Here is a 72,089-nt window from a genome sequence, read left to right as displayed (position 1 = left end):
AAAAAATATTTATCATAAAAACAGAATGAAAAATGACTTTTGACATGCTGGATTATAACAAATCGAGAATTATCTTTAATAGTGTCCAAAAATGTTGTTTGACATAGTTTTTGACCACAGAACACAAAAAATAGAACAATATTGTCTTACAGACTTGCAATGCAAATAAATATTATTACGGTTATGTTCAGCCTGAAAAGACATAGAGCATGCGTAAATAATTACGCAAAACAAAGTAGTTTTGGGTATATTTCGTTGTGTTAAAAATGCTTATGTTGTTGTTTTTCAAAATGCATCTATATATTAAACTATGCTTGTTGTGTGAACGCATTAAAAATGGCAATAGTGCACAACAACAGAATTTATCCAAATGCCAAATGAAGGTTGCAAATTGTAAAAAATAGCAGGGAATGCACCCAGAAGTATGTTGGTTATGTCATAGATCCCAAACGGCTCAAAATGTCTTTTTGAGCACTACAATCTAATTCAACAGAAAAATATCTCATCAATCTGTTTAAAATCAAAAGACGGACTGACTAAAACGAACGTTGGAAAATAATAGCATCCAATCATATGTCTGGCTTGTTCCTCCTTAATACTAAACTTATTCTGAATTGCTTTGTAACTAAAGCGGCATACCGATGGTTAGGCAATTTATGTAACAATCGTTTGATTTATAAAGCTTACATACAATTCCCATACAACACTGGCTTAACGTCTGTTTTAATTGGACACTATTAATGATGTTGTATAGCGATATATTTCTTACTTAAGTTTATTATTTGCTAACAAATTGATTTTCATTTCAACTTCTAAGTGTTTTGTACAATAAAAAGATATAAACAACATAAATTCTTTTGAACCAATTGTTCCGAAGGACTAATAACGCGTGTGTGTGTTTCACAATTTTGCCATCCGTTGAAAAATTTAATCCGAGCAATTTCCATGATTCAGTAAAACGTAATTTAAGAGATCCTAGTGTTAATTGCCCTCAAATGTATTGCTTTTAACTGTTTTTCCGAAAAAAACGACACCGTTTTAATACCATTTATAACGGCAATTTATAATTTAAGAATCGTCATTCACTACCTTGTGGATGTTTATAAAAGAGCTTTTAAAGATTGATGAATATAATGGTCATGTTTTTGTTCTGATGTATTGGTTTACTACCTGCCGCAACAACTTGTTTCCTTCTTTAAAAATGCATAAAAAATTGAGCACACACAAAAAGACATTTATTTTTTCGATTGGTTCCATGATTAAAACTTTTACCATCATTATAGTCCATCGTGCCTAATACACCAATAAGCGCCAAGTAGTTTTGCACTCTATTTCGCTTATTGGCGTATTCGAGTCGATTCATTTATTGAGTCAAATTTGTTTTAATAGAAATTCATTATATATAAGCTTTACTAGTTGATTTAATATGTATACCGTACACTTATGTGTTTCTAAGAGTATTAACGTGTGTATGGAAAGCTCTAGAGTAATAGAACCGAAGCAATATTACGATGACAAAAACAGGGAAAAGCCAAGTAGTCGAAAATTCAAAACTAAACCCTGTTTAGGTGCAGATGGAAAGGGCTCAAACGACAATGAACTGTAAAAACTAACATATTTACAGCAGCTGCACAAACGTACCCTTCATACAACAACACAAACACCACAAATAAACCATACCTTCATCAAAATTTCTTCACCGTTAAATGATAAAATTACCGCCTTGGAACTGTAGGTGAAACAAGAGTTGTCCCATCATTTATCAATATTTACTTAATAAAATATGTAAGCCACATCAGAGCACGCATCAACTTGAGAAGAATGAAGAATAACGCAAAAAATAACATATTACCTGATCAACTTATTTCAAGTACTCAACCACCGGGTACATGAAATATTAGAACTCTAAATTATTTCGAAAATAAAAAAGTGAGGCATAATAAAAAAAAAGTTTATTTCCCGACCGGCTCCCATTTTTGCACCCGACCCCTCGTTTTTTACCGTTAGTTTTCTTCTTTTGGTTATAACTTTTTGGTATGTTATTGCCACCGGAATAACGTTTAAATGTACGGTATCTATAAAGCCCTCCAGTAAATGTTGACCTAGTCGAAATAACGGTCTGTTATGAGTATGGAAATAATATTCAAACAAATATTTGCCTACGAAAAAAAAGAGACAGAAGGACTCACCGTCTCTATCTGGTATCTCTTGTATGCCGAAAAAGAGGATTTTTGCTTAAACTATGCCTAGTTTTAATTACATGGTCATTATAAAAGCCGAATACGTACATCTACCTCTGATTATAGTTAATTTTCCTTTTGCACATCTGTCAGCAGAGGTTATCTTGACCTATTCTGGAATGAAATTGGGATTACCGTGAGCTCTATTGAATTTGATCTTTTGTCAGAATTTTGTCAGAGTGTGAGACCGTTCCTAAACATGGGCCCAGGACTGTTTTTCAAAATTGGTCTTTATAGCTTCTAAGAACAATGTAGCTAACCGAAGTACTTGTTATGTACAACTGATCAATAGAGTGAATGCAGTCAATGATAAATGAAGCATGAACATATTATCAACTTACTTTGAATACAAACCCTGGTTCTCGGAATGTTCATACAGACAAAATTCCTCAGTTGTGTGCACATAATAAATGTCGTTTTTAATATTAAGAAAATGATATTATAATATTAATATTATTAAACTCACACACAAACACACGCACACGCACACACACACACACACACACACACACACGTTTTATTTAACTTTCCATTACACGATTTTTCTTTTCTGTATTCAATGCATGCAAACATAGACTTTTTACATAATTGTTCATCTACTTACAACGTAAAATACTTATTAATAGTTTTCTTAACATGCCAAAAACCGAATGTGATCTTTGTAAATAGTTAAGAATATAAAGCCAAACATAACATAAAGCCAAACATAAGGACGACAAAATATAACCATATATTAGAAGAATACACACTCAAGTATCATTAATATCAATATATATTTAATCAATGCTTCCTGGGATTGCAAGCCGCACTTCCGAGAGCCTTGATGATGGGTTACCGCTTGAACGACGCATATCTTTCGGGGGTAAATTCTTAGTTGGGAAACTTTCGCTCACCTTTGAAAATACATCTGCAAGAATAGTAGAATGTAAAGTTTCCAACATTACAACCGGTGCTACAGCAATTCAATAATAAATAGAACGGATTTCTTCAGAACTTTCTTTCACGTGATGTAACGTTGGTTTTTGGTCTTTTCAGATTAGCTTTTTAGTATTTCAAGACACACAGCTTAATCATCATTAATTGGTAATTTATTAGTAACAACTCGTCAATGCAAAGCCTCAACATATTAATTGGAAGATTTTTTAAACTGATCAAGTGACGTACTGCACAATGCACATATCTATATACTAAAATGTTGGTGTGTAATTCGTGTATCCATTGTGTTTTCAATCAAGGACGGCACATTCTTTTAATTATGAAAACAATTATTGTCAGTTTAACACTCGCAAGCATCTAGCAACGCCTTTTTATTCGTGTATTTAGTATTGCATTGTAGCAAAGATGCTTAGTAATTGACATTGACGAGAAAAGGAAAACGTCTTTGCCATGTTCATTAAATGCAAATTAGCTGCAGTTATGAAGTTAGGCCTTGCTAATTTGAAATACACTCGACACTATTGAATTTAATGGGGCGTAATGTGACGTAATTAATATTTGCATCTTGCAATCGCAATGATGATAAAAACAATGACCACATCTTTGCCTTCATAAATTAAGACAGACTAGCTGCAGTTTAAAATTAAGATTGATAGGGTTTACATAATGTAATAAAGCTTCATCGTAATATTTTTGGAATTTGTCAACATTGCAAGACAGAGTTTCATCATTCAAATGTATATGTTTTGTCAACCTTGTTGTTTATTCGACCTGGGTTTTTGTTTGTAAAAAGTTCCATAACCGGACAAAACTGAGAATGATTATTGTGTGATAACTTAGACAACCCCAAAAACTATCTTAATGCCAATAGTTTACGTTATAACGCCGAATTTAATAGCATGATGAATGGCGTCTTCTTCAAACAAGATATGATGAATTGCTTATGGAAATAAACAAAAAAACATGATACACTAAAAGCCAAGCTTCATTGATTTCTAGTGGATCATTATGCCCACAGGGTGACTAAGACCAATACGTAGAAGATGTGAATATTTGTCGCTAAACTGGAGCATGTTAGCACAATTAATAGATAGCTTACGTAACATAACATGCATGTTCTATATGATTTCAGCAGTTAAACTGACGTAATTGGTTCTGCTATAAAATACATTTGTGTGTAAATTATCAGCATTAAATAGACTTAAGTCTTAATCGTTATATCGACGGAAAAATGAAGTCCTAAATTGCTGTCACGTAAACAGAGTGACTGCGTCCATGGGTGATATATTTTTAATATTATTATTACCGTTCTTTTACTATGCGAAACAGCTATAATAATGCATCGCGAATATTGGGATATGCCTAACGATACAATATGGGATAAGACTTTGAGCTCAATTCTTTCAAAATATAGTGTGTATTTTTTTTCTTTTTTTTTTAAGCAGACGAAATGTTTTAGGCAAAATATGAATACATAAAGAAAAATCAAACTTACAGCCTATCAGTGAAGCTGAAGCTGAACGGAAATCAAAGATTGTGGACCAATGCATTCTGTCGTACCTTACCATTTTGGTCACCAAACGGAAGCTGAACGTGATGTATATATTTATGTTAATGTAATTACGGGAGCAGTAGTTTTTATTGCAGAAGAGAAATGGGTTATTGATCAATGGGCTGAGTAATTGGTATTTTTAGCCTTCTGAGCATTTTGTCTGTATATGACAGACGGATTCACACACAAGGACTCCACCAGCATTTTGAACTGCGCCATTGCATACCATACCCCATTAAAATGCAACATGTCGAATTTTAATACTTATACTTACATTTATTTAAATCTACATTTCTGCTAAAATAAATAGGTTATTCAAGAGCATTTTCTCTTTTATCTTTCTCTCGTTGTTCTAATGGTGGGTAAATTAGAACAGCTATCGTAACCTAATTTTATACCACAATTAATGCACATATAAAATAGATCCTTATTTATATGTTAATTTTATATCTTTTCAAGGTCAAGAATTCTATAAATACGTTATAACTGTATTACAAGTAGAAAAAAATATAACTTTAGCTATGAAAAAATTAACAATAACAAGAACACAGCAAAAATATCCCCACCTACAAAGTTCTCATTATATCTCGCGATAATACGCGATACTAGCGTTTGTTAAGTAACTAGTTTCAAATTGGTGAGAAATTCCAGTCAATTTACTTGTTGAGCGTTATGTTGAAGAATCAAATGGTGTATGAATCATGTTGGAATACGGTGTTGGACAAATCAGCAAGTGCATTGTCATTTCTTTGGAAGTTAACATTTGGATGAAACGACAGTGGCGGTGGATGGGGTAACGTGAACTTTCGTGGAAGGAAAGCCAGAGGATGCGAGAAGACTAAGTGTTGAACTGAGCTCTTTCTTCTGGACGTTGCTGGGTGCACTACAAGATGTTATTGTTTCATATCTCGATTTCATGATTTGTCAGATGTTGGATTTTTACCAAATGCCAATTCCAAATTCCGAAATATAACGTCATCATTGTCAATTAATATTTTGTCAACTGTTCCATCCATCATGAAATCAACTACATTGAAATCAATCAAATTATCGTTGCTTATTTTGTTTTAAATGTTTACTGCAGATAACAGTTTTGCATGTCGCCAATAATTTTACTACGATTTCATTGAAATAGATAGTTCCGTAGTAAATATGCCCCGCCCATTAGTAGTATTGCGCCCAATAACAGGAAAGAAGTATCGTCCAAACGCACGCGATTTCGATGGGAAATGATATTGCACTTTATACAGAAATAATTTGAAATTAATAAACAACAACCATCGTTAAGGAATGAAGTGTTAATGTAAATATTTGATCAAAATACACAGGTATAATCACAGTCATATTAGACTAGAGTATTAGTCTGTAGTGTGAAGACGTGCATGGAATTAGACCAATTGAAACAGAAATGAAATTAAAACTATTATAAAAAAAATCCATGATATTTTTTTGAATTCAGTTTCAAAAGCAATACGTCGGTAATACATCAGCACGTGAGCGGACTAGGTACAAATGCAATAACGGTTATCCATGAAAACCCAGACAATTCTTTGAACTGTTTCATCAATAAGTAAGAAACCTATGAAAATGTTTGCACATCTGCCTAATAGCATATATTCAATTAGATTGAAGCTCTTAAAATCCAACTTATCAGCCTTAGATAATTTAAAAGTGCATTACCTTCTTAGTTTTTCATTAATAGTAAAGTGAAAAGATGCATCGACTCATTTTAAAAATTACAGAAGGTTGAGCATTAGTTTCATGTGTGGCATATCTGTATCAATCGTGCTTGTATTAATTGTGTAGATTATTCGAAAGGTTTTGGCGCTATTCAAATAAGGAATTCAAGTAAAAGTACTGTTATTTCTGTATAACTGCGCCTTTGTCCCATAGTCTCGTTGCTTAAATTGTAACATTCGATCTTCCGAATATAATAAAAGAATATTAACTCTAATATAAACCTGCTAACCGTTGCCGCCTGTGAAGTTTGCCGGAACAACTGATCAATTGTGAAAATCTCAGTATGATTTATCGCGTAAGCAAGGTTAGTGAAGAGGTGAATGTGTATTGCTAGATAAACAATCGTGCGGCAAGGGGGTCATATCAATAAAAGGTAGATAGATATTGCGGTTGTTACATCAGGGAACATTCCTTTGCCCTCTGTTACTGTTTCCATGTTCTTGCTCATGTAAATATGGAAATATATGCCATCAGCCGATAAAAAAAAATGAAGTCGATCATTAACTTTCCTTTTTCTCTTCGACACCCCTTATTTAAGAAAAAGTAACAAACTTCAACAAATCTTACAGTTTCCAAAAAAAAAGATAGCAATCAAAAAGTATAATTATTTCATTCCATTTACACACATTGCTTCGTATTCATAAACAAGCTGTTAATTTTTTTCCCAAATATTTTAATTTTCTGCCAGCATAAATTGATGCAACACTGGATATGTAGCCAAAACATAAATATGAAAATACGATAGTTCTTTTAAAAAGTTACGTTTTATGTAAAGAAGCATATACAACATAAAATATACATAAACTCGCTCACTTGTAACAAAATATACTCAAAAGCAGTTGTTCTAATACACCGCGCTATGTCCTTAAAGTAGCATAGTGTGTATATGTTGAAGGCACTGACAATTTTGCTTTAAGAAAATTTCTAGTATAATTGTATATCCGCAGCTTAGAATCGTTAAGAGACTATAAAACAAGAATTTCAATTTAATAATGCATATCGTTTAAGCATAATGTCATTTTGCCAAGGAACTAACATGAAACAGTAAATTCGGGTCTTTTTAAATCACACTTTCCTTGTCAGAATAATATATATACTCTCGCCATATTGCCTAACGCTAAAAGCAATGTTGCAAATCATGAACCAACTCCTTCAAAGCAACTAATTGCTACACAGGCTAAGATGTTTTTACCTCCTCTTACTGTCGCCATGTTTAAAACTTGATAGACAGACTCTACATATCATAATATATTATTTATAGGATATGACATTAAAGGCACGGTACTTGGACAGACAAATAACCTTTGACGAAGTTCTCATCCTTCAGCACGAAACACACCAAGCGTCTTAAAATGGCGTTTTTTATTGAAGGAAACTGTTATTGGACAATAGTGGTGAATGCAAAACTGTCAACTCACCCAGACACAATTTAACCAAATCCTCTTACCATGAAGTAAGTAACAGCATTATCTGATCCGGAAAGACCAGACATTAAACAATGAATGTTGTAAGAGACGGCCTTTCACGTCTTCCACGCGACAAGTAATGCCAATTGATGGGAATAAAAATCTTTATACTAAAGCCAAATTCATGAGGCTTCATTTGTTATCACTGTGCGTTCCCTATGTCCGACGTTAGTGCAAAATAGGTTTCGCTTAACAATCAAAATTAATTTCTTGGAAACGAGAAGAAGCTTTGCAATTAAGTAAAACAATATTTGCAATAATTCATTATTTTGTCGTGAGGTCGTAGCATATCATAGAGAAAACTTTGTATCAAATTAAGTTTTCAATGCACGGAACTGGCACATAGCATCGACCCCTAGTGCTGAAAACTGTATAACAAATGAGCAACATGGAATTTATCATTCATTTTATTTTAGTTGTAAGTTTAGTTTAAAAACCACATCAAATTACAACATAGATGAATACTTTTACCGGAAGTTTCAGATTGTGTATGCACCCAAAACATTAATGTTTGACATGTCGTTCGAATAAAGCATTGCCTTTTCTGATTCTTGAAAAATACCCCCACCTTAAAACATTTATATATTGACTTATTACTGTAAGCATTTCCATAATGTTAATGGCTAATAAAATTGAGGTAAGAGTATTCGTGATCAAACATATCAAAGATTACAGAGAAATCACATAACTATTGCGACAGGCTTAACGTCACTGCTTACTTATTCAAACTGAGCTGTTATCCTACTCAAATCAGCTTCGTGTGATCGCCTAATGTAAACGTTATGGAGATGCCTACAGAAAGTATATTAAAAAGGTAGAGCTAACAAACGTTTTTGCAGCAGCAATGTTATATATTTATTTAAGTGCATATCGACCTCAAAAGTGTTGTAAGTAATAATATGGCAGTAAACCAGCGTTCTAAAAATCTTGCTTCATGTCAGAAGTTTGAACGACAGTAACGCCAGCATCTTCGAATAGAAATAACACATACAATGTAAAAAACAAAGTTTCATTGTGAGTTTCTTGATCGTACTGTTCGTCGTTTGTCCTATGACATTAAGTGTAGACCTATATTTTAATTTAGTTGCATATTTTTTGTATTTCATTTTGAATTTACCATAAAAATACATCTGTTTTTACACAAAATACTTACAGCATAATACAAGAATTGAATAAAAAAAAAACGCTGTTGCATTTATGTATTTCTGTTACGGTCTGTAGCGGGGAAAATTGTTCAGATTCCAGGAATAAAACCAATTGATATTAAAATGAAATTGAAATTATTTATGGATATTTCTATGGAAAATTTCATTTTGATTGAGCTGAAAAGCAAAACGTCGGGGCTTTGGTACCTCAGCACATTAACGGACAATGTAAAAAATGCAATAACGGTTATCTAAGAAACTCCAGACAATCACTGTTGCACACATAGTTAAGACACCTATTTAAAAAGTTGCACATCTGCTTAATTTGTCTGATTTATAAGCCTTGATTTCCTAGACTGCAGCTCTTTAAATCCCACTCAGCAGTCTTATTTCAATAAAAGTAAAAGATATAGATTTTTGTTAAACGTAAAGTGGAAAGTTGCAATGAATCATTCTGGAAATATCAGAGGGGGGAGGGGGAAAAGGAATTTGTTTATGTGACGCGTTTGTTTATTACTCTTGTATTTTTCTTTGCCTTTTGATAAAAATTTAGCGCTATTTAATTGGGAATTCAATGTATCGTTGTTTTGTACTTGAACTACTCCGCGTTTGTCCTGTATTCCCGTTTGTTTATCGTGTCGAATATATCTAGTGATTAGGAATTATACCTTTTAAAGGTCTGTAAAATATTTCAGAAGAACTGATTTTTTGATAATTTCCCTGTCTGATTTATCGCATAGGCACGGTTTATTAAGATGTGAAATTAAACAACCTGTTTATTGCTAAAACACATTCGTACGGTAAGGGGATCATATCAATAAAAGACGCACTCTTACTTCCAAATACGATTTACCACAATTGATACACTTGGTTTAATATACCAAAAAGGATAAATACATGCCAATAAATATGGTGTTTTTTTAAGGATACAGAGATTAATTTGAAAGATAAGTGCAGAAAACACAGTATTACTACCCTACTCAACCATAGTAAATCATTGTAAATAGTTTAGCCTTCACCAATCATTTAATATTTTTGCGTTTTCAGCTTTGAAATTCATGGTTACAATCTTGTTATCAGAAATTAATATCTTCCATGAATGCATTATTTGGTAAGTAGTTAAATAATTATCACTCAAAAATTATGTTTGTGACACATGTTTATGTATTGATTTTGGATAAGAGTGTTACATCAAGGTATGGTGTTGTAATTTGAATCTCACCAGGGTATCTGCATCGGCATTTGTGATCAAAAAGGAAACTGCTATTGGTTTTCATCATTTGACACTGATTCGAGAGTCTCTGTCATCGATACCTGATTAATACTTTCTTCACAATCTGGCTGAAATAAATTAGTGGAAATTAAGTCAGGGTAACCCTCTCATCAGATTCATTGGAACATTTCTGTAGCACTGCAAATTTCCAGGTTTCGAACACCTTAGCCTGGCCTTGCTCCTCAGAGGTACGCAACGTAAAGTATGTACTAATGCATGGCTTTATAGATTTGATCATGATCTGACAAATCCATTGGAGCATTATTATGTTGCAATTACGGACACAAAAGCTCAGTCGAAAGAACACTAAATTCGAGCAATTCAATTGCTAGTACAGGTTAACAGTCTTCTTTGCTTTAATACAATATAAAATGTAGGGGTTATTAATGTTTAAATGTACAATAATATTCTGCTAGCATAGTTTAAGTTTACAGAATATGTAGCAAACATGCAACTAAGAAGAGCTATCATCCTGTAATGTTATATGATAAAGAAAAAACATACACAACATACTAGAAACATTAACGCTCTTTGCTATAAGCAACTTTACTCAAAAGCACTGTAAACTTTGTAATCGACCGAGCTATTGCCTCCTTAATGCTGCATAGTGGGTATACGTCATGAAATATCTAGTATTATATCATTGCTGAATAGTTTTTGAGACTACAAACAAGAATCTTTCTTCAGATAGTCGTTGTGTATTTTGTCAAGATATGACCTCGCCATTTTCATTGCTTGTTATTGGAAAATGTCATTTTCTTCAGTTGTTTTCTTAATCAGAAAAGTATAAAAACTCACACCTGAATGCCTAACGCGACAGGAAAAACCACAAGCTGTGTATCGCCCAACTCCCATCGCCTTCTCCTACTCATCAGCAACAAGTTTTACAGGTGGTGTATTGCCGTCTCTTTCGGCGGCCACTTGCATACGTGATAGATATACTCTGTCTTCTGTATCTGCAACATTTCATTAACGTAAATGAAGTTCATTTTTTAATCTGCTCCTATGTTTTGAACTGTTGGCCGGTAAACAGTATGAACTGTTACCCGCGCGTGACGCTATGTCATAGGTACGTCATAGGTTTTACCGAGATTCTAAACATAACTGCATATCGTTTAAACTTGTCAATTTCCGATATTGGTTTTTAATTGGTTCACGGAAAATACCGAAGAAATTTCATTCGCTCAATCGTCTACATGATCAAAATCATTTCCAGACGTAAACAAGTCAAAATCATACGTAAACAAACAATGTCGCGATTTGAAGAATTGAAGTATATTTTTGGTAAATTGCGTAACTATTAAGCGCGAGGCATTGAAAGTTAATTAAGTTGTTTCCGTCCTATATCAGCACCGCAAACAAATTGTTAACACGACAGCCTTTAAACAAACTACATTTCTTTCAATAGTTTATGAAATTTCTGATATGTTATGATTGTTATTGTATTAATAATATTTGCAATAATTCCATTCACTCTAAATGAAATAAAAAGTACCTATACTAGGGTGTGTAAATAAATTTACTTCCATCTGGCCCCTCCTACTGCTTATCAATGTGTGGAATATTGAATTTAGAAAAACAAAACTAAACTTTCTGCAGCTGTTTCTAGCTCGATTAATCTAACCGTTTATAGCAGCTGGTTCCTCATAACATTTCATTACCGCAAATTAACCCTAAGCTAGACAGAAGCAATCATACCTTTGGCGATCGATATCGCCTTTCCGGATTAGGTTTCAAAAAATATAGCGACAAGAGTGTAAACTATGTATATCAGAATGTACAAATAGAACATATGCAGTATTCTTTGAATGATAAAATGGTTCAGTGATTAACTGAACACCGACTATTCGTAACTACATGTTTAGACCAAATTATAAGTATTATTTAAAGCAAACAATTATTTTTATTTTTAGACGATTTAATATACAGCCCTCATTTAATAATTTATTGCTCACATAGTTAAAGACAGCGGGCGGCAGTTTTCATTTAACATCATTGACAGTACGATAAAAATACGGGTTTTACACCAGACGTTTAAGTGTTCACCAGGGGATTTAGGGACTAATTCACCTTTAAAACACATATAATAAGCTCGTCTGATTTAATGAGCGTTTTTAAACCAAAAAAGCTATTCCCATGAAACTTGTTTAAAAAGGCATGTTACTCTAGTTTAGATATTGTTTTCCTCGATAGTCGCAATCTCGCTTAATTCGGATTTTTTGAGGCTCGATGTATTTTCGCTGGTTCCTGGGAGTTTGCACCAACGGGGTTTAACTGTATTCTGCTCATTCTTTTCTGAATGTTCAGTAAAGTACAATGCACTGTTTAATTCTTTTTTCGGGGATTGTGGGTGTACGCCAGGGTATTCCAGATTGACAAACACACCGTTCCTTTAAAGGAAGTCAATACATGTATTTGTATAAAAAAGTTAACCTCGCTGTAAGTATCTAGTGCCATTAAACCGGGTTTATGTTTAAACTTTTTGCTACTGAGTTTGTATGTAGCATGATGCTGCATCGGCAATAAAGACCCTAATCGTACGTCATATGTATCTGTAGTTTTTCACATTAGTATTCTTATATTACTTGTTTAACATTGATGTACGACGTATGACACGCCCGCAAACCGGTTAATTGCCTTGCGAATGACCGGTTTCGGTCACCGTCTTGAGGTAGTTGCTTCATAATTTACTGGTCAACAGTATTATAAATTATCTAACGGTTTAGATAAAGCTCAAAATATACTATGGTTTAACTCTTATTTTAAGATATGATGAATTCATATACGATTGTTATTATGACAAATCGATTTAATAACTGGCTTTTATAAGTTTGTTTGAATAATAATAATAAGTAATAATACATTTTCAAATATACCATGAAAGAAGAATTAATGTCCTAAAAGAAGTATAATGTATTTAATATGTAATGCTTAATATACAATAAGTTTCTAAACGATGGGTAGTCAAATGTTATAATAGAAACTATAAAGACAAGTAGTTTCAGCGCACCATTAGCATGTTATGTGTTTACATGAAATATCAATTCAGTGTTTTTCTTCCGTTTGTCATTCAGTACAAAGCGAATATAATATATTTCTTAAAGATGGCAATATGGAATGTAATAAAACCTAGTGTCTCGCCTGCACTTATGCCGTGTAGAATTTCTTGTATATTTTACAAAGCTTCTGTCGAGAATACGAGAAACACAAGATGAGGAACAGAAAAAAGGTTGAAATATTTCTGGGATGGAAAAATATCAGTAAGAAAGGATTCATCCTTTGGTTTGACGTTTTTGTCTAACCAAAACGACAAAAACATGTTGTATCGCAACTGAGACTTTATCGTCATAATTATTCACTTGATACCAATTATATGAGGACATAAATGAAAGATATTAACTGAGGTCTACAGATATTAGTAAGGACTATTTATAAGAAACAGAGTTTATGTTTTGATACAGTACAAATGATTGGTAATAAAATAATATAATATACCGCCGTTATTTAATTAATTTTCCTTCACACAAAGCAAACGTTTTTAATGAAAATGACAGCAGTCAATAGGTTTTTCTGTAAGTTCTATGATTTATGAAAATTTGAAATCGTAACGTTAAACCCTCAACATTTTATGGGAAACGTGTCCGCGGAACAGAAATCGGACATTTTAATTCCAAATATGCCACGGATGTACATGGACGAACAACTTTATGGGAAACGTGTCCGCGGAACAGAACTCAGGCATTTTAATTCCAAACATGCCACTGATATATATGGACGCACAACTAATGTCCCATCATACATCCAAGGCTCGTCCTATGCTTGAGATGGCCGAGATGTTCTTGATTGCACGGAATATCACGTTCGCTACTAGTGCTAATGTGTCTACTACTTAGGAACAAACGTATTTTCCCGAACACATATTACTTTACTGTCAGAAGATGCCTTGGCACTCAAAGACAAGACACGAGGCTGATAATTGAATTCATTTAATTCAATTCCCAACGACAAATCAGTATTAGCAAATTACTTGAATTGACAGCGAAAACCTAGTTTGCGATAGTAAACTACCGTGGAAGTGTTGCGGTACGTTGTGGTCGACTTTGGGACATATTGTTAGCGGGATCGTAGAATGTTTCGATGTGTTTCCAAACGCTATGCCAAACATGTTAAAGTACGTATTAAAATTGTGGGATGGTAGCGTTTCTTAATCAAACATCGTCTCTTTTAAGCATTGTCTTAACAAACGGAGGGAAATATTAAATTCTTCATTAGCTTAACATACTTTATCAATAAGCCCAAATACATCATTACGTTTTTATCAGTGTTGATTGTGGTACTTTACAAATTATAGACAAAAGAAAAAAAAATCGCCTAGTTTAATCCCGTTTAAGGGTCATAACAAAAATATATATAAAAAAAAAACTGGGGTCTGAGTGCAGTACATAGTAGGAACAATAATCATTATTGTAATAAGTAATATATAATATATAATAAGTGATGTGTTCATTTGTTTATTCATATTGGATTATTTTGTTAGTTTTTAATATTCATATTAATTTAAGTTATTTGTTTAAGTTTATTATCATATTTTTAGCCCGAGAGTGGGGAAAAGGAGATATCTAAGGAAGACTTACACTTGCGCTTATGCATGGTAAGTCCATTTAAGGCTGATTTTTCAAAGTTATAATGATTAAAAGAAAAAAATTCTTAGTTGACCATTTTGGTTGGGAAATGTGTTTAAATGTATACAGGAGAGTGTACTTGTTATATGATATCTAATTATTTAAAAGAAATGTTGAATAACCGAAATTACTGGTTCTTTTTGTCGGTTTTCATGTTCCTGTATTGGGTTTTGATTGGCTGCCAGATGCTAGATGTCCGGGCGAAAGTATATTTAATCAGTAAGTAAGGGGCGAGTTAAAAGAGTAAAAAGACATGTAATTTGATTCAATGATGAGTTTCTGCTAAATTAATCGGAAAACGTACCAATGTTTAGAAAGTTATATTTTGTTACATTTTTTTGCTTTTTATATATGAAATTATTTTTTATTGAAAATTTTAAAATTTGTTAATGCAATTGTTGCTAGCTATTATTTTGATTTATATTTTGATTATGAATTGGATGTATGTGTCTTTAATCTTATGTTTTGGTAATTTCAGATATCCGTTCCTTTACGTACATTTGCATTACGTTGTGTTCCATAACGTTTAGTTATGTTGAACTGGATTGACAGTTTGACTATTTGACAGTGTGGACGAGCGTGATTATGTGAGTACAGAAGATTTCGTGGTCTAGTGATTTAAACCGCGATATTATAAGTTAATATAAAATTAATTAAATTAATGATCAAATAGATGTACAATACATATTTATATTCAAATACTTCTTGAAACACGTGTGTGTATTTTCATGACGCTCGGTTTTTATCTCCTGGAGGATTAGCTTAATAACTAATTCAATGGACGGCAAATTAACATTGCCAACATAGCACAGCAATTCTTACGGTCTCTTAAGTAGCACACCATTATTAGAAATTTGTGCATAGAGAACAAAATAATAATAAAAAACACACAAAAAAGTCACGTCCTCAACATCTGCAACTCATTTAGTAAATCAATCACTTTGCTAAGAATCGTCTGCCCAGGAGAGATGATTTTTATACTTGATTTACCTGTCTTTGCGTTTATATGCAGGTATGTTCTGTATCTTATTGCAATACTTAAAGCTAATGACTTTACTCTGCTCAAAATATTCATTGTACACAATGTTGAAATATTGATAAATATATTTAATTTATATATGAAGTTGTCGAAATGTGACCACTTGTTTATTGTTTCAAAGACCTACACCTTGTCACACCTTTTCCAGGCATTTCAATTTAGGTTTACATGATTCCAAACAGTCAGTCCAGCATATTCCATGAACCGAAAACACCCAAACCAGTGAGGTCGCTTTTATTTTCTGAATATATGATTATTCGTGTCTGCGTTCCTACAAATTGTACAGCCTGTGATCGAAATCGAACTTATTAGAAATAAAACATAAAATCAACCTTTGGCTAGTGGTAAGATTCTTTCAGTACTGATATATATATATATATATATATATATATATATATATATATATATAGACAAACACGGCCATTGTCAGATATTGTATTACAAATGGTTGTGTGTAACCTTGTTCTACACGGTGTTGTTTCATATAATAAAATGTCAGCCTCCATGTTAGTTGTTCGTACATGACATGGTGTCAGAAGTCGACGAATTCTGTCCACATCGGAGGGGAACAGATTAAATCATCAAGGCCAAATAAAATATAGTCCAAGCCCTATCAATCAAAACCGGTAATAGCCTATGATGGAGGGTTTACACGGTAGTGCGCCGATGATGAACTGGCAAAGTGCTGATCTTGATTCGGCATGGAAAGACTTTTATACACATGTTAATTTCATGTTTAATGGGCCCTTGCAAGGGAAAAGTGACGAAGAAAAATCGGCATATTTGATGATATGGGTAGGCCAACGGGGCAGAGAGGTGTATAGTACCTGGACTGCTATGGCAGATGATGACAAGAAAAAGCATGATGAGCTGAAAAAGAACTTTGAGGAGTATGTTAAACCGAAGACAAACATCGTTTTCAACCGTTATAAGTTTCAATGTAGAGTACAGAATGACTCGGAATCCTGTGTGGAATATATTACTGATTTGAGAGTTCTAGCTGCAGATTGCAACTATGAGACACACTTGGATGACGCAATTCGAGATCGCATCGTATTTAGCATAAAAAACCAGAAAATAAGAGAGAAGTTAATTCAAGAGGGTTCAGGTTTGAAATTGGAGAAGGCAATAGACATTTGCAGGTCCTATGAAATTTCACAAAAACAGCTGAAAACAATGAATGCTGAAGATCAAAATGTACATGTCGTGAAACAACAGAAACATTATAAACCACCAAATCAAGCCGCAAAGGGAAAAGTGCCACAGACGCAAAAAACACAGAATTTTCAGAAACCCTACAAACAATTTAATGCACCTCCAAGTAGTTGTGGTCGTTGCGGATACAGACACACGCAAAGTCAAACTTATCCAGCGAAAGGGAAAACCTGCAAGAAATGTGGCAGAAAATATCATTTCGCCAAAGTCTGTAGAACCAGAGCAGAAAGAAAAATTCATGAATTAGATGAAGATGATGATTATTACTTTGATGCCTTATTTGTTGGAATGCTTTCCACAAGTATGAAACAGAAGAAGGAAAGAAATGACACATTTACAGAGAATCTGTTAGTAAATGGTGTTACACTAAAATTTCAGCTAGACACAGGAGCAAGATGTAATGTGCTGACGAGAAGAGACTTTCAGGCACTGAAAATCAACGGACCTTTGAGACAACAAGCTGCTGCTTTGAGATCATTTTCGGGGCATAGAATGGTTCCGGATGGAATGATAACATTGAACTTACAGTGTAAAGAAGAGACACATGCAGTTGAATTTTATGTAGTAGACACAAAGTCACAGTCAATTCTCAGTGGAGAAACAGCTGAAAGTATTGGGCTAATTAAAAGAATCTACCACATAGAAGATGAATATAGCACTCTGTTCCAGGGACTAGGATGTTTACCAAGAGAAGTGAAAATTGAAATTGACAAAAGTGCAAAACCAGTAGTACACCCACCGAGAAAAGTTCCGATAATGCTTAAGGACAAAGTAAAGGCAGAACTACTGAAAATGGAAAGACTTGGTGTAATAGTGAGACAAAAAGAGCCTACACCGTGGGTGAATAGCATGGTTACTGTTACAAAACCTGACAAGTCAGTGAGAATTTGTATTGACCCAAAAGACCTTAATAATGCCATACAAAGAGAACATTACCCTATGAAAACAATTGAGGAAGTTGTTGCAGAAATGCCAGAAGCAAAAGTATTTAGTACTATAGATGCAACCTCGGGATTTTGGCAACTTAATTTAGATACTGAAAGTTCCAAGCTGACAAAATTCAACACGCCATTTATAGATATAGATTCTTGCGTGCTCCGTTTGGGATAAAGTCAATCCCGGAAATATACCAAAGGACTATGACAGAAATGATTGAAAGCCTTGAATGAGCTCAAGTGATTGTTGATGACATTTTAGTATGGGGTAGAGATGAAAAAGAACATGATGAAAGACTTTCAGCAGTGTTAAAAAGGGCTGAAGAGTGGAATCTGAAATTGAGCGAGAAGAAATGTCAGTTTAGGAAAGATGAAGAAGAATATGTGGGTCACAAAATTACTAAAGAAAGGTTGAAGCCAGATCCAGAAAAGGTGCGAGCAGTACAAGAAATGAAACAACCAACAAATACAAAAGAATAACAAACATTCTTAGGGTTCATCACCTATCTTCAGAAGTTTCTTCCTAATATGTCACAAGTTAGTGCTCCATTGAGAAAGCTGTTAGAAAAGGACATAGCTTGGCATTGGGAAACAGAACAGAAAGATAGTTTTCAAGCATTGAAAAAGATGGCATCAGAAGCACATGTATTGGCATTTTATAACAAAGATGAAACAGTAGTATTGAACGTTGATGCAAGTTCCTGTGGGCTCGGGGCAGTTCTACTACAAAACGAGAGACCTGTCGCATATGCCAGTAGAGCATTAAATAGTACAATGAAAAAGTATAGACAGATTGAGAAAGAAGCTCTAGCGATAGTCTTCGGATGTAAGAAGTTTCATGATTACTTATATGGAACACATTTCATAGTTGAGTCAGATCACAAACCTCTTGAAAGTATCTTCAAGAAATCAATCACTGAAGCGCCACCACGAGTGCAAAGATTCGCGATCGCCTTGCAGAAGTATGATTTCAAGGTTGTTCATAAACCTGGAAAGACTATGCTGATCTCAGACACTTTATCAAGGTTGTACTTAGCTGAAACAAATGATGAACTTGTTCCTGATCTATCAGTTAATGAAGTACAGCTTAATGCCCATCTGCCAGTTTCAGAAACAAAATATAATGAGCTGAAAAGGGACACTGAAAATGATAGTGAATCACAGTTACTGCATAAAATGCTTGACGATGGTTGGCCGCAAAATAAATCTCAAACACCAGAACCAATTCAGAAATATTGGGCAATGAGAGATGAAATTACTTCTATTGATGGCTTATTGTACAAAGGGCAGAAAGTTATCATTCCTAAAGCACAAAGGAAACAGATGCTAATGGTTGTCCATGAAACACACATGGGAGTGGTCAAGTGCAAAGCCAGGGCTAGACAATTCATGTATTGGCCAGGAATGATGACAGAAATACAAGAAACTGTTGAAAAATGTGAAGTTTGTGCAATTAACGATAAGAAGATGAGCAGAAAGGAAAGTATGATATCACATGACATGCCAGACACACCATCAGCAAAGATAGGAGCTGATCTATTTGAACTGAAAGGCCAGCATTATTTACTAACTGTTGATTACTACTCCAAATGGCCAGAGGTAGACAAGTTGGACAATCTATCCTCTGCAAATGTCATAGGCTACATAAAAAAGCAATTTGCTAGATTTGGTTATGCAGATGAGCTAGTAACAGACAATGGGCCACAGTTTAGTAGTGCTGAATTCAAAAGGTTTGCACAAGAATGCAATTTCAAGCATACTACTACAAGTCCACATTATAGTCAAGTAAATGGACAAACAGAAAGATATGTACAGACAGTTAAGAATCTGATCAAGAAAAGTGCCGACCCCAGCAAAGCGCTTTTGGACTACAGAAATACACCACTGGAAGGTATTAAACTTTCACCGGCACAAATGCATATTGGTCGACGACTCAAATCTTCATTACCAACAAGAACAGAACTCTTGAAACCGACATATGTAAACCAAGAAGATTTACTGCAAAAGCATAGACAACGCCAGAAAACTCAGGCAGAATATTACAACAGACATAGTGGTGCGCCATTACAACCACTAAATAAAGGACAAAATGTTACCATAAGACATAATGGTAAAATACTACTTGTGAAAGTCATCAAGAAACATGAAGCTCCACGTTCTTACGTCGTCGAGACCAGCACAGGCAGGATTCTTCGCAGGAATAGACAACACTTGAAGCCTTCACGAGTACAGTTTCAACAAGTGAGTGATTCTACACAAGTCTACAGAGATCCGAAGAAACCAGTTTAGGGAGAAAATAGTGAAAATAGTGCTAATAAGTCAAGTGTTATAAGCTCTAGTCAAGAGAAAGTTAGTGAAGATGTAATAGTGCCAGAAGATGAGAGTGAGAATGAGAAAGCTAATCAGAGTAGTGTTGAAAGATCTAGTCAAAGTGAAGAAAAAGTCACAAGATCTGGAAGAAGTGTTAGAATGCCAGCCAAGTATGATGAATATGTGTGTAATCCAGTTGAAGTGTTTGTGTAAATGTCATTATAATGCAAAATAAGTGTTAAAATAAAGTATAGTGAAATATATAATGAGTAAATATAGTGGATAAATCAGAAGAATTCATTATGTGCCAGAGAACAAGACCAGTAATACAGAAGAAGAGACAAGAGTCACAGCTTTGATTTTACTATTTTGTTTAAAAGTTTGTTTTAAAGATACACTTAAGTCTAATATTATAATGTATATTTTATGTGTATGCATGTACTTTTAAGATCAATACATTAACAATTGTTGATATTTAGATTTAAGGTATAAGTATACCATTATCATTCAAATAATATGAAAGTTAATTTTAAAACATGATATGACAGATAACTTGTTTGATTTGTATGAATGTGAAAGTGTATGTTTGAACTGTTCTATAAAAATAGGGGCTATGAGACATACTAAATTTATATGCATTGCTTTTATTCTATTGAGATACTTGAACATGAATGAATATGGAACTGTCTTTTCACTATGAACTTAGATTAGAAGTAATATCATTTAATGTCAAAATTAATACATTTATTTATGTAACCATGGTAACATTTCTTTAGAGAAGGGGAGATGTCAGATATTGTATTACTAATGGTTGTGTGTAACCTTGTTCTACACGGTGTTGTTTCATATAATAAAATGTCAGCCTCCATGTTAGTCGTTCGTACATGACAGCCATATACTTTTGACGATATCTGACTGCTTTGAATTGGTGTTTTATACAGTTTCGAACCAAATGTCGTTCAGTCTAGGTTTAAGAGTCGTTTAAATTACATTCTATGCCATTGAATTGACTTTTTTTTCCAATTTAAATACCGTTAATTGAATCGCCAAAGACGGCTGAAGAAATTTGTTAATTTGTTGGAAAATTCGTCATATCTTCCTCGACAAACATTAATATTCTGATAGAATAAACACGATGGAAAGACCGGCGAAATAAATACAATGACTTGCTCTAATGATGAAATATTTTCCTTCAGATAATTTTCTTTGATAGTGCGTTTATAATTACCCGGACAATAATATATGCAAAAATTGCATCAAAATGCAAAAGGTAGTTTTTTTCTAATAGCAAATCCGATTTAATAACGATTTAACACATTGATCGTATAATGCACTTTTAAAGATGAAATAAAGTGCGGTAAATCATAAAGAATTCTTAAATTAAGATACTTGAATCCTTTTTAAATGTTAAAAAATGCATAAATATTGTCTTTAAAATCCAGGATTATGATTAGAGTTAGTAAAGCTTTTCAACAGAGCTCGTACGTAAGAGCCAACCAGTTGTATTAACGTTCATAATTAAATGTAGAAAAAACATCAGGAGAAAACAACATTGCTTTATGACTGCCTTCTATATAAAGTAACTAATGTTTTAAGAAATATCATAATACTTTACCGATTCTGTAAAATAATATTTAAGTGCTTCCTGTGAAGAATGCACTCAACGGGTTGTTTTTCAATTGTAATAAATGCAGTGGCACCTCTTGAATGTTATTTATACATCACACCACTCTTCGGTGTCTTGAATAATTAAGAATTGCGAATTTAATGGCCATAACGTTTTATGATGTATTGTCGTATTACACGCAGCAACTTATTTCGTTTATCTTACAGAACTTTGTGCATGACAAGGATTGAGCGCACAGAATATGGTTTTGGTAGTGAGAATGCCAAATTCGTCCAAATGTTGGCTACCACAAGATAACTTCGAGATTGTGCAATCAAAAGTGCTCTGGTAGACAACATCGTGACATATTCATCAATTTGATGGGATGTTACAACCATCAATCATAATCGACACAGTATTCATGTCTGGTATTGCAGTGAAGTGCAAGCTGTATATGGCATTTGCGGTAGCCTTTTATGTTAAGTTAGCCTTGTTTGCAATCTTTTCAGTTTAGTTTCTTTCTGTTTATATGACCGATCGCAGATATGGGCGTACAATTGGTTTGTAATTACATGTACTCACAACACGTAAATACAAAACCCTATCTTATTAATAACAAGAAGTAGTAAAGCCGATACAGTGACGCACTGCTTTTTCTGTTTACCAAAATGTTGGTGTGTATTTCTGTTAACAAGTGTTCTTTCAATCAAGCACATATGCGTAACAGAACAAACCTTTAAACATTAAAAACCTAGCTACGCCTATTTACTCTATGTGTGTTGTATAATGGAGGCATAGTTCGATGTTATCAGACAGTTGGGTATACACAGCATTGAAGAGGCACAACTCAGCCTGTTATCAAATGGTAGGTTATAAGAAGCCTTTTAAAGGCACACATCAACCTGTTATCAGATTGTTAGATATAAAAAGGCTTTAAGAGGCATCAATCAACATGTTACCAGATTGTGGGTATAAGGAGCCTATACAAGGCATAATTCAACATGTTATCAGATAGTGGGTATAAGGAGCCTATAAAAGGCATAATTCAACCTGTTATCAGATAGTGGGTATAAGGAGCCTATACAAGGCATAATTCAACATGTTATCAGATAGTGGGTATAAGGAGCCTATAAAAGGCATAATTCAACCTGTAATCAGATAGTGGGTAAAAGGAGCCTATAAAAGGCATAATTCAACCTGTTATCAGATAATGGGTATAAGGAGCCTATAAAAGGCATACTTCAACCTGTTATCAGATAGTGGAGTATAAGCAGCCTATAAAAGGCATAATTCAACCTGTTATCAGATAGTGGGTATAAGGAGCCTATAAAAGGCATAATTAAACCTGTTATCAGATATAGGGGTATAAGGAGCCTATAAAAGGCATAATTCAACCTGTTATCAGATAGTGGGGTATAAGAACCCTAAAAAGGTCATAATTCAACATTTTATAAGATAGTGGGGTATAAGAACCCTAAAAAGGTCATAATTCAACATTTTATAAGATAGTGGGGTATAAGAACCATAAAAAGGTCATAATTCAACATTTTATAAGATAGTGGGGTATAAGCAGCCTATAAAAGGCATAATTCAACCTGTTATCAGATTGCAAGGTATAAAAAGCCTTTAAGAGACATAACTCAATTGGCTTCAAGATAATGGGTAAGACAATGGTTCATTGAGCATAGTTTAGGGTATTCAACTGTATTTGTTATACAATTACAAAGCTGGACACAGTTAAAGATGGGGCTTTAAAATAATACAATATTATAATATGACAAGTACATGATCACTTATGAAAAAACAGAAAAATGTCTAAATCAGTTTGCTATAGATGACGGCCGAAATCGATTTTATTTGGACGACGGATGGCATCTTCTTTGAATGAAATTTGACGAATGGCTAATGGAAACAAGCAAATAGCATTTCCATTTTATCTTAAGGTTCTTTGATTAATCGCCGGACATAATGCATTCAGGGAATGTTAGACCAACACGTCGAATCACATTTGTTGTTCAACTTGGGTCACGCTGGCAACTTTCAAAGACAGCTTCCTTCATTGGTTTGTAAACATTACAATAAATTAGCGATGAATTCCATAATCATTTTGAGTGTTATCTTTTTCATGAAGGAAGGAGGAAATATTTGAAACCATACTTTACATACACCTTAATGATTGTGAATAATGAATAACCATAATAAAAGACAGATGTTTACCTAATGTCGTTTGAAAAGCATCTTTAATGAAAACATAGTTTTATTACTTTGATATGATATGATATTTTATTATCTCTCAATTTATGCATTAATATTTATGTGACAAGAAACCACTTGCAGTTTACTATTCATAAAATATATTCTAAAAAATGACTTGAAATGTACGAAATCAAATCTTTCAAATCAAATATGTACGCATTTCACTCGCCCGCCTCTGTGCGATATTTATCATGTAGTAAAACCTCATTTTTCCATGTTCGTACTAGGATGAGTGAAATAACGAAAACTAAACTTGCTTTGACATTAAAAGACCTTCGTTAAAGGAAAAAATGCGTATAAATAAACTGTTGCAAATATTAATATATCTGGTCCTTAATATTACGTCATAGTTTGCTGTAACTGCCAATAGAGTGGCTGCCCCCTTGAGGTAATGTTTGATGTTTAAAAATACTTTTAAGATTACGTGTTTTTACTAGTCTGTGAATTTAAATACCGGTCATCCCAACACTTCGAGCGCAAAACATGCAACCACTACAATTGCTCTAATCACTTATGCTCATATTTGGGTATGCTCACCGATCATTCAGCTTTAGTCTCAGCCAGCGCGGAACTTCCGTGACTGCTAACGATTGAACGTTAACTTGTCGGTTACTTATTGTGAATCGAGCACATATTAAAGGGTGATGCATATAAATGTGCTCTTAAGCATACAATCATTTCTTTGCGAGTTTTCAGGATTTTACAACAACACAGTTGCATTTTACTGTGCGTGCAATAACTAAATAACAAAAGTGCACTTGCTGTCATGATGCAATGGAAACTTTTCTTTTACGCATCATAATGATGAATTGAAATTATTAACATTCTTTTAGAAAATCGTTCAATGGAATTTGGTAAATACTTGTGACAAAAGGATACTAGAATGCGCAGACAGGTCTACTAATAGGAGATCAAAGAAACCCCTGAGCGACCGAATCATTTTCAATCGACTGGGTTTTGCACCCGCTTGGAAATCCTGTAGCGACCTCAGCGAACATGATCAAACATTGGAAACCTTGCTGCAATCGCCAAGACTTTTCGGCTTGTGGAAGTCGCATCGGTCGCAATGTTGTTGGACCGAGGCTGTATGTTTGGTTTTCCTATGTTTGGGGTAATTGTTTGTAAAATTTATTTGATATAATTTCATAACACACGCCAATTGTCAAATGAAATGATGAGAGCCTTTTCTGCCTGTCAAAATTTGTTTGCCATTATAGATTAAAGTAGTATAATAACATAACACTTCATATATGCACTTTTTTAATTTGATTATAAATAGTGATATTATGACCCTTTTTCAACTGGTGAATTTGTGGCAACGTGGCCATTAATTAAAAAAAACTCAATGATGAAGGCTAATGGTATTTTGAACTATATGCAAATCATATGTTTATTTTATTGTTGTTTCATTGAAGTGAAATGAGTTAATCATCATAATGCCCTAACAAATTAATTTATCGGTAAGCCTTTAGTGTGCCCCTTTAAACGTATAAATTGCAAAACATTGTGTAGATCGCCGTGACTGTTAGTGCCCTGTGTGTTCATATGCTTTCGGTACGACTATAAATGACTATGGATAGCCATCAATCAGCATAAAGTTGTCCTGATGACCATGACTAAATATAGTAGTCCTACTTCGCGTGGTCCTATCTGCCCTTGGTAGCAATAGAAGTGTATTTGTTAACACATATTTAATACTAACTATAAAAGATTTCGAATGTCACTGACCATAATTGTTTCAAAATGTGTAACTTAATAGTGTCCACATGTAGAGGAATCGGCATTATATCGACTTATCATTTTCGTATCAAATACTTTCAGTTTCACCGTTAGACCGATGTCTTTTTCCTGTGCTACTTGCTTGCACTTGCAGATCTAGTTTCAACCAAAATGGGTTATTATCAATTGAGTACTGAGCATTGTTGTATAGCTTTAAATGACTGCAAAAATTAATTCAGAATGAGATCGTTTGAAGACCAGTTTCTTTTAAATTTCTATTAGATTCATGGCATGATTTCATAACAAAAGTGTTCCCTTTATTATAGTATTTGATCTTACCAATGACATTAAATGCTTCTAATTCATATACGGTAACATAATTGTTGAATTAAATGAGATTATTTCAACATGAATTTGACCCAAATAAAGGTGGTTTTTTTTGTCACATGTATTTCTCAACAGAATGAACACCTGCTCCCCGTTCCAGAATGTATTTGTTTCCTCGAGAAATCATCGATTAAAGACTATCTCAGATTCTTTTAAATTTCTATGAGACTCCGAGCATGATAACATTATAAATGTTTTCTCTTTTTACAGTATTTGTATTCACCACTTACATTCAAATGGTACAGTCATATACGGTGACACAGTTGTTGAATTGATATACCAAGAAAATTCAGGTGTCTTGATCAAAAACACCAGATTTTCATGTAATAACTGACTCTCAATAACAATACAGAACATTGAGGGTAATTGTTTGTCGTTAAAAAGGTATTATATTATATAAGCTGATAAAATTAAACGAAAATTTAAATTTTAATGCAAAGCAATTACAGTGATATGTCTAGGTTGTTTTCAAAGGATTTTGAAAGAGTATTTCATACATATATGTAAGGATGTCTTAAAAAGATGGCAGGTAGCTTCCTTCTATGTGTGTTTTAATCAAGAGCAGATTTAAGCAGAAAATATTATCCAGAAACATTTAATAGGTACAGGTATAGTAAAATAATTACTTTTGTGGCATTCAATGACATATAGTGGCCAAATGTAGACATTATGGCTTCATATCTTTGATATAAACAATGAGAAGTCGTAACGCACTTATATATTGTAATATGATATGATCATTTTTTAACACCTCACTTATTTTTAACAGCAATTGTTATCTCTTGCCGGTCCAATAATTGAATAAGACATGCACAATTTTGGTTTTTGTTTATTCATAACTTCAAAGTATCATCGGATTCAGCGAAAACTGGAATCCGGTTGTGTTAAAGTAGATCATTTATTAAATATAAATACAAACTGATTGGGAAGTACTCAAATATCAGAATTCATATTTTAGTAAAAACTACTTAATACTACTGACGCAAACACGAGTATACATAGTTTTTTAATGATAAACATAAAACATAACAATAAGGTAATAAGTTGATTTTTACAAATGTTTAAGATTTCGGATGGCTTTGAAAAGTATTGTAACTGCAAATGGACTTAATTTCAAAAGTATTTATAACAATCACTTTGATAAATCTTATTGCCGTCTATAATGCCAGCTTGTGTTTCTTTATCGACATAATGCCATTAATGATACCATCTATTTGTTACTATATCGGCATTATGCCATTTTTGATACCGGCTTTGCGCCACTTCATCGGCAAAATGACATCTATGATACCAGTTGACAGTTACTTTATCGGAAAAACAGTATTTATGAGCATGACCTATGACTCCGGTTAAGCGTTACTTTATCGGCATAATGCCATCAATGACTCCGGTGGTTAAGCGTTACTTAATCGGCATAATGCCATCAATGACACCGACGGTGAAGCGTTACTAAATCGGCATAATGCCATCAATGAAATCGACGGTGAAGCGTTACTTAATCGGTATAATGCCATTAATGACACCGGTGGTTAAGCGTTACTTTATCGGCATAATGCCAGCAATGACACTGGTGGTTAAGCGATATTTTATCGGCATAATGCCATCAATGACACCGGCGGTTAAGCGTTACTTAATCGGTATAATGTCATCAATGACACAGACGGTTCAGCGTTACTTAATCGGCATAATGCCATCAATGTCACCGACGGTTAAGCGTTACTTAATCGGCATAATGCCATCAATGACACCGACGGTAACGCGTTACTAAATCGGCATAATGCCATCAATGACACCGACGGTGAAGCGTTACTTAATCGGCATAATGCCATCAATGACACCGAGGGTTAAGCGTTACTAAATCGACATAAGCCATTAATGACACCGACGGTTAAACGTTACTAAATCGACATAATGCCATCAATGACACCGGTGGTTAAGACGGTTAAGCGTTACTTTATCGGCATTATGCCATCAATGACACCGACGGTTAAGCGTTACTTAATCGGCATAATGCCATCAATGACACCGACGGTAACGCGTTACTAAATTGGCATTATGCCATCAATGACACCGACGGTTAAGCGATACTTTATCGGCATTATGCCATCAATGACACCGGTGGTTAAGCGTTACTTTATCGGCATTATGCCATAAATGACACCGACGGTTAAGCGTTACTTTATATGCATTATGTCTTCAATGACACTGACGGTTAAGCGTTACTTTATCGGCATAATGCCATCAATGACACCGGCGGTTAAGCGTTACTTAATCGGCATAATGTCATCAATGACACCGACGGTTCAGCGTTACTTAATCGGCATAATGCCATCAATGTCACCGACGGTTAAGCGTTACTTAATCGGCATAATGTCATCAATGACACCGATGGTAACGCGTTACTAAATCGGCATAATGCCATCAATGACACCGACGGTGAAGCGTTACTTAATCGGCATAATGCCATCAATGACACCGAGGGTTAAGCGTTACTAAATCGACATAAGCCATTAATGACACCGACGGTTAAACGTTACTAAATCGACATAATGCCATCAATGACACCGGTGGTTAAGACGGTTAAGCGTTACTTTATCGGTATTATGACATCAATGACACCGACGGTTAAGCGTTACTTTAACGGCATTATGCCATCAATGACACCGACGGTTAAGCGATACTTTATCGGCATTATGCCATGAATGACACCGTTGGTTCAACGTTACTTTATCGGCATTATGCCATAAATGACACCGACGGTTAAGCGTTACTTTATAGGCATTATGTCATCAATGACACTGACGGTTAAGCGTTACTTTATCGGCATTATGCCATCAGTGACACCGACGGTTAAGCGTTACTTTATCGGCATTATGCCATCAATGACATCGGCGGATAAGCGTTCTTAATCAGGATCATGCAATCAATGTCGCTGTTTAAGCGGTCCTTTATCGGCATAATGCCATCAATGACACCTGCGGCTAAGCGTTATTAATCGGGATCATGCAATGTTGCTGTTTTATCGGCACACTGCCATCAATGACACCGACGGTTAAGCGTTATTAATCAGGATTATGCAATCAATGTCGCTGTTTAAGCGGTCCTTTATCGGCATACTGCGATCAATGACACCGGCGGCTAAGCGTTATTAATCGGGATCATGCAATGTTGCTGTTTTATCGGCATACTACCATCAATGACACCGGCGGTTAAGCGTTGTTAATCGGGGTCTTGCGATCAATGTTGCTGGTTTACCGGTACTCTATCGGCATTATGCTTTCTATGATACATCCTGAGCAATCAATCAGGAAAAAAATATAAAATTGTATTAAAGTAAATCACTCGTTGATTAAAATAGTTTAATGACAAACAGGAATGAGAACAAATGTACAGTGTCAGTGCAAAAAGAATAAATTTAGACACTATCACCAAAGACTATGTTTGTGAGCCATCCATGAACACAATCCCCTCTTCGTTTTCTCTTTCCTCACTTTCAGTTGCATGAACGTTGTTGTTTAAAATTATTTCTGTGTTAATGGTGCACCCATTTTTCAAGGTCTCAATGTCAAGCGATGTTGTGTTTCTACTTAATCCATCGCGCGAGGTACATTCGATATTGACAACGTTTATTTTTAACTCAAACTCGTCCGGATTAAACGCAAGATGGCCATTAGCTGTAGCTCTCTTATCATTGTCAGGCTTATCAATTGTTTTTGATTCTATTGTTATATCACAGTCTTTGCTACCAGAGGGCCGAACGAGAGAATTGGACAGTGGCACTGTCTGCTCTAGGTCCGATACCGAGGATTTCCTACCACAAGCATAACGTTTATTTAAAGAATTAAGTCGGCTGATCTCCGACACTTTCGTTCCAGTGGTGCTAAAAGAACGTCTATGGTTGTGTTGACTAGTTCGGGAAACATTGCTGCATCGCCGAAGGTTTAGTCTATTCCACGATTTCTTGATTTCAGTCCGGACCTGAAAGATAGTCAATAATTTAAACGCCGCTTGTTATATATTAATTGAACGAATTTCAACAAGATGTAGTGCAAATGAAAATAACAATTTGCAAAATACGAGCACAATCACAGAAGACATACAATTAACAAAGGCACAGTAAGGCTAAGTTTGTTTAGTCAACTGGTATAACTATTAATTAGCCGTTTCCATTCAATAGAGGACATTTGCTGATTTCAGTGTAAGGTCGTATTTTATTTCAAGAATGTCATAGAACAATATGTTTTCTCGAGCGCGGAAACAATGAGTGAAATTATAGTTTTTTTTATGACGACGAGAGGATTTTAACATGACCTTACAATAAAATCAACAATTTTTCTCTGTTTCTTTTACGTTTGTTTTCAGAGTTTCATACGTTCTTATTAAGATAAATAATATCCCGTGTTTTTGAACACAGCTTCCCGTGGGACGCCCCTCATGCAAACTTATAGCTGTTGATGAGACTGTCAATTTTTATTTCCGGTTCGTTTAGAAAAGTTCTTCGATATTTTTTCTATAATTTATTATTCTTTCGTTTTTTTAAGTGCAATCATTTTAGGAAAATTTATGACTGCACTTTTATTATTGCATGTATGTTCCAAATTATAAAAGTTAAAACACGAAATCTCTTTTAAATTACACAGAACATACAAGAAACATGACCAAATTACTACGCCGCCATTTATAAATGAAAAGTCGAACGTGTTAGCAAATCAATTGCGGATAATCAGAGGACAAAACCATGTATTTAGTTTTAAAGTTTGTTTCATGATACATAGGAATTCAGTCATCCTTTACTGCCAGAGACCAGTTTGATTTGCAGTTCGTTTTTCAGGTAAAGGGTAAAGATCGCGCTAGCTAGTTGACACATTTTGGGCGTGGGCGGAAACAATCATCAGTTAATCTCTTAATTGTTGTGTGAAATTTCCGGGAGGTTCGTATTACCAAAATAACGACAAACAATTCACATTTTACATTTTGATCAATAGATTTAAAAGTAGATCTTACAATTTATATTTTTACTATTGAATTTGCAGTGATTTGATAACTGTTGTTATTTCACAGATTACACTCCATATGTCGTCGAAAAGCATGAAAGAAAGGATGTTAATTCGCTCTTAATATCGCTAATGAAATTAACTTTGTATGCCTAGTGGCGCCCACGTGTTCATAGTTCTATTAAAGAGACATAACATGTGGCCCTGAAAATCAGAAAATGTATAAACAAATTATCATTATATTATTAAGAAACACCTACCTCAGCATTTGTGAAGCAAAGGAGAACAGCAATGAACAGACCCTGAAAATGGTTCATAACTTTATAACACTAGTTTTATTAACTGTGAACAAACAGTATTTCTGCTTATCATATCCCTTAAGAGCGAAAGGTCGGTCAAAATTGTATATTCGCATGTGTACAGCAAATTGTTTAAGTATCATTTGATTGGGCAAATCATATCAAAACAAATTACCCATTTTAAGTGTCTATCGAGGAGTCCCATGTCGAATGAAATGGTTTCTAAGATACTCTTTATACTTAAAACGAAAAACCACAGTGTCAATTGACTTCGTAAAATTAACACAATTATACATCATACCCAACAAAATAGAAATAAAAATAGCAGTGTTGACGTACTTGATAGGAGTTAAAGAACATTTCAATGATGAGCAAGACAAACGAGATGGTTCCTTCGGGATCAATGTCGTCTGCTGGCAACGTAGCGATGATGAAGTGAACACCAAACAGTAGAATCAACACCACTAGGCTCTTTGCGAGTGTTCTACAAGAGGATAATTTTGATCAGAGGTATGCTGTCTACATTTAAATACTATACTGAATGTATGTCGTATGTATATTATTATTAATGAAGGTTTGTTGTCTGTTCATCACCCTTTATAGTTCGTCGACTGTATACTTTTGTTGAATGTACGTTGTTCATGTGTTCATATCTCGCAATCAAACCGCTTTCCGCAGTCAGGAAAAATGAATATACGCAAAAGTTACTGTTTTAATAACGCAGATGCTATCTTGGTGATTTGCAAGAAGTCAGATCTTGTAATTTGAACAAGTGATGAAAAAACACTTTCATATCGTTCTTTTCCCAAAACCTGACAGTAACCTGATCCATATGATTGTAAAATCGTAATTGCAATATTGTATCAAACAGTTTTAATTAAAATGGTATTTGTATAAACCTTAAGTTACTTGATTAATTCTGACAAAACAAGGATATATCGCAGATTTTATTTGCATCGAAATCATCGAAATGTTCGAAATCTCTTTTGAACATTTGTTCCCTAAATGAGAAAATCTGTCCAGACTGCCAAACACGTTTACCTTTCAGCGCAAGAATTATTTGTCGGAAAAACAGCAGTAAGAACTAAAGAAACCTTTCTGAAGACAAAATCAACTCTTATTATTAACTGACAGATGTTCATCCAAAAGCAAGTTTATTTGGAATAATTTGGTTAACATAATGGAATAAAATCTATAAGATCAGCAGCCGGAAAACTACAATCTTTGTTCCTTATCATTTAACTTTAATATTTAAATAATTAAAAGCCAAAGACAAACAGACAATTCACAAAGAACATACATGGCAATAACTATAGTCCTCATCGTTCAACCAAACATAAGTTATTGACGTCAACATATATGCCACTGTACATCTTATTATCTTATTGTTTTAAACAATACATTTAACTGAAAAATAGCAACAGACGTTGGCATGATGATTTACATCACTATCCCTCGTCAAAACAATGGACAAATGTCGCGTCGTAACAATAAGTTATTTTCTCCATTATGAAATTGGCAAACAATTTCCCAAAACCCATTAATAATATCATGTGCCAGAACGAGTTTATTAGTTACCTGTATCTGTTGGTGTTCGACTGCGGGACGGCGTTCATCTTCGTAAGCAGAAGCCGGACAATATTGATAAAGAACAGAAAATTCACCTGGAATAAGAATAAGACAAGGTTTCTGGTAAATGCATTGTTATCTTGGACTCGAGTAGATGTTTTCGATCGGGTAGCTGGTTATGCATTTTGGTTCTAATATCAATTCGCTGTTTGCATAATCAATAGCAATTTCACGAACAAGTGGTAGAGTCAAGACAGTAAATGGGAATTAAATAAATCGCAGAGCAATGAAGAGAAATTACAGAGATATTTAGTATCAGGTAATTATCTTACAGAAAAATTCGTTTAACACACATATGAACAACATATTTACTTACCACAATCGTAATATAAATTGGGATCTGTGTGATTAATATCAATTGGTTGTCATTCAAACTCCAGCAGCTGTAAATAATATATAGAAAACAAAATTAATTGATCATAATATCAACAAGGCAATAATATGAGCAAGATTTTCAACCGCATATATTTGCATCAGTAAGGAAATTGAATCATTAAACACTACTATTTTTTTCGCAGATCATATGAACACTATCGTAGTGTATAAAGCATCTAAATATATCTTGGATAAGGAAGGTCATATGGATTCTTCTTTTGAAATATAAAATGGAATAATTTCTTTTGAAATCGTTTCGTTATTTGTTGAACAATACTGTGTTAAAGAAACAATTACTGTACCGTACTGAGAGTGTTTGATACAAGTTTATAAATACTATTATAATTATGGGCCGTTCTTTTATCGTAAGCATTCTGAATAACGTTCTTTAACTGTTGCATTACATTTCAACAATTGCATACAATTAGTTAAAACGATATGAAAATGGCTGTTATTTTAATAGAAAACCTATATAAAAAGAAACATTAAACGACACAACAGCATAGAAATCATACATAAAAATATATTTAAGCGTTTAAAATACACAACAGCTCTTACGGACGTGAATGATGTGACATAATTAAATTTCAATGTAAAAATCACTGCAATGAAATTAGGCACGTGACTTACTACTGGTTGTAGAGGTAGATTCGCGCTACTGCCCACGCTATGACAAACGGTAAAGGGAACACTGAAATAATAATAGTATTGCATTTGAACCAGCGTTCAATACAAGTGTTGGAAGATACATCCAGGCCAGAACATTGTTTGAAATACAAATGTTAGAAGATACATCCAGGAAGAAAGGTTCATCAGAATATTATAAGAGATATAATGTTTAAAGCTAGCAGTCTTTATTCTATTTAGACTTTTAGTTGACAGAAATAGTAAAGGCGATACCCTCAAATCATCCAGGAAGAAAGGTTCATCAGAATATTATAAGAGATATAATGTTTAAAGCTAGCAGTCTTTATTCTATTTAGACTTTTAGTTGACAGAAATAGTAAAGGCGATACCCTCAAATCCCTCCACGAATAAAAAGTTATATTAATTGACCCCGAATTATTAAAAAAAGATTAAACTTCACTGCATATGCGTACTGGATAATCTAAACGACAGCCACAAAACCAATCGTTTTTTGTGCTTACTATTACCACTTTTAAAAATTATTGAAATTTTAGTTATTGCTTAATACGCTACTTTAGGACTCGTCTTATATGGTGATTTTAGAAATAAAATGCCCCGATCAAAATTAATATCTTTATTTTTGATTCAATCAACAAAATTGATATCTTTATTTTTGATTCAATCACCAAATGTTGTGTTATACCGATCGAAGCCCTTTGTATAGACGAGCCTGACTATTATCATAAAATAATAAAAACAATATATTTTTCTTCCAAACCCTTTAAATAGGTTTAAACGATTGAGGGGAGAGAAACAACGACAATTAAAAAAGCCATATATCAATTTTGACTTTAAGAAATGCTAATAATCAATCTTTAAATTTCGATAAATCTATCATTTTAATGACAATACACATGTGTTAAGACCATAGTTTTTTTTATAACATTCAGCAGTTATACCAGTTACTTACTCCAACCAAAAAGGATATACCAGATGACCTTGATTTTCTCCGTGAAAACCGCGATGAAGATGACCATGTGAATGTAGACGGCCTCTACAAATATCCACATGTAGCTCGCCATCAGCACGTAATTATGGAGTGCGTAAAACAGCCGACACTCCCAGTGCTGCGAAACATATAAAATGCATTGTGAATTTTAGTATATGCTTTGCCATGCGAAGTACACAAATAATCTTTGACCTGATTTGTTTTCAAAATAAATTAAGTTTATTCGTTTATTTTCAGGACATGATTTGAGACCATCCACAAATGCAATCTAAACGTAGTTCAGATTTCTATGACACACTCCAAATCCGCTGTTGATATATCAAGATTTGTATTTAATAAATAACGCTCTTTTTATTGTAGCAGCATTTTAAAAGAAATGAACTGTTGGTTTGCACAATATATACCATTACTCTGATTCATATTGAAATACAAGGACAAGCCCTGGAACGAAGTATTAACTTGATTGTTTTCTTCTACAATATTAAAACTACATGTCTAAGTTGGAAATACAAAAATACACAAACAACAAAACAAACAACACAAAAAAGGAACTCATCATAAACATCATTTCTCCATCTCTTAACTTACTACGCACTAACCAAACGTTATATCCACCAATAAATCATAGCATCGCACCAATTGCATTCAGTCCAAAACTAAACAAACATATCAGATTTGGCTGCCTTTTTCTTTATTAGTATAGTACAGAATCTTAACGCATCTGGATAATAACCTACACCCACCATCAATCTAACATTTAGGAATGGAAAAAAAGTATTACCGGGCCATCAGTAAAGACCACTTCGCCATTTGGTTGCAGTTCAACATCCATAGGAAACCCAAGGTTGTGGACAAATGCGTTCTCTCGTACCGTGTTGGTCACCGCCCGGAGAATGAAGGCGATAAATAGATTCATGTGGATGTAATTACGGGAGCAGTGGAGTTTCCTGAGAAAGGAAATGGGATTATTTGTCAATGGTCTAAGTGATGGGTATTTGAAGGTTTCTGAGTTATTTGACTGGCTTTTCTGACCGGTTGATATTAAATACATTTGTACGAGACAGAAGACCAATATTTTATTCATCTTAATTTTAAAACTAAAATACAATGAATAAAAAAAAATCAAAACCCTGTTCAGATGCAGGACACAAGGGCTCGAACGGATTTTGCATTTCATTGTGCATTAAAAAATATGAATGATGCTTGACGTTGTATTACCAAAATTGTTTATCATATCTTATTAGCATTTTATTTGTTCTGTCTTAAAAGTAAGTCAATAGATATCACCGCTTGCATGATATATCCACGGCAACATAGTTTATCAAATGGAATGCATATGTATATCTTGTTTATCGGAATAAATGCATACGAATATCTTGCTTTGTGAAACACCTGGTCCTGGTAAAGAATACAGATTTACACAATCTGCTTTGATGTGCATATGGATAGATTATGAGAGGCGTGTCCACAAAACATATTGATAATCTGGCATGTGTTCGCTTTCCATAATGTTTTGTAAATTAAACTATGACATGACACACTTACAGCCGCTGAGCACGAGATATTACCGTGAACTAAAATTATTTATGCTAAGAAACTTCATTGAAGTTCATTGCCTTGCGTTTTTTTCACATTTAGCCGGAGACTCTTTTGGTGTATCACTTTCAAACAATTAAATCAAGTGTACTGTGTAAAACTTATCTTACTAAATTGAACTCATATACATCTTAATATTATATTCATAGAAAATCATACATTAAAATTATATCCCAGCAATTTGACGTTTGGGACGGTTTTTTTAGGCATAGCATTTTTAAAACTGCTTCAAAAAATGTGTGTTTTAAAATATTATTACAAAACCATATAAGATATAGATTTGTAATATCGGTGTACGTGAAAAAATGTAGAAACATACACGATCATGATTAACAATTTTATTAACCATATGTAAAAATCCCAAAATGGATAATGAGACAAGAGAAATAAAAGAATTGCTACTTAACCTGTGTTACACTAATTCAAAGACAGCAATACGATTATTGTAATATGTCAATTGATATTTCATCACACTTTAAATGTGTCGCATTGCAGACGTCTTGTTCTCAAGTAAGAATTTTCGATTTTTGGATTGCCATATAACTTGAGCAATTTTCTGGAATAAATCTTATTTTTCATGAAAATGGTATGTTCGATGTAAATGTATTGCGATTTAAAAGTATCACACCAAACGATATGACTTTTGATTACACAAACGGTACTGTGACAAATAGACAAAAAGTAATATAAGTGATGACATTGATACTTTTAGAAAACTCCTACCGGAAGTAGATCATTATGAACACAGCGAGGAGCAGGGATACCAGGGACAGAGAAAATCCGAAGTTGTACATCGTCCGGAAAGCTGCCTGATGTTCCTGGAAATCATTGAATATGTTTTGTCAGTAGAAAAGTACATTGCAATTTTAAAAAATTAAATAAATCAGAAAAAGGTGGGGATATTGTACTTTTTATATATCGTCCAAAACTAATCATTAATTTTACTTAGAAAAAAAATCAATAATTGTCCAAAACCAATCCCAGAGATGTATCTTTACGCTCTCTTTAAACATAACTTAATACAAATAACAATATAAGCTACAGTTTACTTCATGCAATTAATATGCAGGCTTGCTACTACTTTAAATTTGTCTACTAGAGTAGTGGGTATATACCTTCATCAAGACAATTATCTTGGGCGACTTATTGGATGTGTTGTGTATGGGTGAAGAGCGGTTTTCGTTGCTGGTACACAGCGAGTAATTAGTCCACCCTGTTTCTGTGTTTTTGCCTGGTCGTGGATCGTGCCACGTTCCGTTTAGAAGACATTCACGACTCGCAAACTCTGTTGAATATACAAGCTGACATAGAATTATTGCAATTATCAATATCATTAAAATTTTCTTACTCTAGGTGCATAAAATATCACGTTGGAGTGACCGTAAAACGAATAAATTAATAACAATGATACATGATGTGTTTATCCAATTAGCTATTCAGGATGTCCTGCTGTTGTTATGTTACTTACATGCTTCAACATAGTCCTTTTCTAATTTGCAACTAAATGATTATACGTTTTTGAACGCCTTTACCAATGTTTAACGGAAACAACATTTATTGAGAGAGCAAAGTCACCCACCATGTGTCTTAAATTTGTTGATGTAGTTTGGGCAAGGCTGCTGTGCTCGTGAACCGCCTGGAGTTAGAGGCCAGCACATAATATTGTCCCATATCACGGGACAAGATGGTGGGTCTGCAGAGGGAACAAACAACAAGTTAAAGGTAACCAACGTCATGAAGCCTTTAGAACGTCATATTAAGAGTAGCGAAACAATGTTACCCTAACTTGAAAACCGCGTCTCAAATATGTCACTTGCATGTAGCGACCACTTTTTAGAATGACAAATGATCAAACAATCAGTTCACATGAGAAGAGCTATCTTTAAACTAGGGCAATAAGTTTCACTATTGAAATCAAAATGAGAAATGGTATCTATATGTAGACGGAACTTATGCGAGATATTATGACCTGAGAAATTGTTACCCAGAGAAAAAAAGATTGGATTATAAAGGCTTTTGCTAGATTGATGTAAGTGAATTTTGTAAGCCTTTTAAAATTCAAAGGTCACACAGTTAATAATGTTTACAAAAGCAAGCACTTGATCGAACTATGTTGCGAACATGTACCCATGAACGATGTAATTAAGTTTTGTGAAAATTAGGATATCAGGATTAGTAATAAAGCACCCAAAATAAGGATGCCAGTTAAAGGGCCAGAACTATCGAGAAATAAAAACTTGGCAGTTCATCGAAATAATTCAAAGATAGTATGCTCATAAATAGTGTGGCCGTGTTTGGAAGATTGGATAAGATATGCTTAAGCAGGAGAGCGGCCAAAGTGAAATTGAAAACATCCTGACAATTTCATTGCCATAATTCAAGAATTATTAATAATAACTGTAATTAATCGACCCCAATATAGGTTATTGCTCATTAAGATTGTAACCAAGTTTGGTAAATTGTATAATATATATACAATATATAATTAAATATTGAAATATTGGTATTTTCTTAAAATGAACTTAAAGTGATTTAAGTTAGATTTTGCAAGTGAAGGGCCATTTATTATTTATAACCATGTGAGCTTGCGCCGTACACCAATTCCAAAGCTGCATTGGCTACTTAGCGAATAATATAACTTTTTTTTATGAAGCGTAATATAATATTACTTTCAGTCTACGTTCTATGTGTCTGTTAGTAAGTGAATTATACAGCATTCTTAAAAACTGGTTTGACACTATATTTATATGTGAAATACCAAATAAGAGATACCCATACGTCATACTTAAGTACTTTTAAGTATTATTTATTTAAACGCTTGGTGTCGGTTAAACCTTTCAAACTAAAGCTGTCTGATCATGATTGTTGTATTAATACCAAACAATTAGATTCAAGCACAGTCTCAAACTTATGTTCTGGTTTCATGGTTTTTTATGTCTGAAAATGCAAACACCATCGTCTTAATTAGCAGGCAATAACACACCAGCCATAACCGGCGTCCGACGATGGTGATCTCGGCTTGAATGAGATTGGTTAAAATGGGCCTCCACACGACATTTAAAGCAAAATGTTAACGTAAAAGTCAAAAACATTTCTAAGCCCCCAATAAATAGAGTTTATTGGGGGCTTAGAAATGTTTTTTACTTTTACGTTCTCATGAATTTATCGTTCACTGCTGAGCCCTTGGCCTGTGCCTCTAAATAGAGTTGTAATTTCATTTTTATTTCATTACAGTATGTGTTAAGACATCAGTATGCTAGATCTAAATCCATGTTAAGTACAAAAAGGGTTTTCGTTTTACAAACAAAATGAAGTCCTCGACAAGAAGTAGAATCTTCACAACGAAATGAAGCAGTATGTGCAATTAATCATTGTTTTGACGAGAAATGTGAGCAAATGCTGGAGAAAACTTTATTCCAATTTAAATTAAGGCACAAACATTGCATCTAGCATTGCCTCTTCTGGATGTAATTTTATCACGGATAGGGGAAACGGATATTATGTGTTGTTATGTAGGCGCAGACCATCGCGAGTTCGGAAATTGCGTGTTTTATTCGTGGTGCTTACTCTTCGAACAACAATGCCATTAATAGTAAAATAAATAAATACTATTAGTAGCGTATACATTATTTTGTCTAAAAACATATCTTTATCTAATTACCAGTCTGGTGTTTATCAGACCTGAATATTCTAGTTATGTTTGTTGGAGTTTATAAAGGTCTGCACGCGATAATATGCTGCATTATGGCTTGCCCACGCCTTTACGCTATCGCGACGAAAATGAGGTATACAATTATAGAAGTGTCTGCAATTTCCAGTCAAACCCAGTCATTAAAATGTTTCAAGTAAAAGTGATATAAGCAAGCTCTTTGCGAATATACCTCTCGGCTCTTCTTTACCGTTCTCGTTGTAAAGACAGATATACGAGTATAAATTTCCTCGGTTTAAACCAATTCGAAGTTCACCCTTTTCTAAGTATTTCCCTGTAATGCTTAGCGCAAAGCTAGGTAGCTGCTTGTACAAAATATTACCATTTTTTGGTATATCGCAGGTTAGTCTGAATCAACGAGCGAAATATACTTAACAAAAAGTATAAATTTTCTTTAAATGCCCTGTGTGCATGGCCGCTCTAAAATCATTATAATTCCCCAGATATAGAAGTGAATACATAATATGGGAGTACAAACACTTGGAAACACAAGAATGGTTAGTACAGTGCACTATTATATTAGCTTTCCGGTGGTTATAAAAGATATATTAGTTAAATCAGCCGTTAACACCCTCCGGCACCATTATAAGTAGTAACATTTTTTCGATAATTTATCTTAATGTAAGGTCCGTTTGTATAGCATGTACGTCTTTTGCCCTTCATTAAGTTATTTGGGGTCTTAGCTTTGTTTTCCACTTGCTTTACCTTTAAATGTACTATCACTACTTAGTTCGTGTTCAAGACAAGATCTTATATAAAAAAAATCAATTTAGTGTGTAATGTATTTAGCGTTGAGTAATGACTTTTCATCACCTAAGATTTAATTCTAGTCATATTCAGCTGATGTTTGTTCGACGATTCAGCTTATAACTCCGACAATTATTTACAATGAACGTTCCTGAGTGTTAATGCAACAACCAAAACAATAAAATAATTCAAGATTACCTTTCAATGATACATGGTATTTGCTAGTTGTTAGAGAAAGTGTTTACGCGAATGATTTTACATTAAGTATGTATACCTCAAGGAATTCTATATTATGTATGGTTAAGCAATCAAGAGTGTTCGTGATCAGACAGATAAAACAATATAACATATCCCAGATATCAGCGTCAGACTAAGCGTCACCTCTCACATGTTCAAATTGTGTTTGCGTCAATACTCAAATTAGATTCTTGTGATCGCTAAATGTAAAAAATATGTAAATGCGTACAAAGATTCTATTAAGAGAATAATTCTTATATACATCTTTGCATAAGAAAGGCTTGTACGGTTATCCAATAATTAAACGGTAAAGCAATTGTGATGCGTGTGTGTATATAGTTCGTTGTTGTTTGGGCGGATTTATTTGTATTCTATTTTTTTTATTTTTCACTACTGGGCTTATCCCTGTATTTTGTTTTGTATTCAACGTATGGTGTATCGGTTCCTGGCCCATAATAAAGTTTTAACTGCAAAAACAAGGAAGGCCTATTGTTGCTATAAACATACAACAATCGTGCGTAATGGTGAAATCGTAATCAGGTGAAGTAAAATCACTTCAGACAAAACTCCGTTGTTAATTTCAACATATATAATCATGGTAATAGTCAGTGATCCATTTCAAACCGACACGTGCAAATTAGTGAATACGGGAACTATATAATTGGTAACCGCTTAGCACATTAACGCGGATACAAACCATCAAGGAAATATTTTTTTTTATATATTTATACAGGAGGGTTTCGCTAATAGACGACATTTCAATTTCAGTTTTTACAAGGTTTAAATAGCATTCCATTTATTTAGAAATGTTTGGTAACAAAAAGGGTTAATGTCACTTTGCGAACAATGCTTTAATTATTCAGTTTTATAAAGTAGATGTGTCATTTTAATGATACTTAAAACACTACAAGACCAATCAAAACAACCAAAAACGGAACTTGACTTCTGTGCACCTTAGTCAAGGTCACAAGGCAACACACACAGATAACATATTAAACTTTCCGGTTCTTTAAAAATGATATATAGCTACCGCTTTTAAACGGTCAGTAAACACCGGACTTGCTTGAATCTAGCACAGATCCACTGAACATACCATGAACGAACAGTACAAAAGTATGGACTGACTTAAACTACAAGTGCAATTCCAGTTGAAAAAAAGCTTAATGATAACCAAATTTAAAAGCACTTGGCCTTTCAGAATCTAACGTTATCATACAGCTACGGCAGTAAAAACAAAAGAAGATAACCAAAAATATTGTGAAACAAAAGAATATTACGTATAACAACTAAGTCGTTACCTCAGGTTTAATATTATTCAGTATAAAAGTAGAGTTAAAATGGACTGTTGGTAGCCTCATCAATCAATATCCCAATTGAAATAAAGATGTTTGTCAGATGCGAATTGGACAAGTTAATTTTAAGAAGCGAAATGTCACACCATTTGCGTGACAATGTTAAATATATGCATGTTGTTACAAATGGTTTATAAGTGTATACTTGGAACATTGGAACGATTTTAGATAAACAGTGAAAACATTCCAGCACTAGTGCTTTTGATTAACGAGGCGCTACCTATCATTAAATATCACGGTGTGCGTGCAAGAGTGATATGCTTTTAAGAATCCTCAAGTACTTCCATAGAACAAGATTGTTATCAACAATCTTTGTCAATGTCAGTTTAATCTTTTTATGAGATTGTTGTAATTGAAAAATTAATACTCCTGAGTGAATATACGCAATTATGCATGCGTTACGTTGGAACTTTGTTCTGTGTGTCAAGCAGCAATTTCTTAATGCATTTTGGTCGTTTAATTTAAGCCAAAATTTTGTGATTTTGTCTATGAATTTCATTTTAAACTTAAATCATAACATATATTAAATCTACCAACACCATAATAAAGAACTGACTAAAATTCTTAAAACACCAGCTTAAACAAAATGAAAACGTATGTCTGTAGCGGGATTGTCCATGAACAACACACATGTACTTTAATTTTGGATTAAAACTATTGATAGAAAACTCCATCTTTTTATTTTGATTGTCTTTTTTACATTTCATTTGATAAGCAATTAGTCTGAGCTCAGACACCCCGGCACCTGGAGATAAATGTAAAAACATCTTAATCAAAACACTTCTTAGCCATAATTCTTTCAGAATAAAATTAACTCTAGATATTTGCACATCTGCTAAATGTGTCTTATTTATTAGCATTAAATTTTATAGAATCAGATAACAGTTCTTTAAATCCCATCAATTAGTCATAGATCATTTCAATAATGAAACAACTATTGAACATTCTGTTAAAAGGAAAGTGACTGGATTCAGTGAATAATTTCGAAAACATGACAAGGGTTAAAACATTTGTTTCATGTGTGGGCAGTATTACTAGTTTTTGTATTTTCTGTGTCGTTGGATCAAAGGTTTTTGGCCCTTTTTACATAGGACACTCAAGCTATATTCTTGTTTGTTTTTATAAAAGCACGTGTTTCCTATATTCTCGATGGCCTATATTGCAAGATTCGATTTCTCCACTTAAGCTAGAGGAAGAGAATATAAATATTATCATTTTTGAGCGGTCTGTGAAATATTGGGAAACAGCTCAGATGTTGTTAAATTTTTATTTTAATTTATCGCGAAAGTAAATTTAGATAACTTGTATTTAAAAGATACGCATTTGCACCGCCAGGAAAAAAAGCAATTCAAGAAAATGATGTGGGTTTGAGCCCTACCAGGGAACGTTCATCTGGTATTTCGGAAAGGCCAAGATGGTTTCTACTTGTAAAATGAATTGATATCAGAATTGTAATAATAATGGATAATTAGAATAAACTATGGTAATATTTATTGCCGTATCACGATTAATGATAACAGACGGGTATTTTACCTGTTTCGTTGGCATGTGTTACATTCATGAGGTCTGCACATTCCCAGGCCTTAAGAACTCTGGCTCGGACTTGCTCCTCGGAAGTCATGTACACGATCTCCTGAAAAAAGAATATAATGGTTTACAGGTTCTAAAAATTCCATTTAAATACATGTGAGCTTTTGTTGCAATGTTCATATTGATGTTTTTTTCTAAATTATATTACTGGCAATTCCAAATTGGTTTGCGCAATGTGTGACATATGAACCATTTGATGTAATGTAAAGGGGTGTGCGTTTATTTTTGTCTTGTTTTGCTGTGTTGAGATCGCTTTGTTATTCAGTGAGTTGTTGTTTGATGTAGGTATTGTTCAACCATGCTTACAATATCTTTTCTTACGTGTTCAAATAAAATTGTGTGCCAGAATATTAGCCACATTTCAAAAATTAAAAATACGATGTTCTTTCAAAAGGTTCTGTTGTATTGCAAACAGAACAACATCCAAAACAAACCAAATACGTAAAATCGCTTTGTTAAAGTCCCACAATGTATTAACACTGTACTCAATCGCAATTTCGCTATTGCCTAAAAGTGGCATAGTAGTCTACAATTGATGCATGTTTAAGCCGCTTACACAAAATGCTTCAAAGATAGTTAGTATACCAGTAATATATCTTCGCCACGAAAACACTTTTCGGGGAATATAAAACAAGCACCTTAATGCAGACACTAGACACAATGTCAGTTTGTGTCCTGATTTGATACCACCGCTATATTTGTTTTATTTTGGAGGATTATAATGATAAATAGAACAGATGTCTTTGTAATATGTAATAAAACAGTGAAATCCTTTATTCTTTTGTATGTTCATCAAATAGGGATGTAGGTAGATTTTTTGTCCATATATGTCAGTTATTACAGAATGTACTCAGTTATACATACATGTAAACTAGTATTTCAGGCATATATTTATTTTCGCTAAAAGTCGACTTCGTTTTATGAACGATTTTCATGTCAAGTATCGTTTAAAATGATCGCTTTTTTTGTGTTAATGATAATGTTGGTACACATAAATTGAACCGGTAATGCACAAAAACGAATGTACAAAAATGATATTTTTGTTGTACAAAAATAATATTTTTGTATTGTCATGAATCAAATTATGTTTTCTTTACAAAAGCTTAAACATTTTAAAGATTTACCTTAATTCATGTTTAAGCTTTAATGAAATGCAGAAATATGAAAAGGATAAGTGTCATCTATTTTTTGGTATTTTGTGTTTGGTGTTACACTTGTTGTCCTTAACTTATTTAGAAGAGTTAACATCCTTTTCACGCAAGTATAAGTACCTTTTTTTCGACTAAGAATGGGCGTCTGAATATTTTAAAGAATTGAAATGAATTGATGTTAACTTTTGTAATGTCAGGGTTGGATAACACATTTACGAAGGTGACATGTGTTAACGTCATAAATGCAGTGTCAACCTTACATATTCTTGTAAAAGTCGTACTCTGCCGAAGAGGAGGAATTCTGCTAGGTCATATTTCATACAAAACTATCGCATGGTTTCAGTATGATGGTCTGCTTAGAAACGGTATTGAAATTGAGAAGTTTGACATACCTATGTCATAATCAAAACATCTTCACCTTGCCGGGGCAGTTTTAAGCCTCGACTAATCTGAGAAATTAAACATCCTCACCTTGCCGGGGCAGTTTTAAGCCTCGACTAATCTGAGAAATTAAACATCCTCACCTTGCCGGGGCAGTTTTAAGCCTCGACTAATCTGAGAAATTAAACATCCTCAGCAGTATGGTTTATTAAGATACACATATACTGAATTCATTTGTTCGGCTGTTTGTTTAAACACATACCGAAGTCATATTCAATACATTCTCTTTTTTCCGTGGCATTCTAGCGTTGAGTATTCTAAGAATTATAGCAGCTGGATTTTACCAAACATTTAATCACCGTCATTGTAAATAAACGCTAAGGCTGACAGTAACAATGAAATATAACAAAATAATCATTCTAAGAACCTCTAGTATGCTATGAATTCGAGATATTTGCGTTATTTTATTTATGTTGCTAATTCAACAGATGTCTTATGTTTTATCATTTCTATATTTATGGCTGTAAGCTCTCTCCTTTCAATGTATCGACGGACATAAAACGTATTTGTGATCATTAAAATACATATAAAAATGATTTAGTTTTTTGCGCTCTACAAAATGCCGCCTCTTAGTACCAACTTGTGATGACAGAATTCCAAATATAAGTTAAAGAATTCATTTGTTCCAATTATTTCTAACACTGTTTCAGAAAACTATTTTGTAATATATTTCCTGAATGATAAGTTTATGTCAGAGTTTATCTTAGCGATCTATGGAAAATGGAGCGAGCGCGCCTAGGTCGCAGGCAAAGAATCACGCTTTTCTTACCTCTTTTCGTATGAAAATCAATATCAACAAAAATGTCACATTTTGATAAATCGAATTGTGCTTTCTTGATAGTTTATGTCACAGCAATATTTTAAATGTACTCTGAATAGCTGTCAATATGATTTGATAGCTCATTAAACGTCTATTTTAAACATTGAACATCCGGTTCATGACTGAGATTCAACTGCCGCCAGACGACAGCATCCTTAGCTGTCAATCATTGTTAATTTGCTTTCTTTGTAACCGATCTCCTGTGACTTGTCTTCATTGTAATATGAACAAAACATCGATTAAAAATTCAGTTATTCTATTTGTCTTTTTAATTAAAAAGAATAACTGAACTTCCTGCCAAGATTCGATGAAATATATATCGTCGTTTTCCTAATCCAATATCGGATTTATCCGTTATTGGAGTTGTCGTTTAACAAATTGCAGAAGCCGTTTCGGCGTCCAAAATAAAAGTAACAGGCAAACAAGTTAATACGGCCCTCAGCAGTGGCAAACAATCAATAATCGGACACAACTTCAAACGGTTGACATGAAAATGAATGCATATTATCGTTTATGTCGTCTTTTAAATAATAATGTATTTATGTATTGTTACCATTATTATGATTATAAATATTATATCATAAACATCTTTAAGTTATTAACGAGCAACTGTAAACAATTAACATGCTTCAGTTTTGCGAAGAATCCCAGAAGAAGTTTAGGGGAAACAGTGAATACGTACCATTTCCTAAGCATGGTTAAAAAATGACCCTTGGATTTTACAAATTGTTAACAGGATTACTTCAAGTGCTTAACGACAGACGACATTTGATAGTTTTGCTCTCGCCTTTTAATTCAACTATGGCTTGACCTCACTGCAATTTGCAGCGGAATAAAGTATCCTACATTAACGTCCCCCTTGAGTCAGGTATCAAGTCAGATATGCTAATTTAGCCTCCCTTATGTGTCTGTTTAATACCCACTGGCATATCGCCATCACTGAAACCCTAACAAATCCCCCTCGAGACTATGAGATGCTCAAATGAGGTCAAAACATACACTTGTATTATTTTCTGACAAAGAAAGAGAAATTCAGAGAAAGGCTTCAAGCTGTATGGAAGTTTTTGTCTAAACTGAACGACAAAATACTGTATCCAACTGAGATGTTATCTTCAAATAATAAGTATTTCCTTGTTTTAATTAAATCAGGAAATGTCTTGACATAACTTGACCTGAGGTCTATTAAAATGAGGATGTTAGGGAAACACTGTTTATCGGAATCCTGTGTTTTGTTCGGAGACGAGGAGCGAATTGGCAGCAGTCGACAGATCTCGCGGTGGTTTCTTAGTCAAGAACGACTTAAAAAAGACTAAATGCATACATTTGTTTTTTTTCTGTCTCAACAATTTATGTTTTTATGAAAATAAAGTGTCGACAAAATATCCCCAGTACTACATTCTACACGTCTGCATATGAAATATCGGGTTTCTATTCCATAAAAAGACACACCGTTTTCATATTTTAGAAGAGGTCATGGTACTCCGTAAAAGAAGTGGCTGCAAATTGAGTTACCCTAATTTAGTTCTCAAAGACAAACTACATTATCAACAATATTCTGAAATGGACAGTTGAAGCCTATATTTTGAAAGCAAGTGATAGGCATGACTTTTGTACAGATTATTGTCGTTAAATTTGAAGAAAATGCCAGTGTGGTGAAAACGTTGAAAGGTCGAGGTCGGTGCATGTTCAATGGTTCTCAATCAATCTTATCCTCTTTCAGAAATATTTTCAAAAATATATTTATTAAAGGCCGTTGTCTGTGATGGGTGGTGGATGTTTCATCGATTAAAGGTATCTTATTTACAATTATGTGCATAATAAATGCCTAGTTCTGTATCAGTTTATGTGTAGAAAACGAACAATATCATATAACGAACTCAAACTACGAACACATCTTTTAGCTTTGATAGTTTGTAAACATAAATATATGTATATATTGAAGAAAACTTACACACCAGTGAGGGTCATATGACACTACAAGGACCGGTCAATCAGCACCCGAAGGTCCGTTCACCCTTTGGGGCTGACTGGCCCGGTCCTTATTATGCCATATTTATGTCGAAGAAGTGTATTATATTTCATACATTATACCGAGCACTTTGTAGTACCATTCAAAAGGTTTAAACTTTTTTGATGTGTTTTATTGAACAAAGTTATTTTTACTAGCGAAAAAACATCGCAGGCAACACTCACCAGCTTTATAACGTCAGCGGTCTGCATTATACTTTCGGCGAAAACACTGGATTTTTATTAAAATACACTGACATACGTACAGACCGATCAACTTTTGATGCTGAAAGAATGGACACATTTATATAAGGTATAATATAAAAGATATATAAATTTGCAGAGAATAATGAAGAACCAATTAATACAATATTTGCATCCCTTTTCGAGAGCAGATACCCCAGATCGTTGACGATAACATTTACTGGAACGGAAACCAGTGCAGTTACACCCTTGTCAATCCTTAGCATGTCATGTGTAAGCTTAGAATCCTAGTTTAAGGACTGACTTGATATTATCATCTATGAAACTGTTGTTTGTTGCCCTAGTGTCATAGCGATGTGCACAATTTATAGCAGATGATAGATTAGCTAATTACCAGGGATGTGTTCAACGAAGAAGAGTCTGCACCGTTTATGCTTTGGGAAATGGAGGTAGGAGACTCCAGTGGGCAATAAAAGCACAAGGACCATGTTCAAAAGCAAGGATTTTTGTTGGGGTTGGGGTCACGTAAATAAGGTTTAAACTAGGAATTTAAATGATTTTGATTTTTTTTATAATCCCAAGTCCAGAGCTATTGATGATGTGTCCCTAAACATACAATTACAATAAACTTTGTGTGATTCAACTTTCAAACAACAGGTCCACGGGATGCTGTTTGTTATATGAGCTACACTTGAAAGTATTTGAAGCACCTGAAATATTAACTTTAAAGTGAACAATTCAAAATCAAGAAATACATTTGTCTAATTATGGTAACATGACAGGGTTTATTTGTGTAGAATGTTAATTTAATGACATACAAAGTGACACACATATCAGTTGCGTTTGCTATGTGAGAGCAGAATTTTATATCAGTAATTGTAAAAAAAAAACGGTTTCAAGACTGAAACACTTATACAGTGTTTTAAGGATAGGAGGGCGATTACATCATATCTTATTTACCTTGACATACAAGTCAGAGCTAAAATCAATGACAAATCAATACATTTGATAAAGTCCCAATGCTTAAACTGTAATACTACAGCTTCAGGTAATTTTGGAATGGCATTTTTTATCAGTGCGTATGCATTTTAGTCTTATTTATGTTTCAGGGAACATTGAACATGATTTTGTGTTGTTTTTCAAGAGTAGGAGTAAGGCCCAAAATAACTTCGATTACACTGTCCTGTACATTAAAGAAGAGATTTCCGGCTAAGGAATGTTACACGAAATCGCACTATCTAGATGTAATAACACCAAAGAGAATTCTCATAAAAATATAACGTTATCTGAGCTATTCTTGCAATGTCAAGAGGTTGATACCAGAAGGTTTCAAGTGACATGTAGTACATGCACATGTAAAACAACAGTTGTTTTGCGTGATAAACCTTTAACGAATTACTAAATAATGCATTTATTGAAACTATGAATTACTGAATACAAGATTTTAACCGTGTATTTGATAGCTGAAATGACATAAATATTAAATAATGTGTGAAGGCTAAAATATCTACTATCGTGTTATAAGGTACAAATACCGTGTTTTCTGCACCTTTCATTCAAATCAAAATATGAATTCTTCATAAAAACCAAGGTATTCGGCATTTATTTATACGTTTTGGTAAATTAAAACAATTGTATTAATTGTTGTAAATCCTATTTGGGAGTAAGAGTGCATCTTTAACAATAAAATGACAAAGTCTAAATGTCGAAAATGTTGAATATTATGTTTTGGGTTTAAAAGTAGATTGCTTGATAAGAAATCCGGTAAACGCAAAGTTGTATCAAGATTAGTTATGCGGCTAATACCGGAGCCATGGTGACTATACTCTTGGGAAATTGTACTATGATCAAAAGCTATTTAGACGTTTTGAACAGTGAAAAACTTTACCACACAATGCTTCAGAAGTTAAATTACATTTTTTTTTATCTATTAAGCTACCGTTTGTTATTCAAGAGTCAGATCATTGTGGAATGTAAAGTGTTCATTATATTTATGTAAATCCAATAATAAAATAATAGTTATGTAATGCTCGATGTTAGAGTAGAATCACTGATTTAAACTAAACAGACAACGTCATTAGTCAAAAATTAAAAAAAAAGATCGAAACGATTATACGTGAACTTGTGAAGTGCAATCTTGTATTGGAATTTTGGCAGAGACCATGATCTTTAAGTAACTCCATCGCCTTGCTTAGAATCGTCTGCTCAGTGGAGATGATTGATATGCTTGATTTGCCTGTCTGAGTGTTTACGTACAGGTGTTTGCTGGATCTAAATACAGTATTTAAAGGCTCCAGCTGCCGATTAAGCCCAAGTCGGCTTAGAATACACGGCAAAACCTTTAATATTCACTCACTGCTAAAGATTTTGATTCCAGGTCACACGACTGAGATATATACTTTGGTGCACCTTTTTAGTTCGGGATATCGATGCAATTTATTTTATTCTAATGGATACTTATAACCATATTGTTTGATATCCAATTATGCCTTTTATATGTATATAAAATACAATCCTTTAAAGCTGCACTTTAACAGATTTATCGTTTTTTTACAACTTTATTTAATTTTTGTCTTGGAATGAGAACATTTTTGCTTAAATATCTGCAAACCTGGCCCCAATTTCTCGAAACTTCTTAAGTCCGTTATAACAGGATTAAGCTAAACTCACTATTTTTGGTTTTTAATCATTTGGATTATATTCACTACTTTAAGAGTTTTTATATTTTAGATAGGAATTATCTATATGTTAGTTAAATTAAACCATTTTTCATTTATCAAAATTCGATTCAAGTATGTATTTTGAGTAATTGAAATAAGCTACTTAAGCCTGTTAAGCTTAAGAGGTTTCGAGAAATTGGGGCCAGTGATAAAAGCTGTTGACAAAATATTAGATCGCAGAGTTTCATATAACAAAAATCAGTTCGAAAACCAATAGTTTATGACTTAAAGCGTTACTAACGGTTTAAATGTTGTTATTTATAGTCGAAACTCGTTGGCTCGATATCCTCGTTGGCTCGAACCAGATTAACAGGACCGATTTTTTTTTACTCTTTGTTCATATAAAATTTGATCGGATGGCTCGATATCTTGAGGTTCGATATTTCTCCACGCTCGACGTCATTTTCGCGGTCCCAAGTAAGAATTTCACACTTTGTTTTGTATGCTTGGGTCGATGTCATTTTCGCGGGTTCAGTTAAGAATCTCACACCTTGATTTGTTTGATTGGCTTCATTTAGCACAAGGCGCTAATCGATTAAAATTGCTTGACTGATATTATAATTATTATCGAATTTAAATGGTTTAACAGTTTGAATAAACATGCCATCACTTTAAGTTCTGTCTCTAATTGTTATCCATACCTAAATTACTATGCATTTTTATATAACCTTTAAGCTATGTTTGTGTTACCGACTGTTTACAATTGCTTGTTTTCGCATAAATGTATTTTTTTATTATAAATAAAAAATAAAATGATTTTTTTTAATAATCGAATAAGTCATATTACGAAATTTAGGGTGCGTAACTATGCCCAATAAATACTCTTCCTTCTCTTGCGGAGATAGCGTAACCAATAACAAACGAGGTAAATAAGACTTTATGTAACAAATGAAAAAATAACATTCTCTAAGCAATCCCGCTTGGCTCGATATTCTCGAGGCTCAAACTACATTGGCCGGTCCCTAGAATATCGAGCCTTCGAATTTCGACTGTACTTATATCTAAAAATGTACAACAATCTCATAAGCCAGTTACAGAAGTCGTTTGAAGAGTCGTTACTGTTTCTGCTAAACTAAACATCCTGTGATTGAAATGAGCTTTCCGTTCTTTGGCGAAAACGATTTGATCATATATTCATCTTCTATTATATGGGTAAAAATGGTCATATTTCGTCTGGAAATTTCTGTTAACCTGATTATGGTGTTTTATACAACAATATATCAAAGAGAAAATGTCATAAAGCCTTTGTTTAGAGGCCGTTAATGCCATATCAGTAGAATGTTTTAGTTGTTGTTCGGCTATTTTAAGATACTGGATAAAATCTGCAGAAATACATTAATAATTGCATTTTATTCGGTAATATTTAAGCGTAATAGTGTCTGCTACAGGCAGGGGCGTTGCTAGCCCTCTATTCATGTGGATTCATAATTGTGCTCGGGGGGTCCGCGGGCATGCCCCCTCGAATCTTTTTGAAAACCATGGTGCAATTTGGTGTATTCATGGCTTTCTGAGGTGCTTTATGTAGTACTAGAGAATGGACTGTTTTAGGATCATGAAGACAAGTACGCATACTCCAACTTTGGCTGATTTTTTAATATTTTTTTTGTCAAAATCATATTGATTCAGCCGCGTACTAGCGTATAGGCAGCTACGCGCCTGACAGGCATTAACATTATGTCAGAGTGACCGAGACAAAATAAATCAGGCAAATTAAAATGCGGTTTACTCTTCAAACGCATAATGGACTTGCAGACACATTTACTTTTATAGTATGTTAATTATTGTCTTACACATGCCGTGTAAAATGACAGTTTACCAAATATAGTTCTCTTGGCGTGACAACAATACATTCAAAGACTGTTGCAAACACAAGTATGTGCTTTTTTCAGGCATAACAATGTTATGTTTCCTACTTTTAAGATAAAAGATACTATAAGTAAGAACAGCTTAATGGATTTTTGTTCTTAAAACTGTAATGAATTAATAACACAATGGCAACAACGGGGACAGACAATTTGAAAATAGTATATTGTAACTCTTGTCAATCATTTATGAACGGAACGTTTTCTATGATATCATTTCGCAGTAGCCATGCCGTCTTCTATGACATTGTACCAATATACAATTTTAGGCATTTCATATATTTATTAGTACATGTATATTTATATGTGCATGTTGTGTGACCATTCGGTTGGCTTTAATAGGAACAAGAGTGCTGAACTGCATTCAAATACAATTGGTTATATAAAAGCCATTTAAAGTATATGAACAGTCTTTTACAAATAAAAACCTTTGCAATAAATGGTTGTTACATGCAATACTGTCAGAAAACAAAGTGCAACATGTTTCGTTAAACAACTGAAACAGAGTCGAGGGTGGCGAGTTTGTTATGTACACTTTGAGAAAGGCATGAACTACGCCGCTTCTTCCTATACTTATTATTCACGTTTTTTCGCGACGACACGAACCGATCGCTACTAAATAAGCTTGATTCGAGCATGCAGACAAAGAAAGTCTCTTGTCTGTCCACATATTGAGTGGTATCACGCATTCGCATTTTGCAGACTTATTTATAGGAATTTTATGCGGACCGATTTATGCACCAGTCAATTGTAACCACGGCCCCCAGGTCCGGGGAATAGCGGGGACTTTGATTTTCGGTCCAGCCAACCCCGGCTAAAATCCCCACCCTGCGGGGACGACTAGATGATAAAATCCCCGACAAATGCCCCCGCACCTCAGGAACCCTAGGTAAGGCCCATTCCCCGTAATATTTCAAGCGAAGACAAAACCACCGCATTCACCTGGCACTGCGGGGCCACTTGAAAGGTAAAAACACGACCCATTTCCCCGGCTATCCCCGGTATCCCCCAGACCTGGGGAGGGGGGCAGGGCGTGGTTACAATTGACTGGTGCATTACTGTTACGTCAACAGCCGTTATATCTACATAAAGTTCTGATTTAATCTGATGGCGATACTATTTTCATAAACAGATATGTCTGTTTATTAGCAGGAATGTACTAGCATATTTAATTCGCCACTTGACTTGAAATACCAAACATTTTCGAAGTTTTACGGAACCACTGTAAATTGGAATAAAATATGTATTCTTTGCATATTTCTTTACAAAATTTGGCACGAATAAATCATTTGAAGAAGTGTGCATATGCCTGTATAGAGTAAAACAAAAGGTCGTTCTTCGGTTGAAAGAATGTCGAGGATGGCGATTTTGTTCTGTACATTTTGGAAAAAAAAACGGGTAAAAAAACTCATTAATAATTCATGTTTTAATTTATATTAGCAAACATACGTTTGAGTTTATCCTTCAAGCACTTATATTCAGGTAGACTAGTTTAAATTTGCCTTTTTACAAAGATTGAAAAACAAGCTATTGCAACATATATTTAACACTCTCATTAGCACGATGTTGCGCGAGAGTGTGGGCTTCGGAGTATCCGGAGAAAACCCCATTTCACCTACTTGGTAACCACAAACCAAAGTCGCATGCGCCCAGGCCGGTAATCCAACCCGGGTCGCCTTGGTGTGAAGCGAGTGCACTAACCACTGCGCTAACCAGACAACCAATTCAGATGTTTTCTGATCATAGACTGGTTTATCTTAAATGTTTTTTAAATGGTCATGAACTGTTTTGAGTGATTGAAATGTCATAACAATAAACTACGTCGGCGCCAATACTCAGATGTATCTAAAGGGAAAAATAGATACACAAATGGATTTTCAAACATTATTTAAGATGCATTCTTACTCCCAAATAAGGTTTACCACAATTAATGGCATTGCTTTAATATTCCAAAAAGATTGAATAAATGTCGAAAATAATGGTTCTTATGAAGGATACCATGTTTAATTTGGGATAGATGAGAATAAAACACGGTACTCTACCATATGAGACGATAGTAGACCACAGTAAATATTTTAGCATTCACCAATCATTTAATATGTTTGCGCTTTCTGCTATTGAATACACGGTTACAATCTTGTTCTCAGTAATCAATATTTTCCATAAATGCATTATTTAGGAAGACGTTAAAGGTTTATCAGAAAAAAAGATGTTTGTTCTATTTGTGAATGTATTGATTTTGAAAAAGAGTGTCACTTTGAGAAAAGCAGTGCAATGTTCATGATATACATTGTAAGCGTAATTATCTCCCTAATATATCGTAGACTGTGACATTAATTTGATCGAACAACATACACTTTGATTGGCAATGTAAACATCTTCTATTCAAAACCAGAAGTTATAACTATATTGCGAAACAAAGAAGATTTTAGAATGTTTTTTTTTGTTTACATTTATAGGTTTTTCCCTAATGAAAAACATGTTTTGGCTTTTGTAAGATGCATATTAATACAAGTCTACTTTTCACGGTATAGATAATATTAATAAAGAACAACTCGTTGAATCAAAACGCCTTTCAACCCTTTGTCCGTGTATTAATAGACGCTAAACGATTACACGATCGAGTTTAGTTAAGAGCGCCTAAATAGCTTACAAATATACCAGTATAGGTTCACCTTGGGACGTATAATTATGTCCGAAGATCCTTGACGAGCTTAATAAGGGTTTGATTTACCGTTCTAAGGACTACAATCTAATTTATCTGAGACTATAGGGACAGGAGAGTAATCTCTCATCTGTCTGTTTTAAAGCCGAAAAGAGACAGAATGAAAAGAGCGAAAAATATCATGACATCCATTCAGATGTATTTTAATATTTTCTGAAATACTAAGCTATTTTGTATTCAATTGTCCATTAAAGGCGCCTTATATGATGCTTAAATAATAGTTATAGTAATAATTATTATTGTTATAATTATTATTATTATTATTATTATTATTATTATTATTATTATTATTATTATTATTACTATGATTATCATTATTATTTATTATTATTATTATTATTATTATTATTATTATTATTATTATTATTATTAATATAATTATTGTTAATATTATTGTTATTATTTATTAATATTAGAATTATTGTTATTATTATCATTATCATTATTATTATTTTTTTATTATTATTATCATTATAATTATTATTATTATTATTATGATTATTATTATCATTATTATTATTAATATTATTATTATTATTATTATTATTATTATTATTATTATTATTATTATAATTAATTATTATCATTATTAATATTATTATTATTATTATTATCATTATCATTATCATTATCATTATTATTATTATAATTAATTATTATCATTATCATTATTATTATTATTATTATCATTATTATTATTTCAATGCATTATCATGTTTTACTCATTAGACTAAAAATATAAAAAAACACAAAATCCAATAAATAGCTACGTGGCCACAAAGCCCCCCCCCCCCCCAATAAAGTTAAAAAAGCGTCAAAACATCGCTTCTATCTGTTTTATGTGTACCTTATTTAAATGGGTTTTCATGTTTAGCTCATTAAACTCTAACGAGTTAAACAAGATATGGCTTTAAAATTCAAACAAACAAAACAAGTATATCAACCTATATTATGCGCCTTTAATGATAAGTACATACCGACCGATAGTCATCGTATTTCATTATTAACTTGCGATACGGTTAACATGTTTTAACTTCATTGTACTATTAAAAGTACAAAAATGAAAACAATCTCCAACAACTGGAATAACTTCTGTTTTATTGGACATGACGTAAAGCCATATTTCCTTAGAACATGATTCAGTAAAATGTAATTAAAGAGCTTCCCATGTCGAAATCACTGGAGATTTGTTTAAAGTGAGAATCGTATTTCAAATCAATGATATACATGTATAACAAGTATGAATTTTGAGTGATGAATCTTTAACTTAATTACTAAATAATGCATTTATGGAAAATATTAATAACTGATAAAAATATTGTAACAGTGTATTTAATAGCTGAAAACGCACAAATGTTTAATGACTGGTGGGTCCTAAAAGATTTAGAGAGGTCAAATATCGTCTCATAAGGTAGCAATACCGTGTTTTTTACACCTTTCTTTCATATTAAACACAGTTTCCTTGATAAGAACCATTGTTTTCGATATTTATTGATCATTTATAGTAAATTAAAACAATTGTATTAATTTTGGTACATTTAATTAGGGAGTAAGTGCACCTTTAAAGCTGATTTCTCACACGAACAAAGACAAGTATCACCGTTTCAATACAATAAGAACAGCAGTACCTCTCCTATGCACCTCAATGCAACACTCTTTTGATTTTTAAAGAGTTTTTTGTAGGAATGAAAGCTGCTAATCCATTTGTTATGTTGGTTTTGTATTATGATGTTTTGGTGAATTACTCCCAGCAACATAGTGTTTCGGTTTGTTTTTTTTAAAAACATATCCAAAAACTTAACTCATCATCTTGTGAACTCCGTGCCAAAATGATTCAAACTGCGACCATAATTGATCATCGGTTCCAACAAATTAGAGTCAAGTATGGCATGAACTCTAGCTGGTACGGTTATTGGCGTAGTTCACACTTTATACGACTATACCCCCAGCAGAGCTATTGAAAAAGTGTCTTCTTACGGTTGTAAAAGGACCGTGCACGAAAATGTCGAGTAAATCCACTAGCCGAGGCATTGTATTAAGAAAGGCCATGATAATAATCGTATATTTATCTTTCAGGAAAATATTTCTATTTTAAAGTTTCTGTTTATAAATCCATATTTATCTATTAATGCCATTATTTGCTCACTTATATATGCAGTACACTTATCGTCGTATAAGTCAGATATAGTAACTCGTTATTTTCTTCAAAAGTTTCCGCTTACAAACGAAAGAAACCGTTTCGCTAGGACGAACACCGATTTTATCCTCGGCTTCGCCCTAGCGAAACGGATTCTTACGTCTGTAAGAGGACACTTTTGAAGAGAAACCCGTACTGTATTTATTACGTATCCATTCGTTTATTGGACAACTACTGACTTAGGTTTTGACGATAAACTTCAAGTCAGTAATAGTTCATGCATAAAAAATAATCGAACGTGCACCATTCCGACGGTTAGTCATTCCATTGTATGTATTAATATACATTCGAACCCCGTTGGCTCGAAGTCCCAGGGACCGGCAAAAATAATTCGAGACTCGAGGAATTCGAACCAAACGGAAATACTTCCCTTCAGTTTTGAGTAATCGGTCCTTTACATCCAGTTCGACCAACGAGGAAATCATGCCAAGCAAGTTCGAGCAAACGGAGGTCGACTATATTATTTTCGTCAACAAGTGAAAGTTTCAAGTTAACTTCGATACCAGTCGAAAACAGCATGTTTTTTTAACGTCTGTTTATATCAGATCAAGATCATGATGTTGCTACAAAAGCTGCTGCTGCGATGGTTTAATGCAAGCTGAACCGCGAGTGAAAGGCGAACGCACGGAAACAACTCTGAAATAAAAATGCAACCGGACGCCGATGATACGCCAGTCGGTTTAACACTTATCCTTGCTCAATAAAATCTCTTTTGATATTGTTATCTATGCATGCATATGTTTTTATTTTAATTTTCTCTCATTTATATACTTAATATGCAATTAATTGATAAGAAATGATTATGTCACGTGATATATAATGTAAATTAAACTTATCATGTAACAAGAAACAATATGTTTACGTTACTTAATCAATATGTTTGAATCTTGAAATCTTGAATCTCTTTAAAGCTAGTGTTTGTTTAAAACGTGTGCCTATATGCCACCCAAACGTGTGTCATCTAATTATCACACAACTCTATGCAATTGCTCGTTCACGCTCGTTAATCTTTTTTCCAACAACAAATTGAGCAATCACAGTTCGATTGTTGTTTGCAATGTTGTTGTAGATAAATACATCTGTAGAAGGTTTATTACAGTTTTACAGGAAACTCTCGCCGTATTAAACCCGAGTTTTATTCCAGGCGGAAACAAAATTGCCAATTGATGGAAACGTTTCTTGTCGGTCTAGTGCCTTGTTCACTTATCTCGGAGGTCATACAGGAAACAGGCCTCTGCTGAGAGCTAATATTTATAAAGAAAGGATTTATTTTAACCAATTATCAGAGGAAAAGTGGTTGCATGACATGATTTCAAATGAGAGGTTTTTTCGCTATGTTTGTGAACATTTTGCTAAGGGCATAAATATATATCTTGATTAAATTACTTTGAGTGCACATTCGCCCACACGCAAACTAGATCGTGCGATTGAAGGGTGCTGTTTCTCCTCGCCCCTCTTTTCTTTACTAGTTTAAACATTAAAATGACACTCTTATTCAAAATCAATACATACACATTGTATAGCAAACATAATTTTTGAGTGGTTAACTACTTCCTAAATAATGCATTTATGGAAACTATTAATACTGATAACAAGATTGTAGCCGTGTATTTAGTAGCTGAAAACGCAAAAATATTAAATGGTTGGTGAGTGCTAAAGTATTTCCTGCGATCTACTATCGTCAAATACGTTCAAAATTAACTCTAGTAGGTATCTTTCATAACAAATTGTTTTCGACATGTATGCATCATTTCTGGTATACTAATACAATCATATTAATTTTGCATCAAATTCAAACGAATATTATTTATAATTAAATATTAAACAGCACGTGTGAACTATCCATTTGTTGCATCGGAGTGAAAAGTTGTTCCCCGTCGCCATAAGTCAAAAACGTCAAGCGATATTTACGGGATATTATAATCGGACGCTATACTGGTGACTTGGGCTGATATTAAATATTGCTCTTATTTGGATGTAAGAACGATGTAGCTAATCGGATTACTTGTTATTAATATCTGACCAATATAGTGATTGAAGTTGTTGACGTATGACGATAAGATTTCCTTAAGTCGCATCTTAAATACCACCCCTGTATCATATCGAATTCGGATTGTAAACACGTAGTCCTCGAGACCGCAGGCTCATTCGGAACTCCTCGGCCAATTTTATCAAAAACGGATGTATGCCGGTACATCAGTTGAAGGAGTTCGTAAATGCTTAATTATATTATTAATTAAATTTAGTGTTTGAGAGTTGTATTTTTATCTAAGTTTAAATTGATTGCCAGTGAAGTGTTTTATTGCAAACATAATTGAGATTCACAAAAGTAAAGTCATGAAGTTTAATTGCTAAAAAAAATTAATACGCGATCTACATGCAGCGGACTTAAACGTACCGCTGTTTGAGCATGAAAACCGTCCAAATACATCCGAGGTTGCTTTCGATAAAAATGGCCGAAGACCTCCGAATGACCGCAGGCTTACTCACCGAACGAGCTATAAAAGCAACGAACAAGATTGAATACAGATACAATGTTTTCAAAAAAGGCTGAATTTTCACTCTTACGATGTAAGTTTGTAGAATATCTGCAAAATAATGTACGAGATATGGGGAAGAATATGGAGGAAGATATGGGGAAGAATATTAAAAATTTATAACGTCATTGTACATATTTATGAGCAATAAAAGATTATATTACCACTATGATAGTTGTAATTAAACTCGATACTTGTTGATTTGAAATGCCTTTTATTCCTCTTCTAGAATTTCCATCTGTTTTCTCAGGATATTCTTCTTAAAACAAACAAAGATTAGTGACTATTGTTTGTTTGCATGTTTGTTTATTGAAGCAAATCAATGTCTGCCCACGCCCATTGGCTTCTTGACCCCGCCGTGACGCCATCATAAATTGTATTTAATGCCATAAGTGACATGAGATAGAAGTGCCATAAATTCGCAGTCAAATCCGGACATTGGAAAAATATTTAAACGTCTTTGACGCGGACGGCGTTTGACCTTCATCCCCCCATCCCCTCCACCCGACCTGCCGCACCCGAATCGAACGCTCTACCATTGCAGTTTTAGGGCGACTCTTTGTACTTTGATTATCTTGTGGCGTAACTTGATTCGGAAGTCATTCAACAATCACGTGTTTTCTAATATTAAACTGGTATAACTTTATTCTGCCTTACTCATATAGCGACAAACTTTTTTTTTTACCAAACATTGGCTTTTTCGTGCGTTATTTGACATGTGTTTAAAATAATCTAACGTTCTTTGCCGCTTGATACAAAATGTTATGAAACTCTTAACGCCCAATGACATAAAAGTGTTGTTGTTGCTGTTGCTGTTGTTGTTTTGCTATGGTTTCTATTGGCTAGGTAAAAAGACGCACGAAAGGCATTGAATTGAATTGAATTTACACCTTTGCAATTCAATTTCAATTGATTGTTTATAAAATTCCGACATCTTAGTAACGTTTTAATTATGATATCTCGAAAAATACTTTATTAAAGGCCTCGCACAGTTTTTTTGTAAAATGAACTTTTTTGTATGACAAAACAAACTGTGGCAAATCATAAGGAGTGTAACAAAACTAAGATAGTGACAGCTGCAACCCTTCAACAAATCTTGATATATGCCGAAATATTGTCTTTGAAGTCCACGATTTTGAATAGCATTTGAAACGCTTTTCAACAAAAACGGCTTAATGTTATTCTAATGTAACTGTAAAAGTCATTGTGGGCGTATGTTTTTTTTTTGTCACTTTTTTTAATTTCTCATTGATTGTACCGATGTGGATTCGGTCCCCACTAAAACCAGATTTCTTTATTGAAGTGTTTTTCCCGCAATTACGGTATCAAAGAGTTAAAAAGCTCTAATACGAGGTATAAGTATTTGCAGATGAATTACCGGGAAATCAATTTGGTGGCAAAACTTATGCGAGTCCCTTTAAAGCTTGGAAAGCTCACTGGTATCTGCTAAATACCAAAATAACTATCTTGCTCAAACCACTTAGCCTAGTTTTATTTGCATGATCATAAGACAAGCAGTATACGTACTTCAAGTACAGCTTATATTGTTATGTTCAATTTTGAAGATCTACAGGAAATAGAGCGGTCTACCTCGTCCTGCGACTCTCGGTGATTTGATGTTTGCGCATGCGTCCGAATCAATCAACGTAATGCACCAGACAATTGTAACCACGGCCGCCCCCCCCCCCCCCACCTTCCCCAGGTCCGGTGGTGGTATACCGGGGGTAACCGGGGAAATGGGCCGTGTTTTTATCTTCCAGGTGGCCCCGCAGTGCCGGGTGTATGCGGCGGTTTTGTCTTCTAAAAATATAGCGGGGATTTGGCCTAACCTAGGGTGCCTGGGGTGCGGGGGCATTCGGCTGGGATTTTACCATATGTTCTTTTTTACCGAAAGTCAAAGTCCCTGCTTTTCCCCGGACCTGGTGGGGACGTGGTTACAATTGAGTGGTGCATAAAAATATTGAAATAAAATTTGAAAACCCCTCGAATGAAATCAGCCAGCACAAAAACTAAAACACTAAGTTTGATTATCATAGTTCACTATTTCTTCCAATGCATATTACCACTTACTGCTTCAGACATATATCTTAACATTTTCAACCAATAAAATTGCAGATAGGTAATCATTAAGTAGTAGAATCATGAAGAATTTCAACTTCCGCGCGTGTTTAAAGATCATCCAACTGCATCCGATACACAATCCCTGCGTCAAATTTTGCGTTGACAATGTATCAGCCAATGAGGTTGTATTACAAGTCAGTTACATGACATAAGTGAATTCTTAATGATTAAGAAGGACTCGTTCGCTACGCTCACTCCGCCTAATCTTAATCATTAAGAATTGACTTAATGTCATCTTACTATGACGTAATACATTCTAATAATTATATTAGCCTTAACCCCAGAATAAGCAGCTTTAATCGAGCTCTGTCGTGATTTTTGTTCGTGCATAATTATATTACCTTTTTTTTGTTTTTACGTATTGTTACCACCAAACAGCCTTTGAGTATGTGTTTACTTTGTTTATCTTTTGTGCAAATGTCTTTGAAGTACTGCATCCTAATTCACCTAATCTTATATGGTAAACAAACATATACAGTGGCTTTCTATTAAAATATTCTGTTTACACATACAGTCGAACCCCGTTGGCTCGAACTCGTTTGGCTCGAATCACTCGTTGGCTCGAGCTGGATGTTAAGGACCCATTTCTTTATACTAAAGGTAAAGATTCCCGCTTGGCTCGAATTTTCCGAGCTCGAGGTTTTCCGCCGTTCCCTTGGAGTTCGAGCCAACGGGGTTAGACTGTATTTCCGTTTTTATATATGTAGCTAATTAATATGCATATTTATTTTATACATTCATTATGTTGACTATACAATACATGGTATTTGACACGTATGTTTGCCATGAATCGTATATTGTATCATTTCTATTTATTTTTTATAAAAAAATGATAGGGTTGGTGACTTTTACCAAACCGAGAATTTGAAAGGGGCCGTTTTCATTCGCACGTGTATTACACAGGTTAAACAGGGATCAAATGGACTCGCTCATGTTTCAGACCATTTTATTGTTCCCAGTTATGCATCTGAGAACATTTATTTTATAATCAGTTTACTCTTTGAAACCGAAATTGAAAGAAAAATAAACTTTTTGTTCTAAACAAAGGAGATTGTTGTTTTGTGAACGATCTTATTTGACTTTATTTAGGCATTAAATGCTAAAATCAGCTCATTCTGAAAGTGGCACAATAAATATGCCAAACCGTTCAATCTGCGAGAGCCTTAAGCTACAAATTCTAGATGTATGCACGGAAAAGATTAGAATTTATTGGATGCTTATATTTAACTCATCCGACTATATTGTTTAAAATAAAAAAGTATGAGTTTAGTATGCATAAAAAGTGTTAAAGCGACATAAGCGCTTGTTTAACTAGGCAATTTGTTGCCGGGTATCTTTTTATCAAAACCCCATCATATACGCTAATCTCTGTATTTTATCTGTAAACAAATTATGTTATGGTCCAAAACTATTGCAAAACCAGTCATTTCAATTCAAATAACGAACGTAAATATTTTTATTATAGTTTACATAAACATTATCAGTAAGCAGTAACCTTCCTCAACGATAACAGCGGCAATATCGGGCCATCAAGTATGCATTGTTAAATAATGGCAAATTGCACGATACAATGATTAGCTTTTTCGGGTCGAATGTCTTAACGTGGAGAGTGCAGAAAGTAGATCCAATATTGACTTTATTTATCTTTTTATCATGAAATATAAACACCATTATCTGAGAGAAGGCCATAAGTATATAGACTCTTAGTTATTCCGGTTTCTTATCAGTTCCCATTGTTTGCACAATTAAATCCAGATTAAATTAACAATCCAAATTGCCGTGCAAATAGAAATCTTTGTTTGTATTAATAATACTTAATTTCAATGCAGCGTTGTTGTTTTTTAAATATAGGTAAAAATGAAAGAAGATAAATACGGAACTCAAGGGAACCAAGAAACAATTGAAAAAAAAATGAATAAATAAGATATTAAAAGTATCGTTTAAATGTTCTGTATCTCGCGAAAAAACTTTATAATGCTAGCGATATTATTTCAATTAAAAGTGACACTCTTATTCAAAATCAATACATACACATTTATAACAAACATAAATTTTGACTGATAAGCCTTTAACTACTTACTAAATAATGGATTTATGGAGAATGTTAATTACTGTTCACAAGATTGTAACAGTGTATTTAATAAGAGAAAACGTAAAAATATCAAATGATTAGTGAGTGCTAAAAGGTTTACTGTGGTCTTCTATTGTCTCGTAAAGTAGAAATACCATGTTTTAGAATCATTTCTTTCAAATTAAACTCGGTATCCTTCATAATGAACATTGTTTTCGACATGTATTCATCCTTTTTGGTATATTAAACAATATTATTAATTGTTGTAAATCTAACATGGGAGCAAGAGTGCATCTTTAGCGTTATCAAATTATAATACAACATAATAAAGCATATATATCTTAATTAAAAAAAACATACCTGTAAGGAATAATCCAAAATCGTGGTCATAAGAACGGTGATCGTCAACGCGAAACGGATCGTCATCCTTTTAGACAGGTCGAAGAATTTGCTTGCAGACAATTTCCCGAACTTTAACGAGTATTTTCTCACTAACAAATTACACAGCAACCGTCCTATACGATTCCGCTCTAATACATTTTGTTACGCAGTATCCATTCAAATTCCGCAAGAATGATCTCCTTTGATGGCGTATTTGTATCCCACTTTTCACCAGTATTCAGAGCCCATAAATGTCAATGTTGTTAAGACGTCCATTGGCGAAGAAGCAAATATAACAGTGCGTGGGGTTTTTCTCTGCCGCTATTGATAATGAGGGATATTATTATACTGATCAAAACAAATTACCAACTTTGTTTACAAGCGATATTCAGATGTAAAATATCGCTGCACTGGGTCTAAAGTGTTAAGTGAGTAAAATGTTATCAACGGTGTTAGATTAGTGATCCGATATTCATCCGTTCTTTGCGACAAATGCATCTGAGCTTATATTCCTAAACATATATGAAAAAGTCCACAGAAACCATATACCAATATAAGACACCAAATACTATTCTTAAGGAAAACGATCTGTCTTTTTTGCAATAAGATTTATTCAAAGACTACATTAAAGAAATAATCCAAACTTTAATGTTAAAATCTGTATTTAAATCACATATTCATATCTCGGTCTCACGGCGTAAGTCACAAAGCGCCTTCTTCACTTCTGTATTAAAATAACACACACGACTTATTGGCTTTATGGAAGCAATTCCATACTGCCCTCGTATTGCCGTTACAGAATCTCAAATAGCCCTCTCATAACACGCTGCTGCTTCATTCGCTGTTGCATCATAATAACAATATCCCAGCGGTGAGAAAAGAAATATTTTCTTCGAGCGTTTAATTCCGCAGTTTGTGAGATTTGCCACCTTTCTGATACATATCGAACTAAATTTATGTATCTTGGTAATTGAATTAAACCAATTGGTCTGATTTATTTTGCTGAATAAATTACGATATAAGATACATTTAATCTAAGATATGCTCTCGTGATATATTTAGCAGCAATTAAATAGTAATTTGATCTTAACGCTAAAACTCGCCGCAGATTCCTAAGCAGTTAATGCTAATTGAATGAACACTCTTGTTAACATGTGAGCGGATGTTACATTAATAGCCACAGTACATTAAGTTTACATTAGTGGGCACGTTAAACTATTATTAACGCATGTATTATGAATAGGCATTTGCACTGACCCAAAGAACGGCCGGGTAGATGATGTCAAATAGTTCTATTATCTTGACATTAACAATAATGATAGACCACATCAAACGGTCTCATTAGTAGTTTATGCATTAGACAATAATCAGTATTTCATTCATAATTAGTGAGCTTATATTATAGTCCTAATCGATTCCATTTGTCTAAAGGCAGGTCGTACACAAACGCACGTAGACGTTTCAATTTAAATCAGCAATTACTAAGCTGTTTATCCCCTTTAATGCACCAGTCAATTGTAACCACGCACCAACGCGCCCTCGCCTCCCCCCACTCCCTCCCCCGCTAGGTCCGGAGAAAAGCGGGGACTTTGACGTTCGGTCCAGTCAAGCCCGGGTAAGATCCCTTTCCTGCGGGAACAAACTGCTGGTAAAATCCCCGCCAAAGGCCCATTTCCCGCTATTTTTGGCGCAAAGACAAAAACCACCGCATTCACCCGGCACTGTGGGGCCACCTGGAAGGTAAAAACACGGCCCATTTTCCCGGCTATCCCCGGTATACCCCCTGACCTGGGGGGGGGGGGGGCGTGGTTACAATTGACTGGTGCATAATCTACATGTTTAAAAAATGTTGAAACGTATTTGATAATTGTTCAAATACCTTTGGCTTTCGAGAGTTGAAATTTGTAGTATATTATTTTTATAATGTATGCCTTATTATAACGATATAAAGTGACAGGTCGATATAGTTTTAAAACATACGCGCCGTATGTATGCGAAAGTATCGGAAATACAGTCATGGCCATGTGCGCCCTGTCGTTTTTTTTTTTAAAGTGAAGTCGAGCTAATACGGTGAAATATCACTAAATTTCACTAATAAATAGAAGAGATTTGGTTATTTCGGTGTAAGATCGTATTTCATTTCACGAGTGTCATAGGAAAAACATATTTGAGAGTGAAAATATCAAATTGATATTTTCACTGTGGTTATTTCACTGATAAAACTCCATATTTCATCGAAAAGGATGAAAGCAAGCTCGTTCATACCATCGGAAATCATATAATATATTAATTATGTTGCAATGAAACAGCATTTTTTATTTTTCCGCAAACATATCGTATTATTTTGCTGTCCTGATTTAATCACTTTATAGCGTTCGATTTCATTGCCTTTTAATCGTTTTTATTTTCAATTTCTACGGCTATAAGTCAAAACAAAGTATGCCACAAACGTCATGTTTCTCTGATACATCAGCAATAATCATAATTTCTTCACCTGGTGACACAGTATAATGTTGGTATCATTTTAAAAATAATTGTGAATTTCTGTCTATTCTGCATTTTCTTGTTCTGTACATTAAACCATTTTAAAAATACCATAATCAAATGAGGTCACCAGGACTGGTATTTTAAAAATAGGTCTTCATTGAATATGAGAACGATATAGCTAATCGGATTACTTGTAATCATTAAATGACCAAAAGAGTAAATGGAGTCAATGATGTATGACCATAAGATTAACTTAAGTTGAATACTGAATACCACCGCAGACATCCACGATATGCATATGTTTGGGCCGGATACCTTAAAGTGACTCGCTCATGGTTAGTAAAATTCACTTTTGTAATTACGAAATATAGTGTGGCAAATCATAAAGAGTGTGAAAACAAAAATACCAAAAGCTGGAACCCTTCAGCAAATTTTGATATTTGCTCAAATATCGTCTTTGAACACCATGATTCTCGTTAGCGTTTATAACGCGATTTAAAGTTAATGACGGCTGTGGTGTTGCGTGATTGGTCGATTGACATTATCACGTGTTATATCAATGTTATCTTAAGAGGTCAACATATCCAGTTCTGTTGTGAAAGTCCCGATGGCCGTGTGGAGTAGTCGGCTGTTTTTTTCTTGATTTTACCGGCTTTGGTTCGAACCCCACTAAAACCAAAATATTTTTATGTTATAACTGTACTTTTTTCTGCAATTTAGATATCATAGAGTAAAATAAGGACAACATGAGTATTTTCAGACTAGATGTATTCACGGGAAAACTAATGTTTGGTCCAAAAACATGAGCGAGTCACTTTTAAGGGATTTTTGTTATTCTTTAAGCGTAACGTTACCCTGATTTAGTTCAATACCTTCTTGACAGACTAACAGGTTAAGCGTAGATAACGAACAATATATCTGATTTCCTCTGAAAAAAATATGAAGTATGAATAATAAACTTGATTCAAAATATTTCAAATATTTAAAGAACTATCTCAGATTAAACCACGCATCTATCAAACTGTTATCAAAATTGGCACTGTAATTGCTGCTAATTTGCAATAAGGATATATTTTAAGCCATTATCATTTTCAATCCCGTTATCGGATAGGCGTCTTAAGCTTCAACTTCCCAATTAGTCGAAGGTGGAATAAGTTTTTCCCTGACCTATGTCTTTCTATGAAATGCTATGAAGGTTTACACCCAGATTTTAAACACAGACGTTTGATAAGCACTCTAATTGCATTGAACCTTTCCAAAAGTTGATTTTGAAATCTGATAAACTAGTTTTGCTGTTTGCTGTTATGTTGTGTTTTTTTCGCCAACGTTTTCAGACTGCGTGGATGTTTATCTGAATACGTTTCAATCGTCTCAGTTTGGATTCAACTTTGACTGTTCTCAGACTGAGGAAATGTATTAATCATGATCTTGTATCAAAACACCTGTATTACACAATATATGTTTATATTAAAGTTTTTTAACTTGGTTGATAAAATATTGTCGAAATGTTGCACCAAGTAAATGGCCAAAGCTGTGTGAAGTTAGCTTAACATACGACATTGGACATTGGACATTCAAAATCGAATGTTGTGATGGCACGACATTGGACATTGGACATTCAAAATCGAATGTTGTGCTGGAACGACATTTGACATTGGACATTCGAAATCGAATGTTGTGCTGGCACGACATTGGACATTGGGCATTCAAAAATGAATGTCGTGTCAGCACGACATTGGACATTGGGATTTCAAAAATGAATGTCGTGCTGGCACGACATTGGACATTGGACATACAAAATCGAATGTTGTGCTTGCACGACATTGGACATTGGACATTCAAAATTGAAAGTCTTGCTGGCACGACATTTGACATTCAAAAATGAATGTCGTGCCAGCACGAAATTGGACATTGGACATTTGAATTTCAAAAATGAATGTCGTGCTAGCACGACATTGGACATTAGACATTCAAAATCGAATATTTATTTTTGAATGTCTAATGTCCAATGTCGTGCCAGCACAACATTCATTTTGAATGTATAATGTCGTGCCAGCACAGCATTCGATTTTGAATGTCCAATGTCCAATGTCGTGCCAGCACAACATTCGATTTTGAATGTATAATGTCGTGCCAGCACAGCATTCGATTTTGAATGTCCAATGTCCAATGTCGTGCCAGCACAACATTCGATTTTGAATGTCCAATTTCCAATGTCGTGCCAGCACAACATTCGATTTTGAATGTCCAATGTCCAATGTTGTATGTTTAGCCAACTTCATACAGCTAATGGCCATATCCTTATATGTTTGTACAAAATGGTAATTAATGCTCATTATTCTTTCATCAGCTTGCTGTTGTATTTGTGTGATGTCTCCAACTCCTTTTTTCCACATGTTGGACGAACAATTCTTCTAAACACAAGCTATATCCAACAGATGAAACAACAGTTTGGGAGAAAATTGTGTTTGATATTTAAACGTACAGTTGTCGGCTGTATTTATAAGTGTAATTCACCAGTCGATTGTATCCTCGCTCCCACCCTGGTTCGTGGAATAGTTTGGACTTTGAATTTCGGTCCAGCCAATCCCAGCGGGTAAATTCCCTGACAAATGCACCCGCACCCCGGGGACATTCTAGGTAAAGCCCATTCCCCGCTATTTTCGGCGCTTAATAAAACCATAGCATTCACTCGATACTTCAGGGCCACCCTGAAGGTGAAAACACGGTCCCCGTTATCCCCAGTATACACATGGATCATGGGCGGGCGTTATCACAATTGACTGGTGCATAATAACATCCATACTTATATTCTCTGTTTCATGCTATTTATAGCTATGGATAACCAACTATTTTACTTTTACTAATATTCTTGTTCGATGAACGTACCATATATATTTTAAAAAAAAATATGTCGATTTTGTCGATACTTAAAATTAAAGCAAAATAAATAACCCAACAGATTCTCTGAGGTAATAGCACATGCAAAATAAAAAGGGATATGCACAAACCCTATACTCCCAACAGTATTGAAAAAAGAGCTTGTTAGCTTAAACTATGCCCCGATGGAGCTCCTTGTACTGGTTTGAATGTTGCTGTGATTTGTAGCTTTTTGTGATCGTTATACTTTGTAAAGGTGAAGGACAAATGTATGAAGTAGCAGGTGGTAATAAGCGTTCTAAGAATGGAAGTAGTCGATATTTTTACTTTATACCATATGAGCCGTTTTGTCCTGATTTCTTTGAATGGATAAAAGTAATAAATAGTTAGATTTTAAAATAACCTAAGTAATTTATAGTTTTCCATCTGGCTTCACTTTTATGATTAAGAAACCTATGCAAATGACGGTGAACGCTATTGTTTACCAAGTCGTTTTCAGATATTATACATGAGTTACTTACTTAGTTCGGTATGTCTGAAAGTTCCTATTGCTGTATGTTTGAATGATGTTAGATTGTTGTGCATTCAAAACAGGTTCCCACTAGCGGATCCAGGGGGCGCAGCCGATGCGTGCTTTCTATAAAATCGTCCAAGTATACTGCAATATAGGAGTAACGAGTAATAAAATACGCCCAAAATGCACCAGTTTGGAATGTTTTTAACATTTTCTTGGGGAAGTATCCCCATCCACTCCTGCAAACACTTACAATCAAATACATTTCGGTTCTGAGTGAGAGGCGCAAATCAAAAGGTAACGCCC

The 72,089-nt window shown here is 34.1% G+C and overlaps 3 protein-coding genes across 3 annotated transcripts; 2 read left to right on the top strand and 1 right to left on the bottom strand.

Annotated features, from left to right (window-relative positions):
• Positions 1-16,712: 16,712 nt before the first annotated feature.
• LOC128226273 (uncharacterized) lies at positions 16,713-18,703 on the top strand. Its single transcript, XM_052936157.1, has 2 exons — positions 16,713-18,387; positions 18,486-18,703. The coding sequence occupies exons 1-2, from the start codon at positions 16,713-16,715 to the stop codon at positions 18,701-18,703; spliced, it is 1,893 nt and encodes a 630-aa protein (XP_052792117.1).
• Positions 18,704-18,751: 48 nt separating this feature from the next.
• Positions 18,752-20,512, top strand: LOC128226264 (uncharacterized protein K02A2.6-like). Its single transcript, XM_052936149.1, has one exon. The coding sequence runs from the start codon at positions 18,752-18,754 to the stop codon at positions 20,510-20,512; it is 1,761 nt and encodes a 586-aa protein (XP_052792109.1).
• A 9,334-nt stretch (positions 20,513-29,846) lies between these two features.
• Positions 29,847-66,935, bottom strand: LOC128229011 (parathyroid hormone 2 receptor-like). The gene is made up of 13 exons (XM_052940676.1): positions 65,882-66,935; positions 44,609-44,708; positions 38,610-38,723; positions 38,146-38,315; positions 37,754-37,848; positions 36,216-36,381; positions 35,396-35,552; positions 34,429-34,489; positions 33,740-33,806; positions 33,373-33,458; positions 32,134-32,278; positions 31,756-31,797; positions 29,847-30,479 (listed from the first exon to the last, which is right to left on the bottom strand). Exons 1-13 carry the CDS (start codon positions 65,945-65,947, stop codon positions 29,937-29,939), a joined length of 1,812 nt encoding a protein of 603 aa, XP_052796636.1. The 5' UTR covers positions 65,948-66,935; the 3' UTR covers positions 29,847-29,936.
• Positions 66,936-72,089: the final 5,154 nt, after the last annotated feature.

This window comes from Mya arenaria, chromosome 1 (assembly GCF_026914265.1).
Source record: "Mya arenaria isolate MELC-2E11 chromosome 1, ASM2691426v1".
Classification (NCBI taxonomy): Eukaryota; Metazoa; Mollusca; class Bivalvia; order Myida; family Myidae; genus Mya; species Mya arenaria.
This window is presented reverse-complemented; position numbering and strand designations above follow the sequence as displayed.

What these genes read in the sequence shown, in the direction of transcription:
- LOC128226273 (XM_052936157.1), top strand. Translation starts at nt 16,713, where the DNA reads ATGGAGGGTTTACACGGTAGTGCGCCGATGATGAACTGGCAAAGTGCT. An exon ending in TATAGATTCTTGCGTGCTCC is followed by an intron (nt 18,388 to 18,485) that starts GTTTGGGATAAA and finishes ATGACATTTTAG; the next exon opens with TATGGGGTAGAGATGAAAAA.
- LOC128226264 (XM_052936149.1), top strand. Translation starts at nt 18,752, where the DNA reads ATGTCACAAGTTAGTGCTCCATTGAGAAAGCTGTTAGAAAAGGACATA.
- LOC128229011 (XM_052940676.1), bottom strand. Translation starts at nt 65,947, where the DNA reads ATGACGATCCGTTTCGCGTTGACGATCACCGTTCTTATGACCACGATT. An exon ending in AGATAATTGTCTTGATGAAG is followed by an intron (nt 37,849 to 38,145) that starts GTATATACCCAC and finishes AATGATTTCCAG; the next exon opens with GAACATCAGGCAGCTTTCCG. An exon ending in TGTTCTTTAACTCCTATCAA is followed by an intron (nt 31,798 to 32,133) that starts GTACGTCAACAC and finishes AACCATTTTCAG; the next exon opens with GGTCTGTTCATTGCTGTTCT.